At 38.6% G+C, this 72,089-nt stretch overlaps 2 long non-coding RNA genes across 8 annotated transcripts; both read right to left on the bottom strand.

The window, feature by feature from the left end:
• Nucleotides 1-31,882: 31,882 nt before the first annotated feature.
• On the bottom strand, nucleotides 31,883-32,289 carry LOC145137110 (uncharacterized). Its single transcript, XR_013720875.1, has 3 exons — nucleotides 32,210-32,289; nucleotides 32,018-32,085; nucleotides 31,883-31,913 (listed from the first exon to the last, which is right to left on the bottom strand). It is a non-coding gene; the product is annotated as an uncharacterized LOC145137110 (long non-coding RNA).
• Nucleotides 32,290-62,699: 30,410 nt separating this feature from the next.
• On the bottom strand, nucleotides 62,700-67,003 carry LOC145138163 (uncharacterized). 7 transcript variants are annotated; one of them, XR_013721352.1, is made up of 7 exons: nucleotides 66,809-66,997; nucleotides 66,584-66,704; nucleotides 65,812-65,900; nucleotides 65,464-65,643; nucleotides 65,249-65,331; nucleotides 63,450-64,039; nucleotides 62,700-63,364 (listed from the first exon to the last, which is right to left on the bottom strand). It is a non-coding gene; the product is annotated as an uncharacterized LOC145138163 (long non-coding RNA). The 7 variants fall into 7 exon arrangements; XR_013721355.1 differs by having other exon boundaries at nucleotides 63,965-64,039; XR_013721353.1 differs by having other exon boundaries at nucleotides 62,700-64,039; nucleotides 66,900-67,003.
• Nucleotides 67,004-72,089: the final 5,086 nt, after the last annotated feature.

Below are 72,089 nucleotides of genomic sequence, written 5' to 3'. Positions count from 1 at the left end.
CTCTTCAATTGTACGTTTCGGGGTACAGGTTAAATCCTATCATAGTATAACCAGAGTCTCCTGGAGGGAGAGCATGAGATTTGTGAATAGATCTATTCGGGACTGACAATCCCACACCTGAACTGCTAGCTACAGTTAGGCAAGCATGCCTGGGGTGACAAATGTCATATATCCGACACTTGAAGAACGTCGTAAAGGTCACTAGGTCATATCAAGCATGGTTATACGACTCTCAATAGTATAAGCTAACCTTATTGTTTATGGGATTTCATTCTTCTTAAGTTTTATTTTCGTTAATAAAACTAGTTCATAATACAACTAGAGGATTCCATGGATTTCAACTCATAGTTTTATTTTAAGTAATGAAACTACTTTACATACTGATGGTAACCAGGGTTTTCAAACAGAACATTCTATACATTACTGGTGATAGCCAGGGTTTTCATACAAAGGGATTTTCATTTAAAACAATGTGATACAATACAGCTGGTGGTAATCAGACATACAAACTAATACATTATACACTACTACAGAACACATTAATAATCATATATGTTAGAAAATATTGGAATTTCTTGGGAAGCAAACAAACATTTTACAGATTCAATGACAGGTTTTCATTACAAAAACACGCTTATGAACTCACCAGCTTTTATGCTGATACTCTCTTTTCAAAACCGCTTGTATTCTCAGCAAATCAGTAGACAGGTACCTCGGCAGAATTTTGAGAAGACGGAGCGTATATGGTCTCGTCTTTATTTTTGCTACTTTTGATATATATAAATATGAAGCAAACAGATGTAAATACCTTTTTATATATTCAATGTAATGGTTGTGTTTACTTTGATTACTATGATGCAATTGTTGTGATACTACATATGACGTCATCCACCCCCGAACGTTTCCGCCGTTCCGGTTTGGGGGTGTGACAGATTGGTATCAGAGCTATTGTTTATAGTGAACTAAGTATACCGAACCTTACATGGTATACAACTATAAACACTAAAGGGCCAAAGTGCTCTGAAACTAAAAGTATACTTTAAAATTTTTAAATATTTTACAAAAGTATACAAGTATACATACGTGCAAGAAGCTAACATAGTAAGAACTACATAAAAGTATTTAGGGCGAGTTGGACACTGCAGTTAAATCTGGATAGTTATGTAGTCATATGTAGGGCCAATATAACCTGATCAACTATATTTGTCCGAGATATGACCTACATGTGTTTGGGAGTGACTGTGGTGTCGCGACAAGTCTAAAACTCACCAAATCTTATGCTAATGAAATTACATAGTTAAAATACTATAGGAGTATTTTATGGTTCTATAACACTGCACAGATTCATCACTAGTAGTATAAATTCTTATAAACGAAAGACCTGAAATTCTTTGTTATTGTCATTAGCTATCATTATAGGTCTTTATTATTGTATATCTTGCTCGAAAATGTTCAATTCATGATCATCTAGGAGGCTTATCGTCATTTTCCCCTTGTATCTTTTAGAAAAAGATGCCTCCCAGAAAGAGACCCAACAGGAAGAACAACGACCCTCCGCCGCCACCACCTCCTCAGTTCGATCCTGCCATGTTCCAGGCAGCAGTTACAGCCGCTGTGGCTGCCGCGATGATGCAAATAAACCCTGGTGGTGCTAGCGGATCAAAAAGTGGTACCCATTCCCAAAATCTTGACGGCAATCAGGGACACCCGAAGGAGTGTTCCTATAAAGACTTCATGAATGCCAAACCTAAATCTTTCGATGGTAATGGAGGAGTCATTGCCCTAACCCAATGGTTCGAGAAGATTGAATCCATTTTCGAAATTTGCGCAGGTTCTAAGGCAAACAAGGTGAAGTTTGCAGCCTGCACTTTCACTGATAGAGCATTGACTTGGTGGAATAGCCGGGTCAAATCCCTAACTCTGCCAGTAGCGAATTCCATGGGTTGGGAAAGCTTAAAAGAGCTTATGCTTGCTGAGTACTGCCCAAGGGGCGTGGTGGTTGTCGAGGCCAACAAAATATATACCCAAAATTTTACACACTAAATTAGTGTATAGTGGTAAAGGGATCGTGTCCACGGAGATTGGTTAAATTTAAATCTCTATGTAAATCACTTGTTCAAGTACTTGTAAAACAAAAGTAAAAGTAAAATGAGGGGGGGGGGGGTAATTCTTTTTGATTGTTTGACAAAATTAAAACTAGCTAGAATGTAAATAAGACAAGTAAACAAGTAAAAGATTTGATTAAATTCAATGAAGTGAAATTGGTTGATTTTGGGATACACCACATGGATGACATGGTTGACTTATCATTAGACTAAATATAATAACACTTGTGAATTGGTTTAACTTGGCTATAGCAATTCATAAGCACAAATTACCTCAACTCTTCTTAGATATTAAAATGATTAGAGAAGCTCTAACACATTCCCTTAATTAAAGTCACAAAATCAATGAAGCATATAATCTTGTGAAAATCAATTAGCTTTGAGTTCTAAGAGTCACCAAATCCATAAGATAATCAAATGCTTACATTATAATTATGGAGGAAACATTTCCATGGTCTAAATGAAATGAAAACAAACATATAAACCATTTGTTGCTTACTAATTTGAGGGTCCATTACTTAACCAAGAAATTAGTCAACAAAAATAAGCATTCATTCATCTAAGCTCATGATCAAAGACAAATAAACACAACAAGATGTTTAACTAGAAAACATTTCGATAAACTTCAAACACAAGATAATGATAAGTCTTCCAAGAAACTAATCATCCATGGGTTAAACCCTAATCAACCAAATGAAAGTTTAGCCAAGCATGGTCAAAGTAAAAGAAATGAAATATAGTTTAGTGATACCAAACATTTTCTAGTTGCAAGATGGAAAGAAAATAACACCAATCTTCAATTCTTAAACTTCTTCTCCAATGTTCTTGAGAGCCAAAAAGTGGTTTTCTCCAAGAGGTGATGTTGAAAAAATGCTCCAAAACTCCAGCAGATAAGGCTCATTCCGGATTCAAAAAGTTGCACAAAAGCTACCGACCAACTTTCCACAAGTAGAGTCAACAAGTCAAAACTCGGGATCAAGTCAGCACAATTCACGCGGACCGCGTATGGGTCCACGCGGACCGCGTGGGTCTCGCTGATTGTGGGACTTGGGCCATTTAAAATACAACCTAGCCCAATCTTCTCATTCACACTTCAGCCCACATGTATAACTCTTGAGAACCCAATTGTGTTATTCCAAAGCCTCCAATGATTGGTCCAATGCTCATTCAATCTTCCATAGCTCGAGTCTGTGTCGCCTCATCATCATTCTCGCTCAGAAATTAAATCTAACTTGATTTCTTGTTTATGCTGACACCAAGCTCAATCGCAACACTTCAAGTCCACAGGCAAACCGCAAGCCTCCAAAAGTCCAGCACTCCTTCCATACCTCCAATGAAAAATAGTCTTCGATAAATCCTGCAAATAAGCTCAAAAGACTGGAAAGCACCTGGTAAAGGAGAAAAATAACAAAAAGAGAAAATATGCATGAGGATTAACTAAAATGAGATGATTTTAACTAAAAATAAACTATGAAAAGAAGTGATAAAAACGAAACTATCAGGGCGAGATGCAGAAGTTGGAGCACGAGCTCTGAAACCTAAAGATGAAGGGTTCCGACATCGCTACTTATACAGCTAGATTCTGTGATCTGTCTCTTCTCTGTCCCGGAATGGTTACCCCAGAAAGCAAGAAAATAGAGAGATACATTTGGGGATTGACGCCCCCAACTCAAGGAAATGTCTTGGCTGCTAAGCCTTCCACTTTTGACAGCGCCAAGTGCTTGGCGCAGTGTAACATCCCAACCATCAGGTATCATTAAATTTCCATTTATATTTCATGTTTAAGGTCTACTCGACGAGTTGACGCTACGACTCATCGAGTAGCAGCGGGCCAGGACACGTCAATTAATGAATGACTCGTCGAGTCGGCATTGGGGACTCGACGAGTAGGAGCTGGCAGTGGAAACCCTAAGTTTCAGGGTTTTTGCACCCTATATATTGGACCATTAGCGCCTCCCACTGCCCTCTATCACCCCTTGAGAGCCAGAAACCCTAATTCCCGTGAGTGAGAGCTTGGAGAGTGTTTTGGAGCTTTGAGAGGTGACTTTTGTGAAGGGAACTTGTAGATCAAGAGGCTAGCATCAAGGATTTTGTGTGGATCCATAGTCTATTTCAGTTTGGGCACATCTTGAAGGTAATAAGCTGTTACCTTAATCTCTTTTCTTCTAGAATCATTTATATGTGAAATCTAGGGCTTTCTTTAATTGTTCATGAAGGGATTTTGGATATGGGAGCTAGATCTGAAGTTGAAACTTCAGATCTGAACCTCTTTTGAGTCCTAAGTCCATAAAGTTTCCAGCTCTTGAAAGGATGAGACTCTCCTAAGGTTTAAAGCTCCATTAGAAGCTTAGATTGGTCATTTGGAGCCTTTAGGGCCTTGCATGCGTGTAAAGTTTGCAACTTTACGTGATAAACATGCCTTAGAAGCTTGGATCTGTAATCTGGAACCTTGGCATGGCTTAAAAAGTGTCTGCATGGATGAAGGTCTGCAAGGACTCGGCGAGTTGCATAGTCAACTCGGCGAGTCATATGAAGATGGTCATGAACTCGTCGAGTTGATGAACAAACTCGGCGAGTCTGTTGAAGATTGCCTTGAACTCGACGAGTCGTTCGAAGACTCGGCGAGTCGGCTAGGGTTTCTCCCAATTCTTGGACACGTATGAACTCGACGAGTTAAAAGGGAACTCGACGAGCCAATCAAGGATTTCACGACTTCTCGAGTTCAGGAAGGACTCGACGAGTCGGTGAACTACACTCGATGAGTCGAGTCAACATGGACTGTTGACTTTGACTGTGGACTTTGACTTTGACCAAGAGTTGACCAGTTGACTTCTGAGGGTATTCTGGTAATTTGGAGATTTATGAAAAGGGTGTTATGGTAACTATAGGTGGTGGAGTTCGTGTTGGTGATCCGGGAGTCGAGCTTTCTAGTTTCAGACGACAGTTGCGAGGTGAGTTATCCTCACTATACTAAGGGGTCTAAGGCACCAAGGCCGGCCCATTGGATATGTTATCCTAGCAGTGGTTATGTCGAGTATGAGTTAGCGTTGCATGCTAGTGGTTATGTCAGTTAGGTAGATCTGTAGGACTACCTGTGTTGTTATATGAATATTTGCATGCTCAGTAGTTATGTTATATGTTGATATGTTATGTGGGATGGGTTGAGGTGATACTGCTCCGTGCGGTAACCAAAAAACCCGGGAGTATTACAGATATGAGTTGAGGGCCCGGTAGGCATTCCAAACTAATACATTATACACTACTACACAACACATTAATAATCATATATGTTAGAAAATAATGGAATTTCTTGGGAAGCAAACAAACATTTTACAGATTCAATGACAGGTTTTCATTACAAAAACACGCTTATGAACTCACCAGCTTTTATGCTGATACTCTCTTTTCAAAACCGCTTGTATTCTCAGCAAATCAGTAGACAGGTACCTCGGCAGACTTTTGAGAAGACGGAGCATATAGGGTCTTGTCTTTATTTTTGCTACTTTTGATATATATAAATATGAAGCTAACAGATGTAAATACCTTTTTATATATTCAATGTAATGGTTGTGTTTTCTTTGATTAATATGATGCAATTGTTGTGATACTACATATGACGTCATCCACCCCCGAACATTTCCGCCGTTCCGGTTTGGGGGTGTGACAGATTGGTATCAGAGCTATTGTTTATAGTGAACTATGTATACAACTATAAACACTAAAGGTCCAAAGCGCTCTGAAACTAAAAGTATACTTTAAAATTTTTAAATATTTTACAAAAGTATACAAGTATACATACGTGCAAGAAGCTAACATAGTAAGAACTACATAAAAGTATTTAGGGCGAGTTGGACACTGCAGTTAAACCTGGATAGTTATGTAGTCATATGTAGGGCCAATATAACCTGATCAACTATATTTGTCCGAGATATGACCTACATGTGTTTGGGAGTGACTGTGGTGTCGCGACAAGTCTAAAACTCACCAAATCTTATGCTAATGAAATTACATAGTTAAAATACTATAGGAGTATTTTATGGTTCTATAACACTGCACAGAGTCATCACTAGTAGTATAAATTCTTATAAACGAAAGACCTGAAATTCTTTGTTATTGTCAGTAGCTATCATTAGAGGTCTTTATTATTGTATATCTTGCTCGATAATGTTCAATTCATGATCATATAAGAGGCTTATCGTCATTTTCCCCTTGTATCTTTTAGAAAAAGATGCCTCCCAGAAAGAGACCCAACAGGAAGAACAACGACCCTCCGCCGCCACCACCTCCTCAGTTCGATCCTGCCATGTTCCAGGCAGCAGTTACAGCCGTTGTGGCTGCCGCGATGACGCAAATAAACCCTGGTGGTGCTAGCGGATCAAGAAGTGGTACTCATTCCCAAAATCTTGACGGCAATCAGGGACACCCGAAGGAGTGTTCTTATAAAGACTTCATGAATGCCAAACCTAAATCTTTCGATGGTAATGGAGGAGTCATTACCCTAACCCGATGGTTCGAGAAGATCGAATCCATTTTCGAAATTTTCGCATGTTCTGAGGCAAACAAGGTGAAGTTTGCAGCCTGCACTTTCACTGATAGAACATTGACTTGATGGAATAGCTGGGTCAAATCCCTAACTCTGCCAGTAGCGAATTCCATGGGTTGGGAAAGCTTAAAAGAGCTTATGCTTGCTGAGTACTGCCCAAGGGGCGAGATGCAGAACTTGGAGCATGAACTCTGGAACCTAAAGATGAAGGGTTCCGACATCACTACTCATACAACTAGATTCTGTGATCTGTCTCTTCTCTGTCCGGGAATGGTCACCCTAGAAAGCAAGAAAATAGAGAGATACATTTGGGGATTGACGCCCCCAACTCAAGGAAATGTCTTGGCTGCTAATCCTTCCACTTTTGACAGCACCAAGTGCCTAGCACAGACCCTGATAGATCACGGGGTTGATCTTGATGAAGTAACAGCCGCTCCCGAACCACCAAAGGCGAGTGGTGGGAAGAAAAAGTTCTGGAACAAGCGAAAGGGCCAGTCTTCACAGGAGCCCTCCAAGAAACAACAGGTAGTGGCAGTTCATGCTGCTACCACTCCTGCCGCTGTTCCTACAGCTCAAGCACCTGCCAGTAGATATGCTGGTACCCATCCAAGGTGTGACAAGTGCAACCTTCATCATCATGGGCAGTGCCGCGAGATGTTATGCAATAGTTGTGGCAAGAAGGGGCACACGAATCGATTTTACAAGACACCAGCCCAACCAACCAATCAGGCTCCTGGAGCGGGCGTTGGTCAAGCCTGTTATGGCTGTGGGGAGATCGGGTACTTCAAGAGGAATTGCCCCAAGGCAACAACAGCTGGCAACACAGGGAGAGTGTTGGGAATGGGCCAGGAGGAGGCAATTGCTGATCCCACCGTTGTTACGGGTACGTTCCTCCTCGACAACTCTTATGCATGCATTCTTTTCGATTCTGGTGCGGAGAGAAGTTTTGTTAGTCATCCATTTAAGCATCTGCTCCAACATAAACCCCAATCTTTGACCGAAACATTTACCGTTGAGATGGCTAACGGAAAGAAAGAACGCACTAACGACATATTCATAGGGTGTACCCTTACCCTAAACGACAATTCCTTCCCAATCGACCTTATGCCAGTTTCCATAAAAAGCTTCGACGTCATCATCGGCATGGATTGGTTGAGCCCCAATCGTGCTGATATCCTTTGCTACGAAAAAGCCATCCGTCTCAATCTGTCCTCGGGCGAAGCCCTCATAGTCTACGGTGATAAACTCAGCTCAAACCTTCGTATCAATTCATGCATCGAAGCCCAGAAATATCTGCAAAAGGAGTGCCATGCATTCCTAGCCTATGTCATTGATGACAAGCAAAAAGTTAAAGACCTCGAGAGCATCCCCGAAGTCTGCAACTTTCCGGATGTCTTCCCCGAAGATCTTCCCGGAATCCCTCTCGAGCGCCAAGTCGATTTACGTATCGACTTAATTCCCGGAGCTACGCCCGTAGCTAAATCCCCATACCGTCTAGCACCGGCAGAAATGCAAGAGTTATCCAGCCAGCTCAATGAACTACTCAGCAAGGGATTCATCAGACCAAGTTCCTCACCCTGGGGAGCCCCAATCTTGTTTGTGAAGAAGAAAGATGGATCCTTTCGGATGTGCATAGATTATCGTGAACTGAACAAGCTTACCATCAAGAACCGTTATCCCCTACCCAGAATTGACGACCTTTTCGATCAACTTCAAGTAGCCGGCTACTTCTCAAAGATAGACCTAAGATCAGGGTAACATCAACTACGAGTCCATGAGAGTGATGTTCCTAAGACAGCATTTCAGACTCGGTATGGTCACTACGAGTTTGTAGTAATGCCCTTTGGTCTAACCAACGCACCGACGGTATTCATGGATCTGATGAATCGGGTGTGCCGCCCTTTCCTAGACAAGTTCGTAATCGTGTTCATTGATGATATACTTGTCTACTCTCGGAGTGAGGAAGATCATAGACAACACTTGAGGCTAGTGTTAGAAACACTAAGGGCGGAGAAACTTTATGCAAAATTTTCAAAGTGCGAATTCTGGATCAGAAAAGTAACTTTCCTTGGTCACGTGGTAAGCGAGGAAGGCATACACGTGGACCATTCCAAAATCAAAGCGATTGAGAATTGGTCAGCACCGGAGATGCCCACAGAAATCCTTCAATTCTTGGGTCTCGCTGGCTACTATCGCAGATTTATCCAGAATTTCTCCAGGATTGCTAAGCCTTTAACCACCCTGACTCAGAAAGGTGTACCCTATTGTTGGGGAGAAAAGCAAGACACTGCGTTTCAAACATTAAAGCAGGCCCTATGCAGCGCACCTATCTTGTCTCTGCCTAAAGGGACGGAGGACTTCGTGGTCTACTGTGATGCATCCAATCAGGGCCTAGGCTGTGTGCTCATGCAGCGAGGAAAGGTTATTGTCTATGCCTCGAGACAGCTGAAAGCACACAAGGTCAACTATACAACTCATGATTTGGAGTTGGGAGCAGTGGTCTTTGCGTTAAAGATTTGGAGACATTATCTCTACGGAACCCAGTGTACTATCTTCACCGACCATAAGAGCCTACAACATATATCTGATCAGAAAGAATTGAACATGAGGCAACGATGGTGGATAGAGCTACTCAGTGATTATTGTTGGATTAGTGTCTAAGTCATAACTATATTTGGTATGTACTTGACCCGACCAGGCATGGTCCATTTGGGTTGCATGACATCATGCACTTGGATAGACTAAATGAGAGAAATAAGACACTTATGGTTATTAATATATTATAAGTTCTAATATATTAATAATAAGAATAATAATATTTAATTAGTATTGATCAAGAATTAATTTAGAATTAATTATGTGATCAAAAGAAGACTAATTAAATATATGGGTTGATTGTGTAAATCATCCATAACTTATATAGTGGGCCAAAGCTACATGGATAATCAAGTTGGGTTAAACCCATAGGATACTCCATGGATGCTCCATGGAGGTTACTTAGCCCATGGGTCATGGAAATGAAAGGTTATGACAATTAGGGTTTACATGGTGTAACCCTAATTGTAACATACTATATAAGCATCATATTATTCACCAAAATCGGCCACTATGTGTGAAAAAGAAGGGCTAGCCGATTTCTTGAAGTGTGGATTTCTCTCTAAGTTATTCCAAGAGCATTTGATGTTGTGTGAGCCATTTGAGGTGTCACATTTGAGGCACTAGGCACTCAAGCCCCATGGAGTCAAGCTACACTACAAAAGGTATGTATTCTATCTATATTATTACCCAAGTATCTATGATTGTATGCTAGATAGGGTAATACCTTGGAATATTAGCATTTGCATGTATATTAGAGAAAACATAGATCCAAGGTATTTAGGGTTGCATGTACACCATAGGAGTGTTAGAATGCTCAAAACCCAACAGTGGTATCAGAGCCTAGGGCTGTTTTCAATTATACTTGATGCAACTTATTTTTCAAGGCTGAGAATCTGTCCAGACAGAAAACTCGACGAGTTCTGGCCATAAACTCGACGAGTTCATGTGTTAAGGCATGAACTCGACGAGTTTCCTATAAGAACTCGACGAGTTTGTGTCCCAGACAGCATATCTTTGACTGTTTTGGCTGGAATTGGACTAGGAACATTACCATAAGTTGTTTTTGAACTTATAAACTTGTTTTTGATGTGGTAATGTTCATGCTAATCCAATTTCAAAGATAATTGTCAATAGATTCATGTTTTGTATTAGTTTAAGTGTTATGCTAATTACATGAAAAAATTTGATTCCAATTATCTTGTTCATATGAGTTGCTTAGATTAATAGAAAAGTTTGATTGATTATGTGTTGTTGATCCATTTTAATCTAAGAGTGGATTCTAAAATGTGTTTGTGTAACTTGTCCTCAAGTTACATGAAAAGTCACATTAAAGTTTCTTAAAACTCATAAAAGTTGGCAAAGGTTACAAAATGAAGAGTCTTGTCTTCATTGAATGGTTTTATGACTCCATAACTTGTCCTCAAGTTATGGAGGTTCAAGAGTCACTTCATTAAGTAATAAAATATGTAACCTTAATTAATTCCATAAGTTACAAAATAAAGAAAAGTTACATTCTTTTATTAGTTTAAAGTCTTCCATAATTTGTCCTCAAGTTATGGAACTTGAAGAGTCTTTTAATTAAAACTACTTTAAACACATAAGTTATGGAATTAATTAGTTTTAAATAGTTTCAAAACTTGCCCTCAAGTTTTGGAATTTGAAAAGTTTTCACTTATGAATACTTTAATTCCAAGTTAGCCCTTAGAATTTTAAAAGTTAAAATTCAACCCTTATACTTTATAATATTATAAGTTAATAATATTTATATATATGTGTATAAGAGTAAAGTCATTCTTACCATTAGTAGGCCTCATTCACGAAGCCGGTCTATAAGGAGGGTATAAGGTTACTGCCTATAAAATGACAGTTTAATGGGTGTCTACTCTCACCCACCGCTTCCTTGACTGGTGGAGGGTCGTTAGCCGAACGGGTAGGACAAAGACTATAATTCTCCCTTCATTAAAAGTATTAATGATAAATACTAAGTAACTAAACACTTATAAATTCCCAATATTAGTTACTTAGGAAAATGTGAATAAGTTGCTAATCCATGAAATTACACTTTGCACTTTGTTTAAGCCGTTAGTGGAGCGTGTGTGGTTAACCGGCACACTAACCTGGACTTAACAAGGTAGGCAAAGGGTAACTTAATGTTTATCATAGTATCGATGGAGCGTGTGTGGTTAACCAGCACATCGATTGAGGGGTAAACACTTAAGGATACCAAGTAATTTGCATGGTTACTTCACACCTTTTTTTGTGATCCTCGGCATCCCAGTCACAAAACCTGAAGGGCACACTCGAGAGTGAAACATGCCATTGAAAAGTTCAATGAATCTCAAAAGATCTAGGAGTTTCAAATCCAATTAAAACCTAATAATACATTTCGTTTATCTTGGTGGAAATTGGTGAATCGTCATTCACCTACCTTCAAATATTTTATAGCTTGGATTACGGCATCCCTCTTCTAAGTTATAAAATAGTTTGTTGGGTCCTAGCCTTAATATTTCATATTGGGTGTCATATTAAGGACTTTAGATCAACTATCTTGAATATCTCCCAAAAGATGTCTAAGTTCAGACATCTATGATCTTCCCAAATCTCTTGGAACTTTACTTCCTCCACCTCCTCCAATTATTCTCCCTAACCCACAAGTTCAAAGGTCACTCAATCCCTATTGGCAAGCAAGTTCTATGTGTGATCGCATCTTGGAGATGAAGTCACATATTGACAAGTTGGGAGAGTTGGGTGTCAAAGTCTTAAGAAGGTTGGATGTTCAATCACTTTCTAAGTCACATAGTAAGTTCCTTATGGACTACCATGTAAAGGACTATGACATGACCCTTAATGATCTTATCTATTTGCTTTGGGGTGCTTAATCAGCAATGATTTGGAGCACTGGCAGAGCAAATCTGATTAGTAGATCAACCCCCAAAACCTTCAATGGACATTGACAATGGTAACATTGGATACCCAGAAAAAACATTCTCTTCCCAATAGAAAGGGATTGGCCATGGCTAAGTCTGAGATAGTCCCATTACCAAAGAGTCCATATGTTTACCTTGCCAAAGGAAGGGGTATTGATTGCGAAGCTGCCTATTTACCTGAAAGATCAAAAGGTTGATCAAGTCAAGAAGTTTGACTCTTCTTCAGGTAAAAGTCCACTATCTAACTCTGTTAAGTTTATGTTATGAGATTCTCATTACATGATGTGACTGGGTCACATGTTGATGCTTTAAGAATCAAATAAAAGTGAAGAAACTTAAAGGAAGTACATGCTGATTCTGATCACGAAGATGGATTTCGATCGCATCAGAATTTTTGAGCTGTTACTTAGGAGTTATGATATATTGCTTAGGAATAGATAACAACAAGTTTTCATATGCATTTGCACTGTAAGGATAAATTTTTTCCGCAAAGTTTTGAAATAAAATAAAAGGTTTTAATTTTATATTTATTTTAAATATCCTTACAAGTGGCATCTGTGAAAAATGGTTGTTTATATGATTCCATTGATAGCAATATTTGAAAAAAAATGGACTTGATTCTTTCGTTTGTGGTAGTGTCATAATTTACCAAATAAGGAAAGATTCTCATTCCCAAGGCTTCAGTTGGATAGAAACTTGGAATCATGCAAGTTGCATAGTATGATGAATGAGAACTTTCAAGCATTGGAAAATTAAGACTTGTTCACATGGATGTGTGAATCAAGTGAAGGACTAAAGGGATCGAGTACACATTCTTGTGCACTGGTCATGTCCACCACAAAGCTCATTAAGACTATTCGTCATGATTTACTAAAGTTTAGTAAATATGGTTATACTTATAAGTTTAAGTATAATTCTGAAGCATTGGAAAAGTCTCGATGTATGGCAGAACGAATGAGAATAATCAAATTAGGAAGAAAGATTAAAGTTTCTCAAATCTGAAAAGATGGGAGAGTACTTTAGTATAATGTTTTGTGATCATCTTAATGATTAAAGAACCACATCAAAATTGGTCTTCTAAGTACATCTTAGTGCATTCTTATGACTAAGAATGGGAGTCATGAATTGTTGAAATGGTTAAATCAAGAAGATGAGTCATACTTCGTTTCAAAACAAGTCTTAGAGTCATACTCCAAGACTGTAAGTTGAGTGACATATCTTAAAGAAAGGTTCAAAACACTTGTCAAATGTAAGAGTAAAAGTGTCCTACTCTTGTACATTAGAAATTGGTAAGTTGTGATGTTTTGGGTTAAACAAAGACCAACTTAGGCCAAGTGTGTGAATTGTTTGTCTTGATAAAGAATCCACACTATCTCTTGTATATTTGGCAAGTGAGTCTTATATGTCAAGAGGACAGTGGGAGCCCTAAAGCTCTTAAAAGTTTCAAGACCTAATCAAGAATAAAACCTGGAATTCTTCACTAGCACACGACTTGAGGTGTATAACCTATCGTGTTGACATTTCTGTGCCTATTCAAGTTGACTTTGCATAGGAGTTCTGAAAGTTCTCAATTGGTTGCACAGCTACTTGGAAGCTATAGCAGGCCCTTGTGCTGCCAGGTGGCAAGAACTTAAGATTGCACAAGTTCAATCCATATGAGTTTGGATTTGTCACTAACCTTGTCTTGTGATTATGGTTTTGACAAATTCATATGGGTAGGAACTCATACACCATAAAAATCTAAGTGTTATAAGGTTTCTCTCCGATTCATTAAAATGATGGTGAGGAAACACTTTCACTAAGTAGATTTTTAAGTAGATAGTAATCTTTGCATTCTCAAAGTCGTTAGTAGAGCACACTAACATGGACTTATGAGAAATAGCAAAGGTCTAACCAATTGAGACTATGATTACGCCATCCCTTTTCATAGTTCTTAAATTGTTTAGACACTCTAGTGAGATATTTACAATAAGGTGTATGATTTTGATAAAGTCTCATCAAAGCAATCTAGTATCAGAAATTTGAAGTTTGGTAAGAAAGTCAATAAAGTATTGATTTCTAGAAGTCCACTAATTTCTGAATACATGTCAAAGCTAGTGGGAGCATAAGTATTATGCTGATAATCATCATGTTAGTGGGAGCATGATAATTATGATAAGTATTGCAAGCTAGCAATGTTAATTATAGAAAACAAAAGTTCAACTCGTAAGGTTGCAAGGGTTGAAAAAGTTGTTTTACTATAATTAAGGGAGAGGAAATTATACTTCATTTCAATTCTAAAAGGCTTAGATTGAGATTTTAATCATTTTAGTCAAGAATATATATATGAATTTCATGTTATATTGATTCAACTTAAGGAAATTCTATATATTGCGTTCTCAAAATTCGGTTATGATTACGGCATTCCTCTTCATAGTCAAATTTTGAAAACATGGCAAACAAAAATTATTGTAGCAAAAGACTGGTCTAGAATCATGTCTTTATGTGAGACATCATGAATCGTGTCCCATTTGCTTTGGGTACAGGATCGATTGCATGTGCTATAATATTTGTCCTTTCTAAAATTTCTGAATGCCTGGGGCATTAAGAAGGGAAAAGGTCTAGAATTGGATATGACTAAAAGGATTAAGCAATTGTCGAGGACAATCTAAGGTTTACCAAAGATTGGTTGCTCAAGGACAGTTGGAAGTATACTGTTAATATTGGAAGGACCATATTGACATATTCTGAAAAGAGGCATCTCTCGTTCAGAAGTGATAGTCAAAATGAGAATATGGAGTTGTCTCCATAGGTGGAAGTTATATGTGTAAGATTAGAAGACTTAATGCAAGAAGGATATTCAAAGCAATGTGCTTTGAGACTTCGTTTCCATGGAATTGATCTCCATTGGAATAACCTGTAATGACTGATGACAAGTCTTTGTGACTTTGTACATATTCATTACAAGAGGGACTGTGCATATAAGTTTAAAATCTAAACAGATTTTGGTAAATGTTAGGAATTTGGAATTCTTACATTTCGATAAGGATTTGGGAGTGTGAAATTAGAATCATTGAAAGTACGTTCAATCGATCTATTTCACAAAGTAAGGATCATAGACAAACATAGAGTGCATACTTGATGTATTGCAAAGCTATTGTTTAGAAAAACATAGTGTACATGCTTGGAGCATGGGACACCTAGTGTTTGAATTCAAGTATAAAGTTGATAAAACCGAAACAACGAATAATCAGTAATCAGTATGGTGATAAATAAAAGTGGTCTATTTATATTCATAGGGTTTGATACCATATTTGATTCATTTATTCTTGTGTTTCACTTTGCATGTTTTGATTTCCAGAATAACTAATTCGCTCTTCCTGAATGATTAAGTTATTCAAACCATCCACAGTCGGTCATATGTTGGAAGTAGATATGAATCAAGACTGTCATGAGTTGGCTTGTAGAGGTCCAAGTTGGTGGACAAAGTGGTGCTACAACACTCATGAGTGCTTATAAGTTCTGAGTATTGGATTCAACCCGCGCTCATTTGAATCACTTCATGGATTTTATCACGAGTGATCATGAGACGATAATATCTTATATTCTTCAAACCTAGAGATATGAGTCGTTAGTATGAGTTGATAGTACATTGATTGCACGAAAACGCATTGGTAACTCGAAGTTATAAAACGTGCCTTTGTGTATGATTCAACAAGTAGCAGAACAAGCCATATGAGTCGAAGTTTATCCATTCCTTTTACCTTCGGGATAAAAGCGATATCTGTGGGCCCCTTGATGATTTAGTGATGACACATGTGAGTGCTTGGCCAAGCCAGGACTGATTTGATTTGTTCAGTCAGTCAATCGTCATAAATCGGAAATCGGGAAACAACAAATGGACAGAGAGAAAGATTATAATCCATGTCTCAGTCCATATGATATCTAGAATGGAGGAATATATGATCACTTATCTAATGGACAAGTCATTGACAAAGGTCAGAGATTATCGGCAAGGTCAGAGTTCGACGGAGGCTTTTGAGAGCTACGATTGCCAGTTGGTTCTTGAAGTCATACACAATAATAGTTTTAGACTTATCACAAGACTAGATACTCCGTTCACACAGGTTCAGATAAGATGTACCTGGATCTCAAAAAGCTTTATTGGTGGCCAAACATGAAAGCAGAGATAGCTACCTTCGTGGGCAAGTGCCTGACTTGTGCCAAGGTGAAAGTGGAATATCAAAAGCCCTCAGGTCTACTTCAACAGCCAGAAATACCTGAGTGGAAGTGGGAAAGGATCACGATGGATTTCATCACTAAGTTGCCCAAGTCTCCGAGTGGCTACGATACCTTCTGGGTAATTGTCGATCGACTGACTAAATCCGCCCACTTCCTGCCAATCAAAGAGACATTCAAGATGGAGAGACTTACACGAATCTACATCCAAGAGATAGTTCGTCTGCATGGTGTACCTGTGTCTATTATCTCCGATCAGGATAGCAGATTCACCTCGAGATTTTGGCAGTAACTGCAGAAGGCTCTTGGAACTAAGCTGGATATGAGCATAACTTACCATCCACAGACAGACGGGCAGAGTGAGAGGACCATTCATACATTGGAAGACACGTTGAGAGCATGTGTCATAGACTTTGGTAAGTCGTGGGACACCCATTTTCCCTTGGTCTAGTTCTCCTACAACAATATCTACCATACCAGCATCAAGGCTGCGCCATTTGAAGCCCTCTATGGTCGTAAGTGCAGATCCCGTCTGTGTTGGGCTGAGGTGGGTGACACGCAGCTAGTTAAAGGTTAAGTCCCCGATCACAATCTCACACGCCCAAAAATCATCCGAGAAACTACAGAAAATATCATACAAATCCGGGAACGACTAAAAGCTTCAAGAGATAGACAAAAGAGCTACGCTGATAAGAGACGAAAACCTTTGGAGTTCCAGGTTGGTGACTGTGTTATTTTGAAGGTATCACCCTGGAAAGGCATTATACGCTTTGGAAAGCGTGGAAAGCTGAATCCGAGATACATTGGACCATTCGAGATCCTCGCTAGGATCGGTCCCGTAGCATACAAACTTCAGTTACCCCAAGAACTTAGCAACATTAATCCTGTCTTCCACATATCGAACGTTAAAAAGTGTCTATCCGACGAAACCCTTGTGATCCCTCTTGATGAGATCGAGATCAACTAGAACCTCAATTTCGTGGAAGAACCAGTCGAAATCATGGATCGGGAAGTCAAGCGAACAAAACAAAGTCGCATACCGATAGTGAAGGTCCGCTGGAATGCCAAGCGGGCACCTGAATTCACTTGGGAGCGAGAAGATTCCATGAAAAAGAAATACCCTCATCTTTTTCCGAGTTCGTGTTTTGTATTCTGTGTTTGAATTTCGGTACGAAATTCCCTCTAACGGGGGGATGATGTGACAACCCGAACCTTTTCTCCGTTACCGTTAGCCAATTTCCGTTAATAAAATTTGAATTTTATTAGGTTCCGTCAAATTCCTTTGGTTTGGAAAATCATTTAGTTATACAATTGAATTTTATATATATGAGTCGGAACCAAAATCACGCGAAAAACCCGAGTTTCCTTTTCAATAGTTTTCGGCCTGAGTGATGTTCACGGCCGTAAACCCGTTTACGGCCGTACACCCGTTTACCGCCACCGACAGGTGGCCCCCACCACCGACCATGGACCCCCCTATAAATATGAGCATCTACCCCTCATTTACACTTTTCTGGCCGAAAACTCTCTCATTCTCTCTCTAACCTCTCAACCGTAAACTCCAAAAACACCCTCTTTTCTTCCGAAAATCATTAAGAATCACCTTTGGGGGTTGTTTTGGAGCATCTAAAACGTGTTTTTCATCGAATCCAACATCATTGTTCTTCAATTTACGACCGTACACCCTTCAAACCTTCAAATCTTCAAAGGCCGTAAACCCGTTTACGGCCGTAAACCCTTCAAAGATTCATAAATCCTTCAAGAACACTGTTCACGGCCGTAAACCCTTCAAGGGGCAGTTCACGGCCGGAAACCCTTCACGGCCGCAAACTCCTTCACATCGTGAATCTTGGCTGTAAAATCCACTTTTCCACCTCGATCGAGTCTCGGTAACATTCCTAAACCAATAACAAGTGTTTTTCCAACACTATAAATAATGGTTTCGCTAATAAAATACAATTATGTAATTAATTGTTGATTAGGACCCCGTTGAGTACCGCGTGCATCCAACCAAGGGTTTCCACTCCCAGTCTCGATATCCGACTAATCACACGACCAACAGTGAGTTCATACCCCTATGCTTTTACTATTATTAATGTTTTCAGGGGGGAATACAAGCCAAACACAAATGATTTTGTGAACTTATACAAAAGAATTTCAACAAGTTTAAAACTTATGCAATTGATACAACCAAAAGATTTCCATGTTTTATAAAATATTTAGATATTTTATCCCTTTTGTAACATGCTGAGCATAAGGGACGTTTTCAACGTACAACCATAATTGCATAGTTTTCAGATCAATACACGAACCAAGTACACAACATACATGCAAACTATAATAAGTATAATTTGGGATTTTCAATACACAGTTTTATGAATTCAGAGTTATACATTGCAAAACATATAAACTATGACATATTTAGTTTATGATATACATTACTACATTCGGACTTCAAGAGTACAACATTAAATAATTATTTAAGTATAATTATTACCCTATAAAGTATACACACGGATTCAAATACAAAAGAACCATACAGAGCTACACGTAAACTAGTTAATACATGATTGTGAGACAACTCTTCAATTGTACGTTTCGGGGTACAGGTTAAATCCTATCATAGTATAACCAGAGTCTCCTGGAGGGAGAGCATGAGATTTGTGAATAGATCTATTCGGGATTGACAATCCCACACCTGAACTGCTAGCTACAGTTAGGCAGGCATGCCTGGGGTGACAAATGTCATATATCCGACACTTGAAGAACGTCGTAAAGGTCACTAGGTCATATCAAGCATGGTTATACGACTCTCAATAGTATAAACTAACCTTATTGTTTATGGGATTTCATTCTTCTTAAGTTTTATTTTCGTTAATAAAACTAGTTCATAATACAACTAGAGGATTCCATGGATTTCAACTCATAGTTTTATTTTAAGTAATGATACTACTTTACATACTGGTGGTAACCAGGGTTTTCAAACAGTACATTCTATACATTACTGGTGATAGCCAGGGTTTTCATACAAAGAGATTTTCATTTAAAACAATGTGATACAATACAGCTGGTGGTAATCAGACATACAAACTAATACATTATACACTACTACAGAACACATTAATAATCATATATGTTAGAAAATATTGGAATTTCTTGGGAAGCAAACAAACATTTTACAGATTCAATGACAGGTTTTCATTACAAAAACACGCTTATGAACTCACCAGCTTTTATGCTGATACTCTCTTTTCAAAACCGCTTGTATTCTCAGGAAATCAGTAGACAGGTACCTCGGCAGAATTTTGAGAAGACGGAGCGTATATGGTCTCGTCTTTATTTTTGCTACTTTTGATATATATAAATATGAAGCAAACAGATGTAAATACCTTTTTATATATTCAATGTAATGGTTGTGTTTACTTTGATTACTATGATGCAATTGTTGTGATACTACATATGACGTCATCCACCCCCGAACGTTTCCGCCGTTCCGGTTTGGGGGTGTGACAGATTGGTATGAGAGCTATTGTTTATAGTGAACTAAGTATACCGAACCTTACATGGTATACAACTATAAACACTAAATGGCCAAAGCGCTCTGAAACTAAAAGTATACTTTAAAATTTTTAAATATTTTACAAAAGTATACAAGTATACATACGTGCAAGAAGCTAACATAGTAAGAACTACATAAAAGTATTTAGGGCGAGTTGAACACTGCAGTTAAATCTGGATATTTATGTAGTCGTATGTAGGGCCAATATAACCTGATCAACTATATTTGTCCGAGATATGACCTACATGTGTTTGGGAGTGACTGTGGTGTCGCGACAAGTCTAAAACTCACCAAATCTTATGCTAATGAAATTACATAGTTAAAATACTATAGGAGTATTTTATGGTTCTATAACACTGCACAGATTCATCACTAGTAGTATAAATTCTTATAAACGAAAGACCTGAAATTTTTTGTTATTGTCATTAGCTATCATTATAGGTCTTTATTATTGTATATCTTGCTCGAAAATGTTCAATTCATGATCATCTAGGAGGCTTATCGTCATTTTCCCCTTGTATCTTTTAGAAAAAGATGCCTCCCAGAAAGAGACCCAACAGGAAGAACAACGACCCTCCGCCGCCACCACCTCCTCAGTTCGATCCTGCCATGTTCCAGGCAGCAGTTACAGCCGTTGTGGCTGCCGCGATGATGCAAATAAACCCTGGTGGTGCTAGCGGATCAAAAAGTGGTACCCATTCCCAAAATCTTGACGGCAATCAGGGACACCCGAAGGAGTGTTCCTATAAAGACTTCATGAATGCCAAACCTAAATCTTTCGATGGTAATGGAGGAGTCATTGCCCTAACCCAATGGTTCGAGAAGATTGAATCCATTTTCGAAATTTGCGCAGGTTCTAAGGCAAACAAGGTGAAGTTTGCAGCCTGCACTTTCACTGATAGAGCATTGACTTGGTGGAATAGCCGGGTCAAATCCCTAACTCTGCCAGTAGCGAATTCCATGGGTTGGGAAAGCTTAAAAGAGCTTATGCTTGCTGAGTACTGCCCAAGGGGCGTGGTGGTTGTCGAGGCCAACAAAATATATACCCAAAATTTTACACACTAAATTAGTGTATAGTGGTAAAGGGATCGTATCCACGGAGATTGGTTAAATTTAAATCTCTATGTAAATCACTTGTTCAAGTACTTGTAAAACAAAAGTAAAAGTAAAATGAGGGGGGGGGGGTAATTCTTTTTGATTGTTTGACAAAATTAAAACTAGCTAGAATGTAAATAAGACAAGTAAACAAGTAAAAGATTTGATTAAATTCAATGAAGTGAAATTGGTTGATTTTGGGATACACCACATGGATGACATGGTTGACTTATCATTAGACTAAATATAATAACACTTGTGAATTGGTTTAACTTGGCTATAGCAATTCATAAGCACAAATTACCTCAACTCTTCTTAGATATTAAAATGATTAGAGAAGCTCTAACACATTCCCTTAATTAAAGTCACAAAATCAATGAAGCATATAATCTTGTGAAAATCAATTAGCTTTGAGTTCTAAGAGTCACCAAATCCATAAGATAATCAAATGCTTACATTATAATTATGGAGGAAACATTTCCATGGTCTAAATGAAATGAAAACAAACATATAAACCATTTGTTGCTTACTAATTTGAGGGTCCATTACTTAACCAAGAAATTAGTCAACAAAAATAAGCATTCATTCATCTAAGCTCATGATCAAAGACAAATAAACACAAAAAGATGTTTAACTAGAAAACATTTCGATAAACTTCAAACACAAGATAATGATAAGTCTTCCAAGAAACTAATCATCCATGGGTTAAACCCTAATCAACCAAATGAAAGTTTAGCCAAGCATGGTCAAAGTAAAAGAAATGAAATATAGTTTAGTGATACCAAACATTTTCTAGTTGCAAGATGGAAAGAAAATAACACCAATCTTCAATTCTTAAACTTCTTCTCCAATGTTCTTGAGAGCCAAAAAGTGGTTTTCTCCAAGAGGTGATGTTGAAAAAATGCTCCAAAACTCCAGCAGATAAGGCTCATTCCGGATTCAAAAAGTTGCACAAAAGCTACCGACCAACTTTCCACAAGTAGAGTCAACAAGTCAAAACTCGGGATCAAGTCAGCACAATTCACGCGGACCGCGTATGGGTCCACGCGGACCGTGTGGGTCTCGCTGATTGTGGGACTTGGGCCATTTAAAATACAACCTAGCCCAATCTTCTCATTCACACTTCAGCCCACATGTATAACTCTTGAGAACCCAATTGTGTTATTCCAAAGCCTCCAATGATTGGTCCAATGCTCATTCAATCTTCCATAGCTCGAGTCTGTGTCGCCTCATCATTATTCTCGCTCAGAAATTAAATCCAACTTGATTTCTTGTTTATGCTGACACCAAGCTCAATCGCAACACTTCAAGTCCACCGGCAAACCGCAAGCCTCCAAAAGTCCAGCACTCCTTCCATACCTCCAATGAAAAATAGTCTTCGATAAATCCTGCAAATAAGCTCAAAAGACTGGAAAGCACCTGGTAAAGGAGAAAAATAACAAAAAGAGAAAATATGCATGAGGATTAACTAAAATGAGATGATTTTAACTAAAAATAAACTATGAAAAGAAGTGATAAAAACGAAACTATCAGGGCGAGATGCAGAAGTTGGAGCACGAGCTCTGAAACCTAAAGATGAAGGGTTCCGACATCGCTACTTATACAGCTAGATTCTGTGATCTGTCTCTTCTCTGTCCCGGAATGGTTACCCCAGAAAGCAAGAAAATAGAGAGATACATTTGGGGATTGACGCCCCCAACTCAAGGAAATGTCTTGGCTGCTAAGCCTTCCACTTTTGACAGCGCCAAGTGCTTGGCGCAGTGTAACATCCCAACCATCAGGTATCATTAAATTTCCATTTATATTTCATGTTTAAGGTCTACTCGACGAGTTGACGCTACGACTCATCGAGTAGCAGCGGGCCAGGACACGTCAATTAATGAATGACTCGTCGATTCGGCATTGGGGACTCGACGAGTAGGAGCTGGCAGTGGAAACCCTAAGTTTCAGGGTTTTTGCACCCTATATATTGGACCATTAGCGCCTCCTACTGCCCTCTATCACCCCTTGAGAGCCAGAAACCCTAATTCCCGTGAGTGAGAGCTTGGAGAGTGTTTTGGAGCTTTGAGAGGTGACTTTTGTGAAGGGAACTTGTAGATCAAGAGGCTAGCATCAAGGATTTTGTGTGGATCCATAGTCTATTTCAGTTTGGGCACATCTTGAAGGTAATAAGCTGTTACCTTAATCTCTTTTCTTCTAGAATCATTTATATGTGAAATCTAGGGCTTTCTTTAATTGTTCATGAAGGGATTTTGGATATGGGAGCTAGATCTGAAGTTGAAACTTCAGATCTGAACCTCTTTTGAGTCCTAAGTCCATAAAGTTTCCAGCTCTTGAAAGGATGAGACTCTCCTAAGGTTTAAAGCTCCATTAGAAGCTTAGATTGGTCATTTGGAGCCTTTAGGGCCTTGCATGCGTGTAAAGTTTGCAACTTTACGTGATAAACATGCCTTAGAAGCTTGGATCTGTAATCTGGAACCTTGGCATGGCTTAAAAAGTGTCTGCATGGATGAAGGTCTGCAAGGACTCGACGAGTTGCATAGTCAACTCGGCGAGTCATATGAAGATGGTCATGAACTCGTCGAGTTGATGAACAAACTCGGCGAGTCTGTTGAAGATTGCCTTGAACTCGACGAGTCGTTCGAAGACTCGGCGAGTCGGCTAGGGTTTCTCCCAATTCTTGGACACGTATGAACTCGGCGAGTTAAAAGGGAACTCGACGAGCCAATCAAGGATTTCACGACTTCTCGAGTTCAGGAAGGACTCGACGAGTCGGTGAACTACACTCGATGAGTCGAGTCAACATGGACTGTTGACTTTGACTGTGGACTTTGACTTTGACCAAGAGTTGACCAGTTGACTTCTGAGGGTATTCTGGTAATTTGGAGATTTATGAAAAGGGTGTTATGGTAACTATAGGTGGTGGAGTTCGTGTTGGTGATCCGGGAGTCGAGCTTTCTAGTTTCAGACGACAGTTGCGAGGTGAGTTATCCTCACTATACTAAGGGGTCTAAGGCACCAAGGCCGGCCCATTGGATATGTTATCCTAGCAGTGGTTATGTCGAGTATGAGTTAGCGTTGCATGCTAGTGGTTATGTCAGTTAGGTAGATCTGTAGGACTACCTGTGTTGTTATATGAATATTTGCATGCTCAATAGTTATGTTATATGTTGATATGTTATGTGGGATGGGTTGAGGTGATACTGCTCCGTGCGGTAACCAAAAAACCCGGGAGTATTCCAGATATGAGCTGAGGGCCCGGTAGGTATTCCAGACTCATACTGAGGACTCGGGAGTATTCCAGATATGAGTTGAGGGCCCGATAGGCATTCCAGACTCATACTGGGGACTCGGGAGCATTCCAGATACGAGCTGAGGGCCCAGAAGGCATTCCAGACTCATACTGAGGGCTCGATGGTATTCCATATACGAGCTGAGGGACCGGTAGGCATTCCAGACTCGTACTGAGGGCCCAGGGGTAATCCAGCTTGTAAAGCTGTGGACCCATTGCATGCTGTTCAGTTTGTTATGATATGTTTATGTGGACTGTATGTGTATCGATATTTTGGGGGAACTCACTAAGCTCTCAGGCTTACATTTTCAGTTTATTGTTTCAGGTACATCAGAGGATCGCGGCAAGGCGAAGGTGTGATCGTACAACTCCTCATGTTTTGTTTATGTTCTGGGAAAACTCTGATATTATACATATTGAAAACAAAGTTGTAATGATTTTTAATGGTTTGAAATGTTTTTAAAAGTTTAAATTGGTTTGAATTTTTGGGTGTTACATGCAGACCCTGATAGATCGCGGGGTTGATCTTGATGAAGTAACAGCCGCTCCCGAACCACCAAAGGCGAGTGGTGGGAAGAAAAAGTTCTGGAACAAGCGAAAGGGCCAGTCTTCACAGGAGCCCTCCAAGAAACAACAGGTAGTGGCAGTTCATGCTGCTACCACTCCTGCCGCTGTTCCTACAGCTCAAGCACCTGCCAGTAGATATGCTGGTACCCTTCCGAGGTGTGACAAGTGCAACTTTCATCATCATGGGCAGTGCCGCGAGATGTTATGCAATAGTTGTGGCAAGAAGGGGCACACGACTCCATTTTGCAAGACACCAGCCCAACCAACCAATTAGGCTCCTGGAGCGGGCGTTGGTCAAGCCTGTTATGGCTGTGGGGAGATCGGGCACTTCAAGAGGAATTGCCCCAAGGCAACAACAGCTGGCAACACAGGGAGAGTGCTGGCAATGGGCCAGGAGGAGGCAATTGCTGATCCCACCGTTGTTACGGGTACGTTCCTCCTCGACAACTCTTATGCATGCATTCTTTTCGATTCTGGTGCAGAGAGAAGTTTTGTTAGTCATGCATTTAAGCATCTGCTCCAACATAAACCCCAATCTTTGACCGAAACATTTACCGTTGAGATGGCTAACAGAAAGAAAGAACGCACTAACGACATATTCATAGGCTGTACCCTTACCCTAAACGACCATTCCTTCCCAATCGATCTTATGCCAGTTTCCATAAAAAGCTTCGACGTCATCATCGTCATGGATTGGTTGAGCCCCAATCGTGCTGATATCCTTTGCTACGAAAAAGCCATCCGTCTCAATCTGTCCTCGGGCGAAGCCCTCATAGTCTACGGTGATAAACTCAGCTCAAACCTTCGTATCAATTCATGCATCGAAGCCCAGAAATATCTGCAAAAGGAGTGCCATGCATTCCTAGCCTATGTCATTGATGACAAGCAAAAAGTTAAAGACCTCGAGAGCATCCCCGAAGTCTGCAACTTTCCAGATGTCTTCCCCGAAGATCTTCTCGGAATCCCTCTCGAGCGCCAAGTCGATTTCCGTATCGACTTAATTCCCGGAGCTACGCCCGTAGCTAAATCCCCATACCGTCTAGCACCGGCAGAAATGCAAGAGTTATCCAGCCAGCTCAATGAACTACTCAACAAGGGATTCATCAGACCAAGTTCCTCACCCTGGGGAGCCCCGATCTTGTTTGTGAAGAAGAAAGATGGATCCTTTCGGATGTGCATAGATTATCGTGAACTGAACAAGCTTACCATCAAGAACCGTTATCCCCTACCCAGAATTGACGACCTTTTCGATCAACTTCAAGTAGTCGGCTACTTCTCAAAGATAGACCTAAGATCAGGGTAACATCAACTACGAGTCCATGAGAGTGATGTTCCTAAGACAGCATTTCGGACTCGGTATGGTCACTACGAGTTTGTAGTAATGCCCTTTGGTCTAACCAACGCACCGGCGGTATTCATGGATCTGATGAATCGGGTGTGCCGCCCTTTCCTAGACAAGTTCGTAATCATGTTCATTGATGATATACTTGTCTACTCTCGGAGTGAGGAAGATCATAGACAACACTTGAGGCTAGTGTTAGAAACACTAAGGGCGGAGAAACTTTATGCAAAATTTTCAAAGTGTGAATTCTGGATCAGAAAAGTAACTTTCCTTGGTCACGTGGTTAGCGAGGAAGGCATACACGTGGACCATTCCAAAATCAAAGTGATTGAGAATTGGTCAGCACCGGAGATGCCCACAGAAATCCGTCAATTCTTGGGTCTCGCTGGCTACTATCGCAGATTTATCCAGAATTTCTCCAGGATTGCTAAGCCTTTAACCACCTTGAATCAGAAAGGTGTACCCTATTGTTGGGGAGAAAAGCAAGACACTGCGTTTCAAACATTAAAGCAGGCCCTATGCAACGCACCTATCTTGTCTCTGCCTGAAGGGACGGAGGACTTCGTGGTCTACTGTGATGCATCCAATCAGGGCCTAGGCTGTGTGCTCATGCAGCGTGGAAAGGTTATTGCCTATCCCTCGAGACAGCTGAAACCACACGAGGTCAACTATACAACTCATGATTATGAGTGCGAAATACGCTACCATCCCGACAAGGACAATGTGGTAGCGGATGCCCTCAGCCGGAAAGAGTATTCAGGTCGTAGAGTGAAGGCACTGACAATGACCATCCATTCCCATCTGTCCGCACAAATTAGAGAGGCTCAGCTGGAAGCCTTAAAACCAGAGAACTTGTCGGATGAAGCCTTGAGGGGGATGGAAAAGAACTTGGAGATCAGAGGAGACGGGGTTTACTATTTCATGGACCGGATCTGGACCCCAACGTTCGGCGGTTACATGGAGGTTGACATGAACGAAGCTCACAAGACTAGATACTCCGTTCACACAGGTTCGGATAAGATGTACCTGGATCTCAAAAAGCTTTATTGGTGGCCAAACATGAAAGCAGAGATAGCTACCTTCGTAGGTAAGTGCCTGACTTGCACCAAGGTGAAGGTGGAATATGAAAAGCCCTCAGGTCTACTTCAGCAGCCAGAAATACCTGAGTGGAAGTGGGAAAGGATCACAATGGATTTCATCAATAAGTTGCCCAAGTCTCCGAGTGGTTATGATACCATCTGGGTAATTGTCGATCGACTGACTAAATCCGCCCACTGATAAGATCATACAAATCCGGGAACGACTAAAAGCTTCAAGAGATAGACAAAAGAGCTACGCTGATAAGAGACAAAAACCTTTGGAGTTCCAGGTTGGTGACCGTGTTCTTTTGAAGGTCTCACCCTGGAAAGGCATGATACGCTTTGGAAAGCGTGGAAAGCTGAATCTGAGATACATAGGACCATTCGAGATCCTCGCTAGGACTTAGCAACATTCATCCTGTCTTCCACGTCTCGAATGTTAAAAAGTGTCTATCCGACGAAACCCTTGTGATCCCTCTTGATGAGATCGAGATCAACGAGAACCTCAATTTCGTGGAAGAACCAGTCGAAATCATGGATCGGGAAGTCAAGCGAACAAAACAAAGTCGCATCCCGATAGTGAAGGTCCGCTGGAATGCCAAGCGGGCACCTGAATTCACTTGGGAGCGAGAAGATTCCATGAAACAGAAATACCCTCATCTTTTTCCGAGTTCGTGTTTTGTATTCTGTGTTTGAATTTCGGGATGAAATTCCCTCTAACGGGGGGATGATGTGACAACCCGAACCAGCCAATTTCCGTTAATAAAATTTGAATTTTATTGAGTTCCGTCAAATTCCTTTGGTTTGGAAAATCATTTAGTTATATAATTGAATTATATATATATATGAGTCGGAACCAAAATCACGCGAAAAACCCAAGTTTCCTTTTCAATAGTTTTCGGCCTGAGTGATGTTCACGGCCGTAAACCCGTTTACGGCCGTACACCCGTTTACGGCCAGCGACAACTAGCCCCCACCACCGACCATGGACCCCCCTATAAATATGAGCATCTACCCCTCATTTACACTTTTCTGGCGGAAAACTCTCTCATTCTCTCTCTAACCTCTCAACCGTAAACACAAAAAACACCCTCTTTTCTTCCGAAAATCATTAAGAATCACCTTTGGGGGTTGTTTTGGAGCATCTAGAACGTGTTTTTCATCGAATCCAACATCATTGTTCTTCAGTTTACGACCGTACACCCTTCAAACCTTCAAATCTTCAAAGGCCGTAAACCCGTTTACGGCCGTAAACCCTTCAAAGATTCATAAATCCTTCAAGAACACTGTTCACGGCCGTAAACCCTTCAAGGGGCAGTTCACGGCCGGAAACCCTTCACGGCCGTAAACCCTTCAAGGGGCAGTTCACGGCCGGAAACCCTTCACGGCCGCAAACTCCTTCACACCGTTAATCTTGGCCGCAAAATCCACTTTTCCACCTCGATCGAGTCTCGGTAACATTCCTAAACCAATAACAAGTGTTTTTCCAACACTATAAATAATGGTTTCGCTAATAAAATACAATTATGTAATTAATTGTTGATTAGGACCCCGTTGAGTACCGCGTGCATCCAACCAAGGGTTTCCACTCCCAGTCTCGCTATCCGACTAATCACACGACCAACAGTGAGTTCATACCCCTATGCTTTTACTATTATTAATGTTTTCAGGGGGAATACAAGCCAAACACAAATGATTTTGTGAACTTATACAAAAGAATTTCAACAAGTTTAAAACTTATGCAATTGATACAACCAAAAGATTTCCATGTTTTATAAAATATTTAGATATTTTATCCCTTTTGTAACATGCTGAGCATATGGGACGTTTTCAACGTACGACCATAATTGCATAGTTTTCAGATCAATACACGAACCAAGTACACAACATACATGCAAACTATGATAGGTATAATTTGGGATTTTCAATACACAGTGTTATGAATTCAGAGTTATACATTGCAAAACATATAAACTATGACAGATTTAGTTTGTGATATACATTACTACATTCGGACTTCAAGAGTACAACATTAAATAATTATTTAAGTATAATTATTACCCTATAAAGTATACACACGGATTCAAATACAAAAGAACCATACAGAGCTACACGTAAACTAGTTAATACAGGATTGTGAGACAACTCTTCAATTGTACGTTTCGGGGTACAGGTTAAATCCTATCATAGTATAACCAGAGTCTCCTGGAGGGAGAGCGTGAGATTTATGAATAGATCTATTCGGGACTGACAATCCCACACCTGAACTGCTAGCTACAGTTAGGCAGGCATGTCTGGGGTGACAAATGTCATATATCCGACACTTGAAGAACGTCGTAAAGGTCACTAGATCATATCAAGCATGGTTATACGACTCACAATAGTATAAACTAACCTTATTGTTTATGGGATTTCATTATTCTTAAGTTTTATTTTCATTAATAAAAGGATTCCAGGGATTTCAACTCATAGTTTTATTTTAAGTAATGAAACTACTTTACATACTGGTGGTAACCTGGGTTTTCAAACAGAACATTCTATACATTACTGGTGATAGCCAGGATTTTCATACAAAGGGATTTTCATTTAAAACAACGTGATACAATACAGCTGGTGGTAATCAGACATATAAACTAATACATTATACACTACTACAGAACACATTAATAATCATATATGTTAGAAAATATTGGAATTTCTTGGGAAGCATACAAAAATTTTACAGATTCAATGACAGGTTTTCATTACAAAAACACGCTTATGAACTTACCAACTTTTATGCTGATACTCTCTTTTCAAAACCGCTTGTATTCTCAGGAAATCAGTAGACAGGTACCTCGGCAGACTTTTGAGAAGACGGAGCGTATAGGGTCTCGTCTTTATTTTTGCTACTTTTGATATATATAAATATGAAGCAAACATATGTAAATACCTTTTTATATATTCAATGTAATGGTTGTGTTTACTTTGATTACTATGATGCAGTTGTTGTGATACTACATATGACGTCATCCACCCCCGAACGTTTCCGCCGTTCCGGTTTGGGGGTGTGACACTCTCATTTCCTTCTTCATCTTCTGCATTTTTCGGATATCATTAACAGGTTATGCCATCACTTTTGTTATCTTATACCACTATATAACAATAACTTACATCTACAAGATGATAAATAAAGTATATAACTAAAAAAAGATCTTCAAATATCTGAAACCTTCATAAGTTATGTAATGTTCATGTAACCGGTATTTGTCGTCATTCCCTCAGTAGTCTCTCGTTCAATTGTCCACGTCTGCACCCCTCTGTTTATACAATTGTGGGGGGTAAGGAATCGCTAGGATGTGGGGAAAGAAGAAAACTAATTGAAGTGGGAGGAGGAAATGAGAGGTTGAAGATGAAGGTTTGGCTGAGATCGGTAACCACAAACAAAAACCTGTAAATAGGGATTTAGAGCGGTTGTGATGAAATGTTGAAGCAATCGAACGATGCTAAATGCAAAGCGGTTAGTATTAATAATAATTATAAATATAAACATCGTGTTTTTTTTCATTTCAAGTTTATCATCAAGTTTTTTTTATAGCTTCTATGGTAATTGAATATACACTTAAAACGCACAATTAGAATAATCGTGTATTTGTATTTCAATTTTTTTAACATGATGCATTTTATAAGACAACATAATATTTTTTCAACAAAGTTTGACCGACATTATAATAATCATGGATGATCCCGCCCTTATCTTTAAACAACAATTTATTATAACCTTAAAGCAAGTTAAACACTTGCAAAAAGAAACAAAATAAGGGTGGGTTCATAAAAAAAGCCCTACCAACATCCAGAGAAATGAAACCTAGACATCAAGTTATACTACCCAATAAACAAATATTGATGTTGTCGCAAGTTAAATTGGGTTTGTTATCCCCCAAATCCATAAAAAGAAAAATCACTACATCTACTTGAAACAAATTAAGAAATGAAAGTTCCTAATTAATGGTGTTTCAATGTAAAGCACCAAAATCTTTAAAATCAACTTAAAAAATAAAGTTTACAATCTATAACTACACACAGTTAAGCAAAGATACATACACAAAAAACAGTTACATACTTCCAATAATTGTTAATAATACACACAAAGAGAGTCACATGCAAACACACACATATACTAATACACACACAATTGCATACACTTAGAGCATTGATTTGTCAAAAAAAAACTTGTAAAAATAAGGAAATCACATTGCTACTTGATGCATTTCGCCCCTAATCGTGTTAAGTGTAACAAATACTAATACCCTATATTGTCTCCCATGTTTTAGACAACCACAAATGTACATATCATTGACAATCAACTAAAAATTGACAAAAATTTTAAAAATCGCCACACAACCGACAAACTCACACACACAAACAGCAAAACACAGCCACAGTTTCATTTAAGTGTGTAACATACTAACATAGCATCTTATTTTCAAATACTCTTGTATTATAAAACAAAGAAATTATAAGAATACAATTTAGCAGCTTACAATAACACACAATTTTTGATTTTAAACCTAGACTTCCCTAATTCTAGAAGATTAAAAATATGTTTCTGCAACATAACAAAAAAAACAAAACAAAACAAATCAGTGATAAGCAGCCTTAAAATCAGGTGTAAAGAAAAAAAAACATGTTACAGAAATGTTTAGATGCTACCTGTAAATGGTAAGAGTTCACTTTCCTTGCCCCTTTTTCACTTCAGTTAGATAATGCTTAGCTGTAACCTGTAAGGATAAAAATTTGTAAGAAAATGAGACAAATGCTAAGAAAATGATCTAGACCTATTTGGGTATACAAAGTGTGTTGTGTCAGTGTGTAGAAAGGAACATACGACTAAGAAGACATGACCTAAATCAAAGATACTTCCATTTTTAGAAGCTTATGAATTCCAAGAATGCTCTGTGTAATGCAATTAGAAATTCAGCAACCTAACCAAACAAACAAACAAACAAAAAAAATACAAAATACATGAGCAAATCTTGAGATTGATTTATCAGTAGAGTGATCGGTAAACAAATAAACAAAAAATTGAGTATCAAATAGTGATACAGGAACAAAAACACACAACAATCACGAACCAAAAAGAGATACATGAATTGAATCCAACAAAAAATACATGAATAAATTGAACACCAAAAGAAAATCTAACCTTGCACATTGTCGATTGACCAGTGATTGAAGGGGATTTGTGACAGAAAGGAAATAAGATAAATAACATGAATTTAGATGAGAAAATAAAATTAAACTTACTTGAAAACAATCAGAAGCCATTTATGGACGAAACCAATCAATCAGAAGCCACGAAGCAGAAAAAAGGTTTTCCAATAACCTGCAACAAACACCAAGAACAATCCGAAGCCATTAATGTATATTTTCAGTACATCGAAAGAAAAAACGATAAACATGGGAGAGAAGAAGATGAAGAAATAATTATAAGGAAACGGTTTTCTCCGACAATAGCGTAACCTCTATTTATTCATAACAGCTTAGCTTATTGATTTATGTGATCACTCTTAATGTTGCTTCAATCATGCTGCATATTTAACTAATTAATTTAGTCCTCGAGTAATACACCTTTTATTTATTAAAACATATACAATACATCACCCTGTTAATACTCCATATGCATGCCTCCAATTGGATTTTTTATTACTTTTTGAATGAAAATTTTGCGCCGATTGGATGAATTTAATATATGTTGTTCTGCTAATTGACTTTCTATAGATAATTCTAATGCTCCAGATGGACTCTCCAAGAATAGTTGACTCCTTTTGAATTCAGGAAGCAGAATCTGATGAATACGACATAAAAACTTGAATAATCTAGAAATCTAAAATCTGACTAATTCCACGCTATAACATTTTTGTTCTTTCTTTCTCCTTGGTTTCTATATAGCAAGATAACTAAATACTGATTTAACATCCATTTATTGGATTATATTCCTACACAATTTCACATTTACTTTACACGTGTCCAATTATTCACTGAAACTAAACTCGAATTTTCACCTTTTAGGGCATGGGAGACATATCTAGTGGTTTTGGTCCTGTATACTGCTTGGGCATCTCCATCTAAATTTGGATATCTTAAAAGGCCACGAAAACCTCTCTCAATCATTGATAATGTTGTGAATGGGTTCTTTGCCATTGATATACAATCATTGATATGTATTTTGCTATTTTTAAAACCAGGTAACTTAGAAGAAATGTTTTTTTAATGGTAACAAAAAGTATGATTTAATCACTACAGAAAAGAGTTAAGTGGTTGAATTAATAAAATGATGAAATTAGTTACATCGCTTAAAGCAGGTTAAGGAATGTGTTTGGATGATTCAAAGGAATCCAACATAGGCCTCACAAATGCAGGAAGAAACAGACCTAAAATTCACAATAAAAATTAGGTATATTAGAAGATACATTGATTGATTAATTAAGCTAAAACAAAAGTTTTAATTCTGATATACCTGGATGCATCTGATGATGGTATTGGTGCTGTTTTAGACTTAATGTGTTGCTAATTTATTCAGGCTCCATGCATCATCTTTATTGATCAGATAGATGTTGTTGGGTCCACGTCTAATTGGTAAGTGTTCCTTGAAAATAATTGATATTTTCCATGGGCTTTGTTGGGAAATTTAGGGTTTGTGGTGGAGATCTGGATACCAACTTGGATCGTGATATCACTTTCCGAACTGATATTTCTACCATATGCCTGGGTTACAAGAAATTCAGCCTAGGATAATCCAAGTGGACACTTACGTTTCTAGGCACAGAAAACGTAAGCCAATATGCTAAAGGGTTCTGTGAATGTGTGATGAAAAACGAGAGCTAAAGAACGTCTCCCTTCTGGAAAGGAAGAGTTGTTTATATATTAAACACGATTAGGGTTTCATTAGGGTTGGGCCGTCATTAGTTGCTTTGGAAGCAAGTAATATTAATCCGGATTAGGGACCAGCAGGACCCCAGCCAGGGGCTCTGCCCCTTGGAAACCCCGGACCCGGGGGCGCTGCCCCCGGACCCCCTACTAGTCGTCGAACCGGCTTCTGATTCGATCTCATACATGTGTGCACTCCGCACAACCCCGTACATATATTAGAGTACAAATCATGAAGCCCCTTAGCTCACATGTTAGTTCCAGTTACTTAAAATGACATAGTGACACTAAAATCACCAACAATCCTCCCCCATTTTAGTGTAACCCTTGAACAAACATAACCTTATCAACAACAAACCAAACTAGTACATAATGAAAATATCGAAACGATTGAATTTCCACTTAGTATCATACACTTGCAAATACTCGAGAATCAGGGTGTTCTAAGAATTGAACCCATCAACCCATTTGAATACCAGAAAGTAAAATACATACTAGTTTATTGAATTTCTAGCATAATACAACTTGACACTATTATAAAGCCGTGTGTCCCAATCCTCTCATGATCGTATCAAGGTCAAGTCCACAACCTCTTGAAATGCGGCTACACTTCACAATCACGTAGGTAACTCCTTTCCATGTATCTGCACATACATTTATCAAAGGAATTATTAAGAAGTTAAACTTCAACCTGGCTAACTTGCAGAACCGAACACATACCTGGGATGAATACTTCATGTGTTCCAATCTATAAGTATGAGCTTTCCACATTGAATTCAACTCCTAACATTATATTAGGAGGGAATTGGGTGTCTCATCATTATAGAATTAAATGGACTTTCATCCCACAGACTTGTGCACTAAGTCTCTTGTCAGACCTTTAGTCAAGTGATCTGCCAAATTTTGTTGCGATTTCACAAACTCAACCAAAATCACACCATTCATGATTAGTGCTCTAATCATACTATGTCTAACACCTAGGTGTCTAGACTTGCCATTATAAACCTGGCTATATGCCTTAGCCAAAGCGGCAACACTATCACAAAGGATAGAAATAGGTGCTATCGGTTTAGACCACAAAGGAATCTCATAGACCAAATTCCTTAGCCACTCTGCTTCTTTACCAGCAGCTGCTAACGCAACAAACTCAGATTCCATTGTCGAGTTTGTAATGCAAGATTGCTTCTTGGAAGCCCAAGAAATGGCACCTCCCCCAAGCAAGAATACCCAACCAGAAGTTGAGGAATGGTCCTCCATGTTGGTAATCCAACTTGCATCTGAATGACCTTCTAAAACCGAAGGACTCCCCAAGTAACTCAAACCATAATTCATGGTTCCCTTGAGATACTTAAACACTCTATTCACTGCTTGCCAATGTTGAGCACTAGGATTGCTAGTGTACCTGCTCAACTTACCCACAGGAAACACAATATCATGTCTGGTACTTGTCATGGCATACATCAAGCTGCCAATAGCCTTAGAGTATTCCAACTGTGAAATGGGAATACCATTATTTGGCATTAATTTCACACTTGGGTCCATAGGAGTACTCACAGGAGAACACTCGGTAAAATTAAACCGCTTGAGAATTTTCTCAATATAATGACTTTGAGTCATTACCAATCCATTGTTCATCCTCTTAATTCTTATTCCAAGAATTACATCAGCCTCTCCCAAATCTTTCATGGAAAACTTGGATGACAACAATTTCTTTGTTTTATCCACTTGATTTTGGTCGGTACCAAAAATCAACATGTCATCTACATATAAGCAAATGATCACTCCAGCTCTAGTAGCATCATCAAATCTACTATAAACACATTTGTCACATTGGTTTGTTTTGAAACCAAAAGACAAAATCACCTCATCAAATTTTTGATGTCATTGTTTAGGCGCTTGTTTCAGCCCATACAAAGATTTGACAAGTTTACAAACCATATGCTCTTTACTGGGCATAATGAAACCTTCTGGTTGTTTCATGTAAACTTCCTCATCAAGATCACCATTTAAAAAGGCTGTTTTCACATCCATTTGGTGAATAACCAGATTGTGGATACTTGCCAAGGCAACCAATAATCTAATAGTAGAAATACGTGCACCTGGAGCATACATATCAAAATAGTCAATACCGGCTTTTTGTCTAAAACCTTGAATGACTAACCTGGCTTTGAATTTGTCAATAGTCCCATTAACATTCATTTTCTTTTTGAAAATCCATTTGCAACCAAGAGGTTTAGAACCCGGAGGCAAATCAGACAACACCCATGTATTGTTCTCAAGAATTGATGACATTTCATCATCAATTGCTTCCTTCCAAAAGGCACTATCACGAGACTCCATGGCCTCTTGATAAGTCTTAGGATCATCTTCAATACTATAGCAATAAGAGTATTCAAGATTAATTTCATCCCTTGAACCTTCCACCAAGTATAGTTGGAAGTCGGATCCGAAATTTTTCACAACTTGACCTCTTTTTCTTCTACGAATATCTTGTGGTTCTTGCATGATACCACCATCTTGACTTTCTGAATTTTGCTCTTTATTAGCATCAAAAGTCAGATCCTTAGGCCTTTGAATCGATGAAAACCTCATCTCATCAAAAATTGCGTCCCGCGATTCGATAACAGTGTTAATTGAAACCAAATCATTAGGTTCTATTACATAAAACCTATATGCCTTGGAATGTTCAACATATCCAATGAATATGCAATCAATTCCACGTTCTCCCAAATTTTTCTTTTTGGGCTCGGTAAGTTTTACAACTGCCCGACATCCCCAAACCCGAAAATAACTCAAATTCGGCTTTTTCTTGAACCAAAGTTCATATGGGACTGTTTTGTTCCTTTTATTTGGAACCCTATTTAACAAATAGCAGGCCGTTAACATGGCCTCTCCCCAGAATCCTTCACTCAATCCCGAGTAAGATAGCATCGAGTTTACCATTTCCTTTAAAACTCGATTTTTGCGTTCAACAATGCCATTATGTTGAGGCGTGTAAGGTGCCGTGGTCTCATGAATGATACCCACTGATTGGAAGTATATGGGATCCATATATTCACCTCCCCTATCAGTCCTGAGACATTTAACCGGAATGCCTAATTACAATTCCACCTCGGTTTTGTATATTTTGAATTTATCTAAGGCTTCATCCTTAGAGTGCAACAAATATACATAGCAAAACCGAGTGCAGTCATAAATAAAAGTGACTACATACTTTTTATTCCCTAAAGAAGGAGTGGAATGAAAATCACACAGGTCACTGTGTACAAGTTCCAAAACAGCTGAATTTCTAGTGACACTAGGAAAGGGCTGTTTTGTCACTTTTGTAAGCATGCATGTTTTACATTTATCAGATGTCATATCAAAGGCTGGAATTAATCCATCTTTTGACATCTCATGCATCCTTCTAAAGTTGACATGACCTAATCTTACATGCCAAAGCATAGATTTATCAACATTAGAAGCAGAAGATACAAATGCAGAATTCTGAACAGGTAATAATTTGTCAACAATATTCAAACGAAACATTCTATTATTTAAATATCCAAAGCCAACAAACATTCCACCCTTAGACAAAACAAACTTATCCGACTCAATAACTTGTTTAAAACCATCAGAATTCAAACAACTAGAGCTAACAAGATTCTTGCGAATCTTGGGAACAAACAAAACATCAAATAACCTAATTGTCTTTCCAGAAGTAAATTCAAGACACACGACACCTAAACCACAAATAGGAATAAAAGAATCGTATCCCATTTTCAGCACCGAGCCATCCTCAAGCGGAGTTAATGTTTCAAACATCCGTTTATCCTTTCATACATGGTTCGTTGCTCCGGAGTCGATCCACCAAGCAACATCATCATCCTGCACATAGAATGATTCAGGGATAAATGAAACATAATAAACATAATTCTGATTAGAATTATCAAAGTTAGTCAAAAACTGACCTCCTTTAACTTGGGCCGAAGACCCGTTCACTTTCCCATTGGCTCCACTGTTTCCAGCACCATTGTTGCCCAAATTCACATGACAATCACGCTTGCAATGCCCAACTTGATTGCACCTCCAACAAACCAGATCCTTTCTCCTTTTGTTGGAGTTGCTTGGGACATGTTCCTGCTTACGTTTGCCATGTCCTTTGTGGTTCTGGTTCCTTGGTTTGTTTTCAACCATATGAACCGAGGGCTGTCCAGGTTCAACTTTTCCTTTGGGTTTTTCAGATTTGTCACTTTCCTTCGCACGAAGAGATTCTTTAATACGAATGTGACTAGCAAGTTGAACCAATGACAGTTCCTCCTTTTGATGTTTCAAGTTATGTTTCAAGTCTTTCCAGGACGGAGGCAGTTTGTCAATGATAGTGGACACAGCTATGGATTCATCCATATTCATTTTGTACAGTTTAAACTGTCCGTATATGCCAAGGAGTTCATTGTACTGTTCAGTGACAGACCTTGAATCTTCCATTTTATAATTATTAAAGTCACTAGCCAGAAACTTCTTGCTAGAAGCATCCTCAGTAATGTATTTCAGTTCAAGGGTATCCCACAACTCCTTGGCACACAAGGCTTCACTATGGATATCAAATAAAGCATCAGACATACCGTTCAGAATGTGACCTTTGCAGATGTAGTCATCATTGTCCCACTTCTGTCTCTTTCTTGTCTCTTCAGTCGTCTCAACAACACCTTCCTCAGGCTCTGCTGGTATTGGAATGGTCAGCACGTATGCTGCTTTCAGAGTGGTCAGCATGAAGTGCATCTTTTTCTTCCAGCGCCTGAAATCGACGCCTTCAAACTTCTCCAACTTGGCAAACTTAGTGGTCATCTCGCGGATTGAGTCACCCATCTCCAGAAACAGTGAATATCAGTTCGATTGTTGGGAAATTTAGGGTTTATGGTGGAGATCTGGATACCAACTTGGATCGTGATATCACTTTCCGAACTGATATTTCTACCCTATGCCTGGGTTACAAGAAATTCAGCCTAGGATAATCCAAGTGGACACTTACGTTTCTAGGCACAACAAAACGTAAGCCAATATGCTAAAGGGTTCTGTAAATGTGTGATGAAAAACGAGAGCTAAAGAACGTCTCCCTTCTGTAAAGGAAGAGTTGTTTATATATTAAACACGATTAGGGTTTCATTAGGGTTGGGCCGTCATTAGTTGCTTTGGAAGCAAGTAATATTAATCCGGATTAGGGATACCAAAACTAACGAGTTTCGTTAGTTTTACCATAATCACCCTCAAGAAATTGAGTTTTCCATTATGTTCCCACATGCAAAATTCGGTGAGGTTTTGGGGCGCTGCCCCAAACCCCGGGGGGGCGATGCCCCTCGACCCTGCCCGCTGACCTGGCAGCGGGACCCCAGCCAGGGGCTCTGCCCCTTGGAAACCCCGGACCCGGGGGCGCTGCCCCCGGACCTTCGACTAGTCGTCGAAACGGCTTCTGATTCGATCTTATACATGCGTCCACTCCGCACAACCCGGCACATATATTAGAGTACAATCATGAAGCCCCTTAGCTCACATGTTAGTTCCAGTTACTTAAAATGACATGGTGACACTAAAATCACCAACAGGCTTTATGTGTAGATCAGTAGAAGTAAAACGACAAGAAGGTTACGTAGGGATGGGGATAATAATGTCATTGAATAGGGACTAGTTGTCAATGGGACAAAAATGTTATTTTTTGTTCCACCCAAAAGATGGAACAAGGTGAACAGGGACTAGTTCTAATCTATCATCTATGCAAAAGACATAAATACCCTTCTCATCCTCATAATTGAAAATAGTCCGTGTAACAGATATGACATAATCCCATCAAGATTGGTGATTAAAGAGAATCACCCTCCATTTAATTGGCCTTGAGGCAAGTATTGTTTATTTATTTTTACTTAATAGACTAAATATGGACAAGACTTAATCTGCTAAGTTATATATGAGTGTTTACTATAGCATCCAAGTTTTATTTTATCTTATTACACAAAAGAAGGTTAAATGTAAGAAATAACAATGTACTTTCATATATTGTATGTTATATTATCCTACCTTCATTTCTTAATACAACATTGCACTTGCTTTTCAGTAAATAGAGCATCTTTATTCTTACTTGGGTAACATATTATACTTTGATTTCTAAATATGTGAATCAAGTGGTTGCATGATTCAAATTTGCAGGTCTTGTTGATGTGTGTAGTGTCAAGCAAAGTAGCTCAAATGTTGTGAAGGTGGTCAACATTGTTCTTGTGGTTCTACTACCATTTGTTGATGACTTTCATCTCCTACATATTTGATGTATTACATTTATCTATTATTGGAACGATTATTTGTATGACTTTAAATTTTGTGCAATGGGTTGTATTTATTGTATATGATATTTTATTTTGTATTATTAGACTTTAAATTCTAATTTAATTTGAAAATTAGTAAATCTATACATAATATATTTTTTAAACATTTAAAATTACGATACGTAAAAGTGTGTGTCATCTTCATTTATGACAGAGGCTTTAATGATACGTATTAGCGTGTCATAAATGCGTGTCGTTAGGTTACGACATGCAAATGCGCGTTGTCTTTTTTTATGACAGGGCTTTCCTTGACAAGCAATGTGTGTCGTAAATGTGCGTCGTAAGTTTACGACAAGCAAACGCGTGTCGTCTTTCTTTATGACAGGGCCTTCCTTGACACACATTTGTATGTCATGTGTGGCTTTTACGACATGCAATGCATATTATTAAATGGTATTTTTGTAGTAGTGCCTAAGGAACTCCACAAAACCGTCCATGATATGGATGCTTCTAGAATTGTCTCTTTGGTTCAATTATTAAACAATTACAATTCACCCCTTGCACCTTCAATTAATTTCTATTAATCCCGAATTAATTCCAGATTAATTTTGATTAATAATTAATCATTTCTAATTGATGTCATATTAATTTATTAGCAATATACATAAACAAATAAATTATTTTAACAATTTATCTTAAATTAACTTATTAATCACATAATAAATTAATAAACCAACTCTTTATTTCTAATTAACATATTAACTATATAATATATTCACAAATTATTTCCTCATAATTTACAATTAGCTTATTAATCATATAATAATCTAATAAATCATCATCTCTCTATAAATGACATTCTAATCAAGTTCTAGTTATGAGGACAACCCAAAAAGGACTTAGCTTCTAGTTACAAAAATATACCAATTTAGTTACTCGCTTAGACACCTTAATCCAACATCCCTCAACTCAGAACACCATACCGAGGGCTAGGGAAGATGAGTGCGGGAAAAGAGTGAGGAGAGCCTATCCCCCACTCTCTCTCCTCGTGTGATTGATCAGTCTTTTTTTTTTGGTTTTCTTTAATATTTATTAAATTATATACCTACTTATAAAATTATAAAAATATATATATCAAAATTCATGGTTTTTAATGTAACATCCCAAGACCAAGTATATCTCATAAACTCTTGTTTTATTATAAATGTCAAGTTTGACCCTTTAAGTGAGAAAAGGTAGTAGCTGAGTATGCAGGGCGTACGCATGTGTACACTCAGCGTACTCATGTGCGTGATTTGGACACAGAGGCCACCTAGTACGCTGGGCGTACTAGGCTCAGAGTGAAAACTCTAATTGTGGGGTGTGTCCCTATTTAAGGAACATGATGGCCTCATTTATGGCCACCATTTCTAGCCTTCAACCATCTCAAAACCCTAATTTTCGTTCCTTTAGCTTAAGTGACCATTTGTGGGCTTCTAAGTATTCTTGTGGGATTCTTTGAGTGAAGAAAGAGCACTGAAGAGAATAAAGTTGGAGTCCAGGCTTTAGATCTGAGCTTTTCTGTGGTTGGAGCATCATTTGAAGGTATAAAGCTCAAAGCTTTCTTATCCTTTTTGATTTGTGCATATTATGGTTCATTTTAGGGTTTTTGTCCCAAATCTTGAAGCTTTATGAGTTGTTGAACTCCAAAGCCTAATATACGTCCCTTTAAGTGTCTTTAGTCGAGTGGACTCATAAAAATGGGGTCTTGGACGTCAAAACCACCCCATGCATGAGATATGAGCATTTTTGGGAGTAAAGAGTGAGAGTTTTTGGGTTTGGGACTTTCTCAGCCATGCACAGGCTTAAAGTCACGAACTTTATAGAGAATGAGCCTTTAGGGAGTCCAGATCTGAGAGTATAGCTATGGTCTTAACGGATTAAGACCAAGAGAGTGGGAAAAACAAGTCTGGGACGTACGCCGATCGTACTCCCAGGTACGCGCATCGTAGCGTCGAGGATCCCCGATGCATGCATGGCGAGATAGTACGCCCAGTGTAAAGGGGTTGTACGCCCAGCGTACGCGCTGCGGTTGACTTTTGTTGACTTTTAGGGTTTGGTCAAGTTATGGACTATAGAGGCCAGAGAAGGGTAGAATGGTCTTTTATCCTTATGTGAATTTGTAGTGGGTTTAGCCTGGCTTCTTTGAGGGTCGTTTATTAATTAGAGATAATTATGGTATGTGTTAGGCAGAGGCTAGACCGGTGATTCGAGTACGAGGTTTATTTGCTTGCTTACGAGGCGAGTCTTCTCAATATACTTACCATGAGTGGTAACTTTGTGTGACCGGAGGGTCTTGTATGTTTATATTGAGTATTGTGATATCATGCATTATGTCTTTGTGATTTATGTTGTGTATTATTCTGAGATTTACTGAGTTAGGACCGAAGGGTCCACCCGAGTTGTGGGACCGGAGGGTTCCACCGAGACACATTGACCGGAGGGTCTTATTCGAGATATAGCCATGAGAGGCTAATGATATGTGTGTGGTATTTTGGGGAACTCACTAAGCTTCGTGCTTACCGCGTTATGTGATATGTGTTTCAGGTACTTCTCAGGATCGCGGGAAGGCGCCGGCTTGATTGTACACACGAGATGGAGTTATGTTTTTGAGGATCCTGGATTTTTATTCAAACATTATGGATATGTGTTTTTGATAATTTGACACTTTGGGGTTTTTGTGAAATGTGTTAATGAGAAATATGTGATTTTAAAATGAAAAATTTGTTTGAAAGTTTATGGTGTTACAAGTTGGTATCAAAGTCTTTGTTTGAGCGATTTGGATGTACCTTCGGGTATGTCTGGACTCAAACTGAGGATTTGAGAAAAAATTTCAAAGGAAATGATTTTTCTAAAACTAGTAAGAGTTTTAAGAGAAAAACGAGATGGAGCGGTGTGTACAATCTGCCAGAGCCCGAACGGTGATTTCCCAAAATACCCTTACTTGTTTGTGTTATGAGATATTCATGAGATATTAGGGATGCATGCTAGAGGATAGGCTAGGTATTTCATATTTTAGGGCTAGAGTTGCCTGATTTGTGATGCCTTTAGCTTAGGAGATGCTATTGATCGATGTTATCTGTTATTTGCCTTGAGTATGAGCTGAGTAAGAGTATCCAGCAGGAATCACTTAGAAAAAGTTCTTAGTCGAGGGATAATCTAGGAGAGATACCTAGAAGAGCATATGAGGAGCCTACTGAGAGAGTAGTCTGATATTTGTGAGAGATAGAGTACTTGTGAATTGGGATCCTAGGAGGAGGACTTGGGGTGAATACAGGTTGGTGTGGAAGGTAGTATTCGGCCCGTACTACTGAAAGCACCAGATCTATATGCAACCCAAGTAAGAATCCTGAGGATGCTAAGGAGGATGTAGGGACGGGTAATCGATTGTGAGTATGCTCGAGCTAGTCTCTGATGATTTTCGTGTTGTGTTTCAAAGACATTATGTGGGTACACGCTACAACCCCGGGAGCAGTAGGACCAGTGATGAGGAGATCCGCATGATCATTGCGGAGGAGGTGGCCGCAGCCATTCGGGAGGTGAAACCGGAGATGTTTGGGTCTATTAAGACCACACTGATTGAGACTATCGATGAGCGATATGTTGCCGTTACTTAGGCTGCTGCTGCTGCAGCCATCGCCGTTGCTAGGCCACAGGGAGGTGACTCGTTGTTGCTACAGGAGTTCAGCAACACGAAGCCACCATAGTTTGATGGGACACAGGATCCGATTGCTGCTATGAGATGGATCTCCGACATATAGGGGTGTTTTTACACGGGTTCATGCCCCGAGCACCTGAGGGTTCGGTTTGCACTGAACAAGCTTCTCTTGGGAGCGAAGGACTGTGGAAGTTCGTGACCGCCAGATTTACTCCTGCAGATCATGCTGCAGTGACATGGGAGAGGTTTATGCAGTTGTTCAGAGACCAGTATGTTCCCCCGGTGGAGAGGGAAAGATTAGCCCAGGAGTTTCTGTCTCTCAAGCAGAAGATAGAAACTGTGACTGAGATCACGAGGATGTTCCATGAGAGGGTGTTGTTTTTCCCTGAGCACGTGTCTACTGAGCAGGCATGTGTGAGCCAATATCTGAGCATACTGAGGAGGGATATACAAGAGTTCGTAGTGAACTTGTCATACCGGACATTGGCTGAGCTTCAGACCAATTCCAGGCGGAGGGAGATTGAGCTATAGTTAGAGGCCACGGAGGAGGGAGAGTCCCAGGTGAGGGACCGGAGACCAGTGCAGTCGCAGCCGGCGACGGAGCGGGCCAAGCCTGCTGATACGAGAGATGGGTCCAGAAGGGCCGCACTTGTGGCAAGTGCGGCAAGAGTCACGAGGGATCATGTCGGGAAGGGATTTGCTACAAATGTGGCAAAGATGGGCACATGGCGAAGGATTGCCCTAAGGGGTTTGCAGTTTGCTTTCACTGTAACCAGACCGGCCATCAGAAGGCCGAGTGCCCTCAGCTCATTCAGGGATCAGCTCAGGGTTCTGCTCTTGTTGCTTTACGTGCTACTGATAGTCGGCCAGCGAAGGTCGAGACACCGAGAGCTCGTGGGAGAGCTTTTCAGCTGACAGCGGAGGAGGTCCGCGCAACACTTGATGTCGTGGCTGGTACGTATTTCCTTATTTTTATTATTTTAAGATTTGTTGTGCTTATACTGTGTTGTATATAGGTACTTTTCTTGTGAGTTCTGTATCTGCTTTGGTGTTATTTGACTTGGGTGCGAGTCTATCCTTCGTGTCTTTAGCTTTTAGTTGTCACATCAGTATCACACGTGAGGCGTTGAGTCGACCTCTAAGGGTTTCTATAGCCGACGAGCATGCGATTTTTTCCACTGATGTATTTCGGGGATGTGTACTAGAGATTTTTGGTGTTGAGTTCCCAATAGATCTGGTGCCGATAGCAATGGGTGATGTGTGACATCCCCAAATTCACGGCCAGAAAAAACCGGTTTAATTTATGCTTTTTAACATAATTTTAGAGTAATCCTTTGATTAGAAGAGTTGCGGAATTTGTTCCCAAAACGAAATATGATAAAATAAGATTTACCAAAGCATTTCTTAAAGAAATGTATTTTCATTATATAACAAAACTCGGGATGTCATATTCCGATACAGACAAAAGCATAAACGACACATTATAAGCCTTACAACAGTTATATACACTACAGGCCTATAATAAAAATATCTTGATAAGTCGTCCAACTTATGCTCTCGCGCCACTACCTGTAATACAAAGAAAACTGAGTGGGTCAGGCTTGGGAGCCTGGTGAGCATATAGGGTTATCAACCCACAATAAATAATTATATTAATTTCATCAACCAACAATAACCCAATTACCCATTCCCGTTATCCTCACTTTACGTCCCTAAAACAACTATCACAAGAGACCTAGCCTAAGGATTTTCATCGGGGTGACAACAAATGCTTCAGGGTTTCCTTAGCAATATATATCAAATAAGGCAACTGTGTGGGGGATGGAGTACAGCAAATGAACACCCAAGTTCATTAACACCTACAGGTGGCGAGCCTGCCAGTGTTCCACTAGACTGTCTAGAAAAGTCCGTGGTCGTCATCTAAACTCCGGTAGATGACTGGATCATAATAACATCGAGGCCTCTCATCATTTTATCACACGTCAACTATCTACCCATGTTTTACCCAACATTTTAGTAGATAATAATATACTTATACATTCCTATACAACTTAAAACCTGTATAAAATATTCATCAATACTCACTCCAAATACACAGATAATATATACATACACATAACATGTACTCTATAGAAGATACTTCATAACTATGTGTTAGAAGAAAGGGATTATACACTCTCTTAAAACGTATACTTAATACATTCAAGAAATACTTGTATTAAAATCGTGTTTATGGAAGAGACTATGCACTCACTTGATAAGACGATGCTCGGACAGCACTACGGCTCTTCAAGTAGTAATTCTTCGATGAATCCGGGATATCTTCACACACCGAGCTTCTCGCGGGCAGAGCTTTGGCTCGAAAACTCTTTTCTTCACGGGAACTTCGGAGCGTCGGGACTTGCTTCGGGTGTCGAGATGATATCGGGGCTTCGGGGGTGCTTCAAGAGGGCTAGAGAGGGTATCGGGAGTGAGAGAGTAAGTGAATTAGCAACCATGACCGGCTGCCCTTCGGTTTCTATTTATAGGGCCATTTTTCTGGATTCACGTCGTGAGTCTCAAAATTCACGTCGTGAGCAGTAGTCATCAGGTGCGTCATCGCAACTTGGGTTTATCAGGCTCCAGAAGTCATTAATACTAAGTTCACGCCGTGAACACTGTGTTCACGTCGTGAACTCTGACACAGTGTCGGGGTTTGCGCCCCGAACTTCAGAAATTCATATCTTTCGCATACGAGCTCCGTTTTCGACGTTCTTTATATCCACGCGTAGGTGAGATTATGCTCTACAACTCTCGTTAAGACTTCTTCGGCTAATTTTGACTTTATTTTTTTATTATATTATTTTTAGTAGGCCGGGACAGGAAAACTCCGTTAAAAATTCACAACTCCTTCATCTGACGTCCGTTTTCATCTGTCTTTTTACCATTGGACTACTATCGACGAGATCTTCGATTCTCGTTTAGATTGTTTCGGCTAGAAATCACTCGATCTCATATTCGAACTTTGGGCTGCATATCGCTAAAACGAAACTTCGAAAAATCATAACTTCCTCATACGAAGTCAGATTTAGACGTTCTTTTTATGCACGCTCTCGGTTTAACATATTCTACGACTTTCGTTTAGATCACTAAGGCTAAATATCGCTCTATCATAAATTTACTATTTACGTCACGCAGTGTCGTACCGGTTCTGTCGCGAAACTTCGACAGGTCATAACTTCTTCGTTATAACTGGGATTTCGGCATTATTTATATATATCCGGAACCCTTGTCACGACCACTACAACTTCCTTCGTAGATATAGGGTTTATCTAATATTTTACTTTATCGCTTATTTTTATCCTTAATTCATTTAAATCACATAATTAAGCAATAAACATATAATACTCAAATAATACATTTTTATTATTTCAAAACGAGTTACAAAGGTTAACCTAGACTATTAAATCATCATTAATGCCTAGCCTAGAAACACAGGCGTTACAATTCTCTCCCCCTTAGGATGATTCCGTCCCCGGAATCACACATCAACAAACAAATGTGGATGGCGACTCATCATGTCACTCTCCGTCTCCCAGGTGAGATTTGGCCCATTTGTATGTTTCCAACGGACAAGCACTAATTCGACCATCTTGCGTCGTAACTTCTTAGTCTTTCGGTCAACGATTGCCTCTGGTTCTTCAATTAACCTTTTTTTCTCATCAATTCTTAACTCAAAAATTGGAATTATGTCGGGAACTTCTCCCGTGAACTTCCTCAAATAACACACATGGAAAGTGTTATGAATTCCATTCAGTTCTTCGGGTAATTCGAGCTTGTAAGCTTGGTTCCCAATCCTTTGAAGAACTTTAAACGGTCCAATAAACCTTGGACTTAACTTTCCTCTTTTACCAAATCTTATAAGTCCCTTCCACGGAGAGACTTTAAGCAAAACTGAATCTCCAACTTCAAATGTCATCGGTCGTCTTTTCTTGTCAGCATAGCTCTTTTGACGATCCTGAGCCGCTAACATTCTCTCCCTAATTATTTTCAGCTTTTCAGCAGTCTGATGGACTATCTCGGGTCCCATAAACTGCTTTTCCCCAGCCTCAAGCCAACAAGATGGCGTACGACACTTCTGTCCGTACAAAGCTTGATAAGGTGCCATCTTAATGCTCGAGTGGAGACTATTATTGTAGGAAAATTCTACCAAAGGCAAATGTTCATCCCAGTTGCCTTGGAATTCCAGGGTACATTCTCTCAACATATCTTCAAGTGTTTGTATCGTCCGTTCGCTCTGACCATCAGTCTGTGGATGGTAAGCTGTACTCAAACACAACTTCGTACCCAATTCCTCTTGTAGACTTTTCCAAAACCTTGAGGTGAAACGACTGTCACGATCCAATACAATCGTTAAGGGAACACCGTGAAGCCTCAAAATTTCCTTCACGTAAGAATTCGCAAGTTTATCCATAGACCATTTCTCATTGGCTGCTATGAAGTGCGCACTCTTAGTGAAGCGATCAACGACCACCCACATCATGTCGTGACTATTCTTTGTTCTGGGCAGTTTAGTGACAAAATCCATGGCAATGTCTTCCCACTTACCCATCGGTACAGGTAAAGGTTCTTAACTCCCATATGGTTTCTGATGTTGTGCCTTAACTCTAGCACATGTCACACACTCGGCCACATACTTTGCAACATCAAGCTTCATCGTCGGCCACCAGTAGTAGGGTTTTAGGTCCCTATACATTTTAGTGCTGCCAGGATGAATCGAGTACATGGTTTTGTGAGCTTATTCCATTAGAAGATCTCTTATTCCTCCTGACTTAGGCACCCAAATTTGATCTTGGAATACCTTCAGTCCGTGACTGTTTATACCGAACACTAACGTTTTGCCCAAACGTTCTTCCTTTTGGTCATTCTTCTCAGAAGCTTCTTCTTGAGCTTTCTTTATACTCTTCACAATTGTCGAGACAACTTCTATTCTCAACGCTCTTGGCCTTTTTCTCTCAAGATTGACTTTCCGACTGAGAGCATCAACAACAACATTGGCTTTACCGGGGTGGTAAAGTATCTTACAGTCGTAGTCCTTAAGTAACTCTAGCCAGCGTCTTTGCCTCATATTCAATTCTTTCTGATTAAAGAGATATTGGAGACTCTTATGATCAATGAAAAGTTTGCACTTCGTGCCATAGAGGTAATGCCTCCATATTTTTAGAGCAAATACTACCGCTGCAAACTCCAGATCATGAGTGGGGTAGTTTTTTTCATGCTCTTTCAGCTGTCGAGACGCATATGCTATCACCTTTTCTCTTTGGGTTAAAACACAACCCAACCCAACCCCAGACGCATCACTATAGACAGCGAAGTCCTCATCTCCATCGGGTAGAGAAAGAATCGGTGCTTCACATAGCTTCTTCTTTAGCAACTCGAATGATTCTTTGTGCTTATCACTCCAAGCATAAGTAGCTCCTTTGTGGGTCAAAGCTGTCAATGGAGTAGCGATCGAAGAAAAGCCTTGGATAAACCTTCGGTAATATCCGGCTAATCCCAGAAAGCTTCGGATCTCTGTGGGACTTTTTGGTTGTTCCCACTTCATCACAGCTTCAATCTTTGCTGGATCAACCATTATCCCTTCTTGGTTGACCACGTGACCCAAGAATTGGACTTCTCGAATCCTAAAATCACATTTGGAGAACTTAGCATACAACTTCTCCTTCTTCAAGACTTCTAACACTTCTCGCAAGTGTCTGTCATGATCCTCTTGGCTTTTCGAGTAAATCAGAATGTCATCTATGAACACTATTATAAATTTATCAAGGAACGGTTTACAAACCATGTTCATTAAATCCATGAATGCTGCTGGAGCATTGGTTAGTCCAAACGACATAACCAAAAACTCGTAGTGTCCATATCGTGTTCTAAATGCAGTCTTCTCGATATCCTGCTGTCTCACCTTCAGCTGATGATATCCTGACCTTAGGTCAATCTTTGAAATATAACTTGAACCTTGTAGTTGATCGAACAGGTCATCAATCCTTGGCAATGGATATCTATTCTTTATCGTTGCCTTATTCAGCTCTCTGTAATCAGTGCACATCCTCATACTCCCATCCTTTTTCTTTACGAATAACACCGGAGCTCCCCAGGGTGATGAACTAGGTCTAATGAAACCTTTGTCCAATAACTCCTGAAGTTGCATCATCAGCTCCTTCATCTCTGTTGGTGCTAATCGGTACGGTGCTTTTGCTATTGGCGTGGTTCCTAGAAACAAGTCGATACAGAATTCTACTTGTCGATCACGCGGTAATCCAGGAAGATCTTCGGGAAATACTTCCGGATAATCACACACCACGGGAATGCTCTGCATCTCCTTTTTCTCCTTCTTTGCATCAATCACGAATGCCAAATATGATGTACATCCTTTGGCCAAACACTTTCTGGCTTTCATAAGAGAAATGATTCCAGAATTTACCCTGCGTTGTCCCCATACACCATAAATGACTCATTCCCTGGCGGGTTTACTTTTACTATCTTCTTCCTGCATAATATTTCGACATCATTGGCGCTAAGCCAATCCATTCCCAACACGATGTCGAAAGCGTTTAGTTCGATAGGAAATAATTCCTCATGGAACTTATTCCCATTCAAGTCGATGAGGATGTTTTTCATAATATGGCCAACAGGTACAAACTTGCCACTAGCAACTTCGACTAATAAAGCATTATCTAGTCTATCGACAGGCAAAGCTAGTTTTCTACCAAATTCATGCGAAATAAAGGAGTAGTTGGCTCCAGAATCAAATAAAATTTGGGCAGACAATTCGTTTACGAGAAAGGTACCTGAAGCGACATCAACTTCTTCCTTCGCAGCTTCAAGTGTCATCTGAAAGGCTCTCGCCTTCGGCTTTGGTGGAATGTTGGGTTTTGCTGCCTCCTTCTTTTTCGAACAGTCTTTCAAAATGTGCCCTTCTTCGTTACATCCAAAGTACATCCTCTTGTTGGACGGAAACTTGTTGGCATAATGCCCAGTTTTTCCACATTTGTAGCAGGTCACCTCCTCACTACACTTCCCAGAGTGCTTTTTCTTGCACTTTTCACACCATTTCCCTTCGCCTTTTCCTCCTCCTCCAAACTTCTTCGAATTAGACTTCGAAAATTTGCTTTTCTTGTTGGAACCTGAAGTTCCTTCAAACTTTCTCTTTTCGCCAACTTCAACCTTGCTGACGGTTCTCCCCTTGATCATATCCTCAACAGACTTGGCAGCCAAAATAGCTGTCTCCAGAGTAGGTGCCTGACGTACTGGCACTGTGTACTCCCATGTGAGTCCTTTTGCGTACTGGTCAACTTTTGTCAGCTCGTCTGGGACGATGCGCAAAGCAAACTCTATTTTGTCTGTAAAGGAATTGGTGTATTCATCAACTGACATGCTGTCTTTCTTCGATGTCAGAAATTTGTTCTCCAACTCCAGCAGATTTTGGGCCGAGTAGAACTTGCGCTTGAATTGCACCAAGAACTCTGCCTAAGTCAGTTGCAGTGGCTCATTAGGGCTTAGGGTCTTCCCCAGAGTGTTCCACCAACGAACAGCGCCACCTCTGAACTGACGTACTGCGAACGTGGTATGCAACTTGCCTCTGCAACCACACGTCATGAAGGCTAGTTCCATCTCCGAGATCCAATTGTTGTTCTTGCCATTGTTGATCTATACACCGAATAAGGTGAATTTAGATCCTCATTCATGATAGATATTTAAATTATCCAAATTACTCCGAAACGTTTACATGCTAGTTCTAATACCGTAATCCTACGCTTAGAATCCTAAACACATAAGGTTTCCAGATCCGGTTGGCAATAAACCGTAGATCCGAACAAATAACATCATATATGGCAATCATATAACATTTAGCACATAAAAGCATTTTAGGCATCTTTCCTAAAATATACTAGTGCTCGTGTCTAAAATACAACAGACACTCATCTCACAATCTTTACTTAGCATCCTAAGTTTAAGTCTAGAAATCCTATAAATTCCTAGTTCGCTTAAACTGATGCTCTGATACTAACTGTGACATCCCCAAATTCACGGCCAGAAAAGACCGGTTTAATTTATGCTTTTTAAAATAATTTCAGAGTAATCCTTTGATTAGAAGAGTTGCGGAATTTGTTCCCAAAACGAAATATGATAAAATACGATTTACCAAAGCATTTCTTAAAGAAATGTATTTTCATTATATAACAAAACTCGGGATGTCATGTTCCGATACAGACAAAAGCATAAACGACACATTATAAGCCTTACAATAGTTATATACACTACAGGCCTATAATAAAAATATCTTGATAAGTCGTCCAACTTATGCTCTCGCACCACTACCTGTAATACAAAGAAAACTGAGTGGGTCAGGCTTGGGAGCCTAGTGAGCATATAGGGTTTTCAACCCACAATAAATAATTATATTAATTTCATCAACCAAAAATAACCCAATTACCCATTCCCGTTATCCTCACTTTACGTCCCTAAAACAACTATCACAAGGGACCTAGCCTAAGGATTTTCATCGGGGTGACAACACATGCTTCAGGGTTTCCTCAACAATATATATCAAATAAGGCAGCCATGTGGGGGATGGAGTACAGCAAATGAACACCCAAGTTCATTAACACCTACAGGTGGCGAGCCTGCCAGTGTTCCACTAGACTGTCTAGAAAAGTCCGTGGTCGTCATCTAAACTCCGCTAGATGACTAGATCACAATAACATCGAGGCCTCTCATCATTTTATCACACGTCAACTATCTACCCATGTTTTACCCAACATTTTAGTAGATAACAATATACTTATACATTCATATACAACTTAAAACCTGTATAAAATATTAATCAATACTCACTCCAAATACATAGATAATATATATACACATAGCACGTATTCTATAGAAGATACTTCATAACTATGTGTTAGAAGAAAGGGATTATACACTCTCTTAAAATGTATACTTAATACATTCAAACAATACTTGTATTAAAATCGTGTTTATGAAAGAGACTATGCACTCACTTGATAAGACGATGCTCGGACAGCACTACGGCTCTTCAAGTAGTAATTCTTCGATGAATCCGGGATATCTTCACACACCGAGCTTCTCGTGGGCAGAGCTTCGGCTCGAAAACTCTTTTTTTCTCTGGATCTTCGGAGCGTCGTGATGATACCGGGGCTTCGGGGGTGCTTCAAGAGGGCTAGAGAGGGTATCGGGAGTGAGATGGGGAAGGGTTTTATCAGACCGAGTAGCTCACCGTGGGGAGCACCGATCCTTTTTGTCAAGAAAAAGGATGGTTCACACCGGATGTGCATCGATTACCGGGAGTTGAACAAGTTGACGGTTAAGAACCGTTACCCACTACCGAGGATCGACGATTTATTCGATCAGTTGCAGGGGGCATCTTGGTTTTCCAAGATTAATTTGAGATCTGGATATCATCAGATGAGAGTTTGCGAGGAGGATATCCAGAAGACGGCCTTTAGGACTCGTTATGAGCACTACGAGTTTGTGGTGATGCCTTTCGGACTCACCAACGCACCGACAACGTTCATGGATCTCATGAACCGGGTGTGCAGGCCCATGTTGGATCGGTCGGTGATCGTGTTCATCGACGATATTCAGGTATACTCGAGGTCCAGAGAGCAGCACGAGGAGCATCTTCGGGAGATTCTTGGAGTATTGAGGACGAAGAGACTTTATGCCAAATTCTCCAAGTGTGATTTCTGGTTACGAGAGGTCCAGTTCCTGGGGTACCATGTTAATCAGAATGGGATTTTGGTCGACCCGACCAAAATTGAGGCAGTTATGAGATGGGAGGTGCCGAGATCCGCATCCGAGATTAGGAGTTTCCTTGGCCTGGCGGGCTACTACCGGAGATTTATCATAGATTTCTCCAAGATTGTTGTTCCTCTTACCAGATTGACCAGGAAGGGTGTTACTTTTGCCTGGGGGCCCGAGCAGCAGGCCTCATTCGAGACTCTTCGCCAGAGATTGTGCGAAGCTCCAGTGTTAGCCCTTCCCGAGGGAGTGGAGGACTTCGTAGTTTACTGTGATGCATCTATATCAAGGATGGGTACGATATTGATGCAGAGAGGGCACATGATAGCATATGCATCGAGACAGTTGAAGCCTCACGAGACGAGATATCCCACCCATGATTTGGAGTTGGGGGCGGTGGTGTTCGCCCTCAAGATCTGGCGCCACTATCTGTATGGAGTCCGGTGTACCATACACACAGACCATAAGAGCTTGAAGTACCTCACGGATCAGCCCAACCGGAATATGAGACAGAGGAGGTGGTTAGATGTAGTGAAAGACTACGACTGTGAGATCTTGTATCATCCGAGCATGGCTAACGTGGTAGCCGATGCCTTGAGCCGCAGAGCAGCGAGTGCTTCGATCCGAGATGTGTGCATGAGGATGACGGTGATGACTCCAGTCTTAGATACCATCCGAGAGGCCCACGCGGAGGCCGTGAGACCGGAGAACCGTAAGGAGCGGGTGATCGGACACATTTACGAGTTTGAGACGGATATTCGGGGACTTCTGACTTTCTGTGGGCGGATATGGGTGCCCTATACAGCTGGAGCTTGGCGTATACTGATGGAGGAGGCACATAGATCGAGATTCTCGATCCACCCGGGGGGCACTAAGATGTATTTGGATCTGAAGAGGGATTACCGGTGGCCCTGTATGAAGAGAGATGTGGCATGGGTAGTTGAGAGATGCTTGACCTGTCGCCAAGTTAAGGCAGAGCATCAGCATCCACATGGCCCGTTGCAGCCTCTAGAGATTCCCCAGTGGAAGTGGGAGTAGATTTCCATGGATTTTATCACCTTACCGAGGATTGCGCAAGGTGTCGACGCGATTTGGGTGATTGTAGACCGGTTGACGAAGAGTGCTCACTTCCTAGCTATCAGTGAGAGCTCTTCTGCAGAGAAGTTGGCTGAGATCTACGTGTGAGAGGTGGTTGCACGGCATGGAGTGCCGACATCGATAGTGTCAGATCGAGATATGCGTTTTACTTCCAGGTTCTGGAAGAAATTTCATGAGGAGCTGGGTACCTGGTTGCACTTCAGTACCGCGTACCACCCACATACAAACGGGGCAGAGTGAACTGACGATTCAGACGCTCGAGGACATGCTACATACATGTGTTATGGACTTCGGTGGAAGTTGGGACACTTATTTTCCCTTGGCTGGGTTTTCATACAACAACAACCATCATTCCAGTATTGGTATGCCTCCCTTTGAGCTCTTATATGGGAGGAGGTGTCGGACTCCCATATGTTGGGGAGAGGTATGGCAGAGAGTGATGGGGGGCACTGAGATAGTGCTCAAGACGACAGAGCAGATCCAACGGGTCAGGCAGAGATTATTGACAACCCAGAGTCGTCAGAAGAGTTACGTCGACCGACGCCGTTCAGAAGTAGAGTTTCAGGTCGGAGATTTTGTCCTCCTGAAGGTATCCCCATGGAAAGGGGTGATCCGATTCAGGAAACGAGGCAAGCTGGGCCCTAGATACATTGGTCCTTTCAGGGTGATCGCCCGAGTGGGTGAGGTAGCTTGTCGGTTGGAGCTGCCTGTAGAGTTGAGCCAGATTCATAACACCTTCCACGTGTCCCAACTGAGGAAGTGTGTAGCCGATGAGACGACGGTGGTACCTTTAGAGGACATTCAGGTTGATGAAAGCCTGAACTATATTGAGAGGCCGATAGCGATCTTGCATACGAAGGTGAAGGTCTTGAGGAATAAAGAGGTGCCCCTGGTTCAGGTCCAGTGGCAACATCGGAAGGGATCCGAGTGGACTTGGGAGCCGGAGTCCGAGATGCGGGAGCAGTACCCAGAGTTATTTCCAGAAGATGACTTCGAGGACGAAGTCTGATTTTAGTGGGGGGGGGGGGGATTGTAACATCCCAAGACCAGGTATATATCATAAACTCTTGTTTTATTATAAATGTCAAGTTTGGCCCTTTAAGTGAGAAAAGGTGGTAGTTGAGTACGCAGGGCGTACACGTGTGTACGCTCAGCGTACTCATGTGCGTGATTTGGACGCGGAGACCACCTAGTACGTTGGGCGTACTAGGCTCAGAGTGAAAACCCTAATTGTGGGGTGTGTCCCTATTTAAGGAACATGATGGCCTCATTTCTGGCCACTATTTCCAGCCTTCAACCCTCTCAAAACCCTAATTTCCATTCCTTTAGCTTGAGTGACCATTTGTGGGCTTCTAAGTGTTCTTGTGGGATTCTTTGCGTGAAGAAGGAGCATTGAAGAGAATAGAGTTGGAGTCTAGGCTTTGGATCTAAGCTTTTCTGTGGTTGGAGCATCATTTGAAGGTATAAAGTTCAAAGCTTTCTCATCCTTTTTGATTTGTTCATATTATGGTTCATTTTAGGGTTCTTGTCCAAAAGCTTGAAGCTTTATGAGTTTTTTGAACTCCAGAGCCTAATATATGTCCCTTTAAGTGTCTTTAGTCGAGTGGACTCATAAAAATGGGGTCTTGGACGTCAAAACCACCCCATGCATGAGATATGAGCATTTTTGGGAGTAAAGAGTGAGAGTTTTTGGGTTTGGGACTTTCTCAGCCATGCACAGGCTTAAAGTCACGAACTTTATAGAGAATGAGTCTTTAGGGAGTCCAGATCTGAGAGTATAGCTATGGTCTTAACGGATTAAGACCAAGAGAGTGGGAAAAACAAGTCTGGGACGTACGCCGATCGTACTCCCAGGTACGCGCATCGTAGCGTCGAGGATCCCCGATGCATGCATGGCGAGATAGTACGCCCAGTGTAAAGGGGTTGTACGCCCAGCGTACGCGCTGCGGTTGACTTTTGTTGACTTTTAGGGTTTGGTCAAGTTATGGACTATAGAGGCCAGAGAAGGGTAGAATGGTCTTTTATCCTTATGTGAATTTGTAGTGGGTTTAGCCTGGCTTCTTTGAGGGTCGTTTATTAATTAGAGATAATTATGGTATGTGTTAGGCGGAGGCTAGACCGGTGATTCGAGTACGAGGTTTATTTGTTTGCTTACGAGACGAGTCTTCTCAATATACTTACCATGAGTGGTAACTTTGTGTGACCGGATGGTCTTGTATGTTTATATTGAGTATTGTGATATCATGCATTATGTCTTTGTGATTTATGTTGTGTATTATTCTGAGCTTTACTGAGTTAGGACCGGAGGGTCCACCCGAGTTGTGGGACCGGAGGGTTCCACCGAGACACATTGAACGGAGGGTGTTATTCGAGATATAGCCATGAGAGGCTAATGAGATGTGTGTGGTATTTTGGGGAACTCACTAAGCTTCGTGCTTACCGTGTTATGTGATATGTGTTTCAGGTACTTTTCAGAATCGCGGGAAGGCACCGGGTTGATTGTACACACGAGATGGAGTTATGTATTTGAGGATCCTGGATTTTTATTCAAACAATTATGGATATGTGTTTTTGATAATTTGACACTTTGGGGTTTTTGTGAAATGTGTTAATGAAAATTATGTGATTTTATAATGAAAATTTTGTTTGAAAATTTACGGTGTTATATTTAATTCCCTTTAAAAGGTAGTGAAAAGTAACCATTTTTTTGCCTTTTGGTGACATAAATGTGAGTGAAAGAAATTTGACGTGACATTCAAAAAATGAAAGATCTTTCCCATACATACCTTGTAGTCTAAGCATGGACCTTTTATATATATATATATACACGTTTAAGGCCCGTGCTAAGCACGACACATGAAGGGTAATTTTGGTATTTCATAAAAGAGATTGCATGATTGAAAGACTAATTCTATAACACGTAAGGTTTTAGAAGTATGTCTTAAATAAAAAAAATGCTTATATTATCAAAATTAATGTTAAAAGGTTTTAGCCAAAATTTCCCTGTTATAAATACTATACATTTGCCATAAATTGAAAATTATACTACTATTTGAAGCACAAGTTTAACCAACAGAAAAGAATAGTAGCCAAACTTATATTTCCTTTGCTTAAGTTTTAATAATGAGCAAAAGTTTTGTGTCATCACTAACTCATTGCAGTACAATTTTATAATCAATAAGCTTTCAATCCATTACACCTTAATTATAAAAATGAAAGTCAATTGCTATAATAGTCAAATAGTTAAAAGTACATTGCATTTTCTGCATTAACATAGCTTTGACAGCCCTTTCTATACCTAAAAATGACCACTATCCAGAATCTGTAGAGATAGATCACAAACATAAAACAAAATTAAGTTATAATTTAATTTGTAAGGTTTAATTTCTACTATGTTGAAAAAAAAAACTTTAAATATAGGTTTTTTTCTTAATGACAAAATATTTGTAAGTGCTATCCAATTTACCAGAGAGCTCGAGGCTTGATAAGTTGCTTTAACAACCCGGAAAAAAAGTTAAAAGCTTTAAAAAATGAAAAAAAAAAAAATGAGCATTTGGGTTTTAAATGAAGGAAAAAAACAGACCCAACAGATATTGCCATCAAAATGCATCAAAACTAATTAAAAGAAAAGGAAATTTTCTAGAAAGATATCTTTGTCATTTAAAGTCTCCCTTGGTGTTGGTGGTGCATTAGAGTGGCCTTTGAACACTCGCATCTTCCAGCAATAACGAAAAGTCAGTTAATGGCAATTGCGTAAATTATATTAATTCTACCGGCCAATGATAAATTGCATAAAGTAGAAGCATAAATAATGTTATTTCTGGCATTTAATCCTCTCAAGCTATTTTTCATGAACATTATTTTCCAAAATCCAAATCTTACCAATTTATATGATTCATCTTTCCATGATTACTTAATTCAATTCCTCTTCCTTTTAAATTTAAATTCGATTCCTTTTAACTCATTAGAAATTCTTTTTTGCAGATTCCAACATCTTTCCATTTTTTCTTCTTATGATGAAAGATCTGTGTCAAGTTCTTATAACCATCATTGTATTAATATTGCTCCAAAAAACCAAAAATAAATAAATAAACCAAGAAGTAGACACCGGAATAAATTTACTAACCATATACATAATAAGTCAAGAAATTGAGTTCTAAAAGAGTTAATAATCAAATTAAATGAACAAAAATGGTTATATGTAGAAATTAGAAACCAAACGTTAACATCACATAAACTGTTGAAGGAAATCCGATTCTGGTTTGGTTGTTATATGTTTCCTCATCTAGCAAGTGGAACAAATTCTCTTCTATTTGTTCATCAATAACCGAATCTTGCAACCAACCCCATCAGTAAATGGACATCATCAGCTCATTACAACCATCAACTTGAAGATGTTACAAGAAGTAAAGCAGGTCTTTTTAAATGATTTGGCACATTGTGGGAATCGTTCTATATGTGATTGAGAACCTACCTAGGTTGAACATCATCGATTCATATTGAAAATACTTGAGAAAACGATCAAAGCACAAAAACCTTGTACAGAAAATAAAAAAAATCATGAAAGTACATCAAGATAGCGGACCTCCCATGACCCGAAGAAGAAAGAGGCACTCCCACTACATACATAAAATAAAAATCTTTAGGATCCTTAATTAAAAATGAAAACCCATTGATTTTGCACTGATGTAATATTAAGCCAATAATTTGACAGGGGTTTATTTTAAACTTATTACCTGTCTCGAATAAGAGAATAAATTAGTGTTTTTTTGTGGATGATGTCGTCGGTGTTCTCTGTTGAAGAATTCAAGAAGATCAATCAATCTTCAAACGAATGGAGAAACCAATATTATTGGATTAAAAAACCGCAATTTAATTTCTACAAAACACTAAAGAGATTTTGATTGACATAACTAACCAGATTATTGGCCGACGTTGAGGATCAAAGGGCCGCAAAAAAAAAAAGATAGAGAAAAAACAGGGAACAATGAGAAGGAAGAGTGGTTTCTTAAGAATCAGAGAAATATGTGTTCACCTTAAATACGACCCATAAAACATTTCGATTCGCCTAAAATCCACTATACGTGATGCTCCAGGATTTAATCCATCATATTTGTTGTCAGTTTGAACAGTGCTTTACACTTTTGCAGATAACCTCCACTAAAATCCACCAACAAACAAGAGATACAACCAAGTTATAGGTCTAATGATCGAACTTTTTAAAACATGAGCGGTTGTCTACCGGGCAATAATGCTAGCAACTGGTGATGAAGGTTGAAAACGATACTGGAGTTCTAAAGCACTGTTGGTGCGTCGATGGGGGCAGTGGTGGCGACGATAAATAGAAGATAAGGAGCAGTTGTATTCCGGTAAGGAAACAGATGTGACGATATATGTGTGAGGATAGAAGCAACGTGTCCATTGAAGGGTTTCTTTTGGAGAAACGGGAGCCTGAAAGAAAGCGGTGGTTGAGGACCGATGTACCTCTCTCTTTGAAACGTGGTGTCTAGAGCGACGATTGACCATCTTCAACCGCTGACATACGCTCTTCTTTAAGGCATATTCACGTGCTGTACGCGCTATTCGAAAAATAAGGTTATATATATATATATATATATATATATATATATATATATATATATATATATATATATATATATATATATATATATATGGAAAGAAGTTAAACACATGTGATGTACATGTTACAAATTTTTTTCTTCAAATATCAATATGGAAAGAGGTTAAAAATAAAGAGTCGCCGGTCATTATGACGGTGGTGGAGGAAAACCAAAAGTCAGGAATTAACTTAGGCGATAACAATTCCAACTAGTGTCATACCCGTCCGGTGGACATGTTACATTTGTTTAAAATATGATAATTGTCGAATGACCATTATCCCCTCGTTTGATTTGTGAAATGTACTTTTTTTTTGTTTGTCTAATTATATATTTAACATTCATTTCTAAATCTTCATTTTTTTAATTATTTGTTTTGTTTTCTTATTTAACGATTGTATTTTGAAAGTACAATGGCTTAATAAGAAAAAACATAATTTTTTTTTGAAAATATTAATTAAAAATGAAAGTATGATGCTATATTTGAAAGTAAATGCTTAAATAAGAAAATAACATAATTTTCTTTAAAATAAGAACTAAAAATTAATGTATGATGCTATATTTGAAAGTACAATGCTTAAATAAGAAAAATAACAAAATGTTTATTGAAAATAAGTACAATGCTATTATTTTCAAAGACGAATTACCATTTTGCCCCAGCCCCATTTATACATTTGTTTAAAATATGACAGTTGTCGAATGACCGTTGTAATAACAAAATTGACTTTACTTTCTTCTATATCATCATTATGTAATTTGTTTCTATATTAGCATTGTACTTAAAACTTTTTGAAAAACACAACTTACTTCTATTGGTAAACATAAATAGCCATTTACTTTTTCATTATTATCCAAAAAAAGCAATGTACGTCATTTATATACCATAAATAGCCACCTACTTATACTTTTTAACCAATACTTTCAAGTACATTGCTATGTTTATAGAAATTTGAACTTACGGATAGTACTTACAAAAAAAATTATGAAATGATTGTAGTTTTTAACTTACTAAAACAATTTGATAAGTTACAATAAGAACATTTCTTATGCAAAGATACAAAACATATCGATTAATAGAAATACACTGAAAACTGGGAAAGAAATGCAAGATACAAAATAATGTCATAAAACACATTAACGGGTTGACCTAACCCGATAAATGAATTATCATTCATTGTTTATAATGTCCTTGTCTATACAGTTGATGATACATTACATGATGTACCCTTGAAATGTGTAAGTAAAACAAATGTTGCTTCAATCATGCCGATGAATTCCAATGATTGGATTTGTACTTAAAACATGAAAACAGTAATAGGTAACTCATTGTTATATTAGGAAATAAAGAAATGAAAGTACAATGTTATGATTGGTTAAAATTTGCAAACTACATCGTGCTAATAAGAAAATGTATTGTTACTTTAAAGTTTGGGCATCCAGTAACTCAGATGATTTTTGTTAATATTTTTTAAGAAAAGGATTTAATGCAAAAAACAACATACTTCTATCAATTTTCATAAAAAGGGGCTTGTTTGAACTTAAAAAAATGTTTAATACACGCTTCTTTTCTACTATATGTGGTGTTTTCGTATTTGAAAAAATCTTAGTTAATATTTTCTTTACTTGCTCAACAAAATCCTCATGGTTAACAGCTCAGAAATTACTTAAACAGTTGATCATAAAAGGGGGGAGACTAATATAGACACCTAACCTTTAACATTTCAACAAATAATGTCTTCAAATGACATAAAGTTGATAATTTGTGTTGGGTACCATTCTATGAGTGACATAGAAGACTTATGCAATCTTGGATATCCATTTTTGTTATCTTATCAATATAATCTGCAGGTCAAAGAATAGTCCTGTCAAGAGAAGTATTAGCATGCAAATGGTAAAAAATTACTACCTCGGGCTATTAACTCATTTGCAATAAGGATTTACAATTTATTATCGGTGGCTAGAATAGGACCTTAATACACCAAACAACAAATCTATAAAAATGTAGAATCCACTAAGCAAGTGTAAAACGAAACTAAACAGGGATCACTACAACATCATATGCTCAACATATATTATTTGTCCATTTTGCATAACTACAAATCTATCGTTTCCTATCATCATGTGTTTAACAGATGCCAACATCGTTTAGCATCTATTGGGGAATTGACCAACTATTGGGTAGATCACCATTTTGCTCTTTTGGAAGGGTAAATTTGTAAGTACATAAAAGCCAATCTTCCCGGACCATCTCTTCGAAATCTGCATGGCAACTTTGTAACTGATCATCATCAAAATTCAAAAGGTTCTAGAAGATCGAAGAATATCTATCACATTCTAATCATATTCTACGAAAGTAACTGATCATCAAGGTCTTATAGGGTATTCAGAAGATCCAAAGTCTTCATAGAATTAATCATGGTGAACACCTGAACATACAAACATGGATCAATAGTTGACCATCAAGTTCCAATTTATTAATCAGAATAAAAGTTACATAAGATAATACATTCCACCATTATGAAGCTAATCAGGGGTAATTTGGGAATTTTTTGCTAGTTGTCCCTGTTTCGCAAGACTCAAGTGGCCGATAATACAATTGAATATCAGTATCCTCATGTTTTCGCTACAAAGAGGAAATGACACATACTGATTCAGAACCAAGTAAACTCAACGGATATGGCAAATGGTATATATGGAAAAAGCCACACCTAGATGACAAGAATTTGGATTCTTCCATCTAATTCACGAAACAATAACACATAAAAAACTAATTTTGAAATGTTAGTATCTATAAAAGTGAAAATTAAAGAGTTTTTATGTAAAATTTCATTGTTTTTTTTTTTTTTAAAGGTAAGGTATAATTATGTACTTTATGAAATATAAAAGGTTACTTATTTACGTTAAAGAATTTTTTTTGATCATTAGAGTAAAAATAGAACTTTGATCATAAAAGTATAGTTAGAAGATGGTGATCATTGAAAATAGCAATGTACTTTTGTTTACCATCGTTTTTTCTATTCCAGATGGGCCCTTTAAGGAGATGTACATATTTTTGGAGTTTTGTATCCTGATACATTAAATCAATCATAAAAATACACATACTTGGATTACCATGTCATTAGATTTTTTTTGTTTATAGAACCTCAAAAACTTGATTAAAAAGTTTTAAAATTTAGATGCTAGGTTATTAGGCATACTTTGGTTTGCAGATCTACAAGTATACCTTTACCAGAATAGGCATCAGCATTCCCATTAGAATTGCAATTTCCATTTGTCGTGATTTTTTCATAAAGCACACCTAAAAAGATATGAGTAAATCCATAACGTTATATTAATGGGGTTAAACATTTAGAAGGTACAAATAAGTATTATTAAAAAAAGACTTTAAAAAAACAAAAGCTTCACTATTTAACAGTTATAAAAGAAATATGGGAAAAACATGAATGATAGGTTCACTAATGATTTTTTTTTATATGAAACCCGAAACCGTAGACCATTTATTTGAAAGAGTATGGTTTTGATGACTATTTTTAGCTAAGTCCTAAATTTTGGCTAAAATTAGAAAAGTCATTAGGAAAATGGCTAGATTAGTAATTTTCTCTTTTATCTATTAGTCTTTTAAATAATAAGAATTTGAAATAATCAAACAACTAATTATATTACTAATATAACTTCAAACTCTGCCATGCAATATGTTGTAGTTGGTTATCTGTTTTTGAGCAACCAATAATCGAACTCTACCACCCAATTTTTTTTGGCCGTTCTAAAAAAAAGACAATATATTTTGAGCACTTTATATCACATCATCACTTTCAAATTGCATTTCCAAACACTCCATTAAAGGGGTTGGATGGGGACAAGTAGGGAAATCGATTTGACCAAGTCCAGCTATTTATGACTTTGAAAAATGACATAAAGTGATGATTATATGGGTGCCTAAAAACACCAAAAACTATTAACACCACAGATATCATGAAGCTATAAAATTTATGTAGGTTAATCTAAACTAATCTGGGGCACTACTCAAAGGGGTTCTTGGTTTATAATAGTTTAAATGGATCCATATCATATATCAATTTCCCCTAATAACAAAAAAGTTAAAAAAAAATTCACATTTATAGATAAGAAGCAAGTACAAGAAACTAAGCTAAACTTACAACAAAGAAAAGCATCAAGGAGATACCACCAGGAAATATTTTCTTTTGAGAGAAAACTCATATATGTGCTCATTTCTACAGCCTTTATGTTGAAACCCTCTTCTACAAAATTTTTAAGTGTGTTCATGATTGAAGTTGAATGTTTTGAGAAAAAGAAAGAAAAGGAAGCAGAGACGTGTAGAAGCCGAAGGAGAGAAGTATTCAAAATATGTTATGAAAATGGAAATCTTTCCATAACAAACTATAAACATGTTATATAACTCTCTACAAATCAGATTCTATAATTTTTTTTGCATATATCTCACTAAATTTACAAAAATTACTATTCTACAACAGAAGATAAATTTTACCTCACACTTGAAGATTAATGCTTGATAACTTGCTAAACTTGTTTATTTACTCCCTTTTTCTCCTAACTTTGATTTTCAACTTGCTATAAGAAGAAAAATCGAATGTGGTTAGCAATTACCACTATACATTGCAAAAACAAACAGCCAACAGGGTTTCTTGAAGTAAAAAGCATCACTATTTATTATAACAATATGTAAACATGTAAGAATCAAACCTAATTGCTGAAGAAGCCAATCACAAAATCTAGCAACATGTCTGATGATGCATGACCTGCTCATATGCCTTCCTGAATCCTAATTTTAGGCATGTCATTACGTTAACACTTCAACTGTCCTATTCTTTATATTCTCAAAACAAAAATGATTAATATTTAATCTTGCAATTCCAATAGTACCTGAAAATTATGAATTGGATCAAATAAAATACTCATAAGTTAACATATCAACTGTGAAAATTCTTAAAATATAAAGTGACCAGTTCAATAAAAAATGTCCACATACTACTTTCCTCAAAAGGGAAACATGCTATGATATGTAAAAAGCTAATTACAACATCTTTATACCTATTTGACTTAAACAATCAGTAAATCACCACAAGAGAGAAGGAGATATTATGAGGTGGAGGTAATTGCCCCTATCCATATATTTGTCCCTGAACATGAATAATAGTGATATGTAAAACTGATAACAATAAATAATTATTTACAATGAGATATGTTAATGTAGACACCCAAAACAGATAAAAGCTATAAATAAAGAAGGAACTTATATGCTCTATTCAGGGACTAAAAATGTAATTTACTCCAAAAAAATGAATTCCATGGTTTTAGGGTGGAATGTTTAAATGCATTGATCAAAGGATGTTGCGAATTATGATGGGATTGAATTCCATACTTCATTTGCAATAAAACACGGGAACAGTGGAATTGAAATTTTGCTATGCTTCAGATTTAAGTCTAAGTATTTCAGAAGGGGGTAAAAGGGAAATTCTACCAAATAAATAGCATTTGTGGTAGTGCAAGGGCAATTTGGCCATTTTAGGTTTTTATTTATGTTAGAAGGTTAGCCTAAAAGTTGATGGGAAATTAAAGGGCAGGATCATCTTTTGTGAAAATATATCTTGCAGGTCAAAGAGATAAGCAATGTAGTTGCTGATCTCTTAGTACCTTTCTAAGATTTTCAAGTTTAACTAAGATCCTATACCAAATTCGACCCACAGATGTTGAATCCATGTAAGATTTTAGGAAAAGCTCCAAAATACAAACTTAATATGAAATTGAAAACAATATAGTTGAATAAAATTAGGCATAAATCAACAAATGGTAGTGTTTTTACCTTAAACCAGTATGAGTTGAACACTCATTTGGTTTCTGGATGAGTTTTTCCGATTCAAGACTAAACAAATCTTAATCGGGATCTGCCATGTTTTCATATCAGTCTTGACCCATTCTTGACCCTGAAGAAGAGATTAACACCCAAATTAGAAGTAGCATTTAAACCTAGACAGAAGTGAAGTGATAATTTAAGGAGAAAAGAAACATAATTGTATTACAAACATACACATATCAAACTAATTACTCCAAATAATCACCAATAATCCATAATTGAATAGGTGAGGCATCTGTCATGAGAACATCTTGGATTGTGATACCTCAGGTGAAGGTATGTTAGACGAATTGGAACCATTAGGATCAACTGTCGATTTTGATACATCTGTCGGTGGATTCACTTTTCCAGCAACAACTTCAACGTTCTATATAAAAAGTATACGTAACACAATTGTTAATACATATGAAATCGAAATTTTAAACATTAATGGACATTAGCTTCAATTATATATCGAACTTGATTATACAATCGACTAAATATCAAATGAATCGAGACAATAAGCTAAGCTAACCTTACGTGAAGAAAGAATATACGAATTGGCAAAAACATTAAATCAAACGAATCAATTAGTTTTACCAATTGAAACAAACAAATGCAATGAGATACAAACAATCGAAATCGAGTAAACAAATGATTGAAGCAACAGAAGCAACTATTTATTCCAACAATTGTCAATCGACAACTATGATTGAAGCAATTACAGTGAAATTCAACTCTTTATATAGGCAAGACAGTTAATCAAAACCATCTGATTTCTAGCAATCATGGAATCGTGTGGTGCAGTTGTTGATTAAAACCAATTTGCGGTTAAGGGTAAAAGTCCGACGCGTTTCCAAATCAATTGCTTCTTGAGGAAACAACAGTCAATTGTGTACAACGTGGGTAGAGACGGAATCGTGGGGGAGAAGAACCAGGAGGCGAAGAACTGCAAAAACCGCCAAAATCGAGTTTATGCGGACGAGATTAAAAGAACGTGGAGTTTAGACGGCTGTGATTTTGAGGACGACGGTTAGACTCACCGTCGTCAATATCAATAGTATTAATAATGTATAAGCGACGTTCGGAATTCCTCACATGCCTACAACGCATACTCCTATACTCCCAACACTAGCAGATTTCACTTCTCAAGAAACGGACACGTCCATCACATGTGGGCCTGCCAAAAATATTGACTTTGGGCCTATAGAGAACTTGGTACCTTTAGGATGTTTTGGGCCATTCCCAAACAACCCCAACTCGCCCATCTTTATATTTAACTAGGTGTGAAACCCGTGTATTACACGGGTTGATTAAAAAAAATTATATATGAAGATATAAGCTTTAAATATTTTTTTAAAGAAAACATTAAATATTAAAATGTAAACATTAAGTATTTTTTGAAATAAAATTTCAAAATATATATACAAACAAAATGATGAATAAATAAATAATTCAATTTATATTAATAAAACAAACTACAGAAAAATAATTATATTTTGACCATATAACATTTTTTTAGTTTGTCAATAAAATGCAACAAAGTTTGATTATTTTTTTTATACATATCATTTTGCCTAAAATGACAATGTACTTTAAAAGAAATATGTCAATTTTGAATTATATATATTGAAGGAAACATATTAAAATTTGAAAATATAAGGAAACAAATTAATGACACATTAATTACTTTTTATAATCTAAAAATTAGATAGTTAATTAAGAAAAAAATCAAAAATTACCACAAAATGACAAGTGAAAATTAATTTGTAAGAATAAACTACAAAATTACATGTGTCCAAATGCATAAAAAATTGACAAGTGGCAAAAAATTATTTATTTATTAGGGATAGGGATGATGATGATGATGATGATGATGATGATGATGATTCTCAGGTTGCTAAATATAACGACGTCAGTAACGAAGATAATACAAGAAGCGGTGGTCCAAAGCCAAAAAAGAGAAAGAGGGAAAAAGTGGGTTCTATCTCATATCAGCCCCAAATACACAAACCTCCAAATACTCCTCCCTTATCAACGATTCAACCAAACGATGCTCCTGGTGAGAAGGAAACGACCTTCACTGTTTAGCAAAATCCAGACATGGAAAAGACTCACCCCTTGGAAAAAACTGTGGACATACCTGAGATACGGAAGTCAAACGAAATTGTGGAAACGGCCAAGATTGGAATGGCGATAGGTTTTCAAATTGGGGCAGAGAACCCGATTCTTGCTGATGTAGTGGGCGAAAATGGTGTGCAAAATCTTCTCTAATGAATTGTATGTCTCTGAACGTAAGGGGAATAGGGGAGTCCGTAAAGGTCAATTGGGTCCGAAGATTGAAAGAATTACATAAAGTTAGCTTCTTAGGAATACAGGAAACACAACTGGTGGAGTCCGATAATATTGATGTACAAGGATGTTGGGGGAATCAAGACTTTGAATATGAAGGAACGAACTCGTATGGTAGATCTGGTGGACTTTTATCCATATGGAACACCAACTGTTTTTAGAAAAAGGAGGTTATCAAATCAAGACATTACTTAATTTTTATTGGTAGTTGGATTGGAATAAATGGAGATACGGTTTTAGTAAATGTATACGACCCTCATAACATCGAAGATCAAAAGAACCTCTGGAATGATCTGCTTGTGATAAAAAATTCAAAACCTGGGAATTGGATGGTATTCGAAGATTTTAATGTGGTAAGAAGGGCGGAAGAGAGATTCAATTCACAGTTTTGCCCAGCCAGTGCCCAAGCACTTAGCTGCAAAACTTAAATTCCTCAACAGATTAGAAATTGGAAAAGACAAATAGACAAAATAGAAGCACAGGAGATCTCTAGTGTCAAACACACGGTGGCACAACTAGAGGAATTGGCAGATTCAAGACCCTTGACTGAGCATGAGTTGGAACGTCGTAGCCAAGGTCTGGAAAGAATACTAGAACTAGAAAAACTGGCGGTGTTAGACTTGAAACAAAAATCACAGGTCAAATGGACTGTGGAAGGAGACGAGAACACCAAATTCTTTCATGGTTATATAAACAACAAGAATAGGAGAAACATGATTTACGGGTTGACAATAAACAGAAGATGGACCAACGACTCTCGTGACTCGTGAGATCAAGGAGGAAATTTACCGCTTCTTCCGGTATAAATTCAAAGAAAATTGGGTCTCAAGACCCAAACTTATCAGTCCTCATTTCAAGTCCCTATCCATGATGGAGGCAATAAAACTGGAAGCTCCATTTAGTCCGGCCGAAGTAAAAGAGGCTGGGCTTGTGGTAGCGAAAAAGCCCCGGGTTCGGATGGATTCACATTCAAATTCATCAAAACCTACTGGGATAACATCAAAAATGACGTGATGAATTTTGTCCTGCATTTTGATAAATTCGGCACCATCGCTCGGGGTTGCAATTCTTCTTTCATCACACTCGCCCCAAAAGTCAAAGATCCATTATCCCTCTCAGAGTACCACCCAATTAGTTTTATCGGCTGCATGTACAAAATTATTTCAAAGATCCTTGCCATTCGGATCAAAACTGTCATAGGCGGTGTTATTGGAGATGTACAATCAGCATACGTCCAAGATAGGAATATACTGGATGTGCCCTTGATGATAAATGACCTTTACTCGTGGGCAAAGAAAGTGAAAAAGACAATTCTGATGTTCAAAGTCGACTTCGATAAAGCATTTGACTCAGTAAATTGGGAGTTTCTTGATTCTATTCAATCTCAGATGGGATTTGGCAGTAAATGGCGATCATGGATACGTGGATGTCTCAACTCATCAAGGGCATCGGTAATAATAAATGGATCTCCAACGGATGAGTTCGATATATCCAAAGGTGTTAGACAAGGAAACCCATTATCCCCTGTTCTCTTTATCATAGCAATGGAAGGTCTAAATGCGGCTATGTTAGCAGCTAGAGAAGAAGGAATCTTTAAAGGAATCCAAATCCCCAACAATGGACCTATGATTTTACACTTATTCTATGCCGACGATGCATTATTCGTAGGTGAATGGACACGCCCCAATCTCAAAAGCCTTGCTAGAATCTTAAAATGCTTCCACATCTCATCGGGTCTTAAAGTCAATTTTCACAAATCTAAAGTATTTGGAATTGGTGCTACGGAACGTGAAACTGCAAATTAGGCTAATATTCTCGGATGTGAAGCAGGATCATTTCCATTCAATTACTTGGGAGTTCCCGTCGGTGGTGCAAATATGAATCAATCAAAAAACTGGAAGCCAATCATAGACAAGTTTAACTCCAAATTGTCTGCTTGGAAATCGAAAACTCTATTCTTTGGCGGGAGGCTAACGTTACTGAAATCGGTGCTTGGCAATCTCCCAATATACTTCATCTCATTATTCATGGCTCCTGTGACAGTTACTGAGAATCTAGAACAAATAAGGAGAAGATTTTAATGGGGAGGAGATGAAAATAAAAAGAAAATTCATTGGGTATCTTGGGACAAAGTGGTAGCACCCAAATCGGAAGGAGGTCTCGGAGTAGGATCCATCCGAGCACTGAACATGAGCTTAATTGTGAAGTGCTGGTGGCGTTTAAAGGAGGAAAAAGAATCGTTATGGGGTCTGGTCATTAAAGGTATACATAATCTTCACAACAAACCTCATGATTATTTGTCCAACAAGAATTTCAATGGTGTATGGAACAACACTGTCTCGATGAAGAAAGATTTACTCAAATATGGACTAGGAATTGGAGATGTATACAAACTGCAGGTCAAATATGGTGTGAATACACAATTCTGGATTGATAAATGGTTAGGCTCAGAAAATCTAAAAAACAAATTTCCAGCACTATACGAACTCAAATCCAGGAATAGATGTACGGTGGCCGAGCGAATAGATGACGGAGGAATTGTGGCACATTGGAAATCATGCCCAATAGAAGTTGGTCTTTCTTCTGAGCTAGCCGCATTAAATGATGAATTATCCCCTATACAACTGGATAGTGGGGATGACAGACGGCGATACACATTTGATCCGGGAGGTAACTACACTGTAAGTCTCATGAGAAAGAAAATAGAACAAATAGTGGGCCCACAACAAATCCTTCCGCCTTTTAACTGGGGTAAAGATGCGCCAGGTAAAGTAAACTGCTTCATCTAGCATGCAAAACAAGACAGAATCCCCTCGGCAGTTGCTTTATTTATCAAAAGGAGTTGTTGTAAACTCAACGTATTGTAGCGCATGCATTAGCGGGGAGGAGAATGCAAACCATATTCTGGTGCAGTGTCCGTTTGCCCAGGTGATTAGAGAGAAATTGTTCCAATGGTGCGGAATACAGCATACATCATATAACTCGATCAATGAATTATTGAATTACGCGGAGTCATGGGTTGGTAGTTTGAAAAAACGTAATCGGTTCCTCACAATATGCTATGGATTACTATGGAATGTATGGAAATACCGTAACGATCGTGTATTCAAAGCAATGTTTATCA

The sequence above is a fragment of the Lactuca virosa genome, chromosome 9 (genome assembly GCF_052849685.1).
Source record: "Lactuca virosa cultivar CGN04683 chromosome 9, Lactuca_virosa_CGN04683_v6, whole genome shotgun sequence".
In the NCBI taxonomy this organism is placed as follows: domain Eukaryota; kingdom Viridiplantae; phylum Streptophyta; class Magnoliopsida; order Asterales; family Asteraceae; genus Lactuca; species Lactuca virosa.
Note: the sequence above shows the minus strand (reverse complement) of the source record. Positions and strands in the feature narration are given on the sequence as shown.